The sequence below is a fragment of the Canis lupus genome, chromosome 29 (genome assembly GCF_003254725.2).
Source record: "Canis lupus dingo isolate Sandy chromosome 29, ASM325472v2, whole genome shotgun sequence".
Taxonomy (NCBI): Eukaryota; Metazoa; Chordata; class Mammalia; order Carnivora; family Canidae; genus Canis; species Canis lupus.
The window spans coordinates 29,183,312-29,255,400 of record NC_064271.1 but is presented as its reverse complement, the minus strand read 5'-3'; the positions used below and the strand labels follow the sequence as shown (position 1 = coordinate 29,255,400).

At 36.1% G+C, this 72,089-nt stretch overlaps 1 long non-coding RNA gene across 1 annotated transcript; it reads left to right on the top strand.

The window, feature by feature from the left end:
- Positions 1-20,717: 20,717 nt before the first annotated feature.
- On the top strand, positions 20,718-38,714 carry LOC112650689 (uncharacterized). Its single transcript, XR_003130376.3, has 3 exons — positions 20,718-20,877; positions 37,007-37,096; positions 37,583-38,714. It is a non-coding gene; the product is annotated as an uncharacterized LOC112650689 (long non-coding RNA).
- Positions 38,715-72,089: the final 33,375 nt, after the last annotated feature.

The window sequence follows — 72,089 nt, the reverse complement described above, 5'->3', positions numbered from 1 at the left end:
TATCACTTTTTAAAAGAGTAAACCCTTATTTAGCATATCTTTTGATAAGTCTCCCCTGAAATACCTGTGCGGAACAAAAGAACTATCTGGTTATTAATAGCATAGGTAGGTGGAATGATCATTATCACTAAAAAATGTTGATTAATAGATTGATGAAAATGTGCAGTAAGGTTTTAGTGATCTATTGAAAATGGCCCTTTAATTTTGGAGGCTATATTAAAAGCAAGTTTACCATATTTATTCACAGCACTGTCAGGAAAAATAAATTTGATGACAGAACTAAAATTTTCTACAAAAAAGTAAATAACAGGAAACATTTAAGGTCCTAGTTTTAGATAAAGTCACCTGCATACATATAGATTGGGAGACAATGGCTAATTAGTCAACCAAAAAACAATCTTACTATATTTAACTAAAATTTTAGTCTAACTAAATCTTAGTATTACCCCATAAAATGATATACTGAAAAGAAACCCATATCTAATATTGTTTAAAATGTAGATTATCCAACTTCTGAAAAGTAATAATTACTGTATTCGGCACTGACCAGATAACCATAGGGATATCAAGCTTACTTTTGGGAACTATTTTTTAAAAGGAATATGGCGGGGGATGTAGAAAGCTCAGTGGTGATGAACCACTGATTCTTCTAGTAGAACTTTGGATAAGAGTTTTTAACTGTCTACTCTGTTCCAAACATTATGCTGGGACTGGGAATAGATTAAAAATGATCTTATCCTTGTCCACAATGAGTACATGACCCAAAAAGGGAGGAAAGCAAATACATAGTGTGCATCTGAAAAGTCAGTAATGTAAGAAATACTTGAAATAATTGGGATGCTCTACTTGGAGGAAAGACTTGGGAAAAATGAGAGATGTCTTCAAACAGTTGAAAATGTGGCTTCAAGGACACGTTCATATTCATGTATCATCCCAAAGGGTAAGAAGGAAAATTACAGGAAGGCAAAATTTGGCCTTAGGACTTTTCAATAATTAGAAATGTATAACAAGAGAGTAGACTTAATATAAAGTAGTAAAACTTTACCTTGGAAAATTTCTGATCAAAAGGTAGATTAGGGGATCCCTGGGTGGCGCAGCGGTTTGGCGCCTGCCTTTGGCTCAGGGCGCGATCCTGGAGACCCGGGATCGAATCCCACATCGGGCTCCCGGTGCATGGAGCCTGCTTCTCTCTCTGCCTGTGTCTCTGCCCCTCTCTCTCTCTCTCTCTCTCTCAATCTGTTTGTGACTATCGTAAATAAATTAAAAAAAAATTAAAAAAAAAAAAAAGGTAGATTAAACCTGAAAAAATACAGAAGGATTCCTGCCTCAAGGCATGGCTCCTGGTGGTGGTGCTGGTCTATTTAAAATGTTTTTAGATTTATTTATTTATTTATTTATTTATTTATTTATTTATTTATTTTAGAGAGAGCATTGTGCAAGTGAGGAAGAGGCAGGAAGAGGCAGAGAGAGGGAGAGAGAATCCTAAGCAGACTCCCCACTGAGCATGGAGTCCATGTAGGGCTCAATTCCAGGACCCCGAAATCATGACCTGAGCAGAAATCAAGAATCAGCTACTCAACCAACTGACCCACCCAGGCACCCCAATAGTCGTGTTGGTATGTTTAAATGTATTTAATAAGGAACAGAGAGGTAAGGTAGAGTGATTTCCTCAGTCTGTAAGATTCTTTGATTTCATGTACAAAAACAATCTATATCTTTATAAAAAAGATTTTCATTTGCGATTCCATGTCAAAAATGTGTAATGCTTCAAGAGTCACCATAATTTAGGCAGCACATTTATGTAAGGAAAAAAAATTTCCCATGTTTAAAAGATTGATTCTAGTGTGTTATACCTAATGTGATTCATAAAGTAGAGCAACTTCTAAAAAAGGTATAGTTAATAGTCCCACGTACAGTAGCCCTAAAAACTTAAATTAACTTGGATTTAGGATTATTTGATTTCACATTTATATGTAAAATTGAAAGAAATTATGCTATCTAGGAAATCTATTCTTTTTTATATAACTTTTCAGAATTTCTTTCAAAAGATTTTCTTTTGCACAAAGCATATTCTTTTCATCTTATTCAATGATTCTTAATACTGCCTAAGTTGTAAGAAGGTGACTGATACTTTCTTTTGAGATTAGTTCAAACATCCTTACAGGGGATTAATAACATAAATTCTAAGGAATTTAGTACCTACCCCCTGCCATGTGTCACTAGGTCAGCTAAAAGACCTAAAATCTTCAAAATACATGACTTATTTTTCTATTATCAAATACATTACTTTGAAGTATAGTTTTAAAAAGACACCAGCCCATTTACTTTTTGTACAACATAACCATGTTACAGAATAAATAATAGATAACTAAATATCATAAATCATTGAAAGAAAACTTAAAATTAGTATACTAATTTTTAAATAGTTAAGTAGTATGTATTCGTCCATTTGACCTTTAAAATAATATTTTAAATAATTCTTTCATTCTCTGTGTTATTCTTCAGGCAACTCTTCATATCAGTGTTCTCCACAGGGATTTTTCTGTGTAGGCTGTCTCACTTTCATAAAAGTCCTACATTTAGAATATTTATTGATTGCAGAGAGCCAGGAGAAATACACTGGATGGCAGAACTAATTTTTTTAAAGTACATTTAGCAGGAAGCTTTTAAGGTCAAATTTTATAGGCTGCCTCCTGAATTAGCAAGATTTAATTTTTGCAATCCAGATTCTTGCCAAATAGCAGAAACACACATATGAGCCATTCTTATATAAGGCTCAGCTGTGATAAACCACCTGTATGGAAAACTGCCCATACTCCTCTAGATCAATGTTTCTCAAATTACAATCTTCAGACCGTGGGCATTAGGAATCACCTGAGGTGCTTTTCAATAACACAGGTTTCTGAACCCCAACCTTGATCTGCTAAGTTAGAATCTCTCCAGGGAATCCTGAAGCAACCCAAAAATTGAGAATCCATGCTACATGTGCTTCTCCACATTACTAGATTAGTCAGTTGTTAAAAAAAGAAATATGTATATATATATGTGGTCTGATATTAGTTGGTATCTTAATATAGCAATACATGCTAATTTCCAGTGATCACATTCCTCTATTTCCTTTAGGAAGTGTTCAAACCAGTGCTTCACAAATGGTCTGTGGCAATGGACCAGTCTGTTGTTCTTTTTTTTTTTAATTTCCAATCTATCATGGACTGAAATATCTGTAGAATACAATAGCAATGATATTCTAGAAAAATGAAATAACATAAGAAGCAAGACACAAAATACGATTGCATTTTTAATAATTTTAATTTCAAAATATTTTAAAATTATTAGATTTCATAGATGTAACATTCCCTGGCAAATGTCTACAAAAGTATCTAAATGTTTACTCTATCTGTACTTATTACTTGGAGCAATAATGGTCTGTAGACAAGCACCTGTCTATTATTGCCCACCTTACCTAAATTTCCATAAACAATCCCTGCAAAACTCTACCAGTTTAAAATTTACACACTGCATTTCCTATAAATTGTAAGAAAAGGAATTATGCCTCTCAATTTCCTTTAACCTTCTTCTACTACCAACAACCACTCAAAAACCACTAAAAGTGAATTAGCAATTCTAGGGCCAAATCCTTTTAGCAATTGTGATATAATGCAACCAAAACTAAAGAAAGTAACTAAAATCTTTTTCTCAATTTTGGCCCTAATCATTTCCTTCTTACCACTATTTCTTCTAAGGATTTCAACTCAAAGACAATTACCTTCACTTACCAATATCAATCAGGTTCTTCTTCCTTCAGGACACAAAAACTACATTCCTCAATCCCATTCACATTTCACTCCCTCACCAAAAAAAAATCCATTTGTTCTAGTACATTCACGGTAATATATGGTGGAGTCTGCCTCAATTGTTCTGAGTCTCTGAAATAATCATGTAAAGCTGAACCCCCTGCTGACCTTTACTAACAACAAAGCATGAGTAAGAAATAAACCCTTGTTGTATAATTACCTTGAGATTCTGGAATTGTTACTGTAACATAATCTGGACTATTGTAGTTAAAACAGTCTTTTTAAAAAGGAGAGTGAAGAAAGAAAAATAGGTATCAAACAAATATTTAGAAATAAGCTAACTGTAGTAAATTGAAAAGATAAAGGAAATAAATGATGACATTCCCATATATCAGGAATACCTAATTTACTCTAGGCTGAGGCCAAAGAAAGTCTCCCTGAAGATGTGAAACATAAATTAAGAATTTAAGTATGACATGGAGTTGAGAGAAGAGGGAAAATGAGCATTACAGGCAAAATAAATTATGTATGGTGGTCTGAAAGCTGGAAAATGTGATGACTAAAATGTGGAAAGGGACCAAGCTTCCCTTCATGAGCTTGGTGAGCTTTGTGACCATGAGATACCTACCACCATTGACACCATTTCTTTACCTTTTGCTCCTCCAATCCAGTGTTAGACTTCTCTACAATTTTAGTTCTCTTAAGATACCTCATCAATATTCTAGAGAGCACACATTCTTCTGCGGCAGTTCTGCATTCACCCATTACTTGAAGAACATGTTTGTTGCATGCTTGGCACATAGAGGTACCTAGTAAATAGCTGATAATCAACTGAATGAATAAATAATGAAGGAATAATTGAAAGAAATAGTTGGCATGGATCTACAACATCTGTGTAGTCTATTCTCAAGCAAAAACAAAATCCAAAAATCACATTAGAACTATTCTAAATTTTATGGTTTTCTAAATTATGTTCATATTGCTTCTCTCCCAAGAATAGAGAATATTAAAGTGATTCTAATCAAATGTGGAGAAAACCATGATAAGGAGGCATTCTACTAGTCTCTTCTTAGTGAATCAGTCTCCTAGCTATCTACTGGATACCACCTTTATGCTTAGTCTTAGAGGGATAGTAAATAGTCTCTAGAGTCTGTGCTACAGATCTTGAAGAATATAAAAAATCATTAAAAAAAAACAAAAAACAAACAACTGTCCTCAACATGCTGAGCTGGATAGACCAGAGGTTACTGAAGATTACCACTGAATCAAACAAGCATATATTGATGAAAGTTAACATATTTGTATTAGAATATCCATTTATTTATTAAAATACATATAACAAAATTAATTGAAAACAACTTATTATCTGAAATTCACACATCTTACTTCCAAATATTTTTCTGCATTACTATTTTATATAATAAAAATCCCCTTTGTGAAAAGTACTCATAAATAAAACTGACTTAAATTTGGAACTACCTACGTCAAGAACAGAAAAGTCCAGAAAACATATAAACAAAGAAGATAGGCTCTTTCTCCTAGATGTGCTTTAAGATTTCTGCTCTCCACAAACTAGTCTCTATTACCTTTTAAATTCTCTTTTTCTGTTGAACAGTAAGCATTTAAAGGACAACTACTTTAACATTCCATCTATCTCTGATTTGAGAACTATCTTCATTTTAAGGAAGATAGCAGTATAATGGTTACAGAAGAGATCTCAACTGCTCCTTTTTATAACGCTGTCACACTTGCTTTTTCCAACAAACTACCTTTTGAAAATTTTGCTCTCTATATTATTTTATTTATGGATAATCAGTAACACAATCTGTTTTCAATCTTTAAAAAGGAAGTCATTCAATTTCAGATTTGTCCTGGATATTACTTCCTGATCCTCCTTGCTGATAATTAGCAGGACAGTTTCCTTAATTATATTTAATCTTGATCCATTTAACATTTCACCTTAATGAAAAGTCATCCTCACCGTATGATACTGCTCCTTTATGAATCATATCAGATTGGTCATTTATTGAATCTTCAAAATCAAGCCAATGCCTCTGCTTGTTGCAACATTTAACCTACCATAAACATGCTCCTCTGAGACAAAATCACTTGAAATAATTATAATTACTATATCTGCTTTCATCACAATCAATGAGTTTGACCTTCCATTTTATAGTTGCAGTAATGCTGAATCATATTCTGATAAAATATTTTTTATCTGTATACTTTGCTCTGCAAGACTAGACTCCAAAGGCATGAAGGCAAAGAGGGATGGACACATTCTCCAGCATGAATATGTCTGGAGCATAAGAAGGAAAGCACTGGGTCCAGTGCCACTTCCAGCTGAGTCACAGCTTGCCTGTATAGACTGGGGAGTCAAACACATCAATTACCCCTCAGGCTTTCGACTCTCCTATTCCTTCTCCATCTAGCTACGAATTACCCATGTCAGTGAATTATCTCATAAAACATTGCTGAAAACATTACCAGAATTCCACCTCTAAAAATCTGCCATATTTAATAACATGGCATTCATTTATTCTAATAATGGAATTTATATCCAGTTCTATATTCAAGGACAATAATTTAAAAGCAGCAGATACATATGGATTCTCAGAGTAACATTTGGCTTTTTAAAAATTCTACTCCTTCTAAAAGAAAAATCCTTAGTAATGTTAGGGGACAGCGTTAATGAAAAGATTCTAAGAAATCATCTTATGGAAAGACGACTTTCACTTGAAGTCCTCAAGGGTCTTTCTATCTTCCATATGGATTATAGTTTAAGCTGATAAATAGACAGGTTCTGTGTCAGCCTGAAAGCCTATAATTTACTTCTGTATAGAGAAGTTTAAATAGATTTTTCTTTAACTTAAACAACATTTTTCATCAGCATTTTCTTCTCATCATATTCATGCATCAATAATATGACAGTGGAAAGATAACTTCTGTATCTGACAATGCAATGGATATTATACCTTTTAAGAGGAGGTCATTGGTATCTTTCCAAAGTATAATGAATGGTCAGCAGTGACGTTAAAAGGCAATTTTTCCCTAAGAAAAATAGTTTGGGGTCACCTTCACCTAGAACTAAGCACAACTTTAAGGCTCAGAGATGGAAGAGTTCCCATAAGTACAAAGAGAACAGCTTAGCTCGTTATCTACTCCTGAGTCACATATGAAACTTGGGGTCAGAAAGAATTCCAATAATGCTTCTTGTTTTGTACCATGTCTCCAGAGAGAAAGGTTTCATCACAAGTAAACTTTAGCCCCCATCCTTCCTATTCCTGGCTCTACTGAGGGCAGAGGGAGAGAGAAATTTGAATTATCACTTCTGTAATTACTTAAAATTAGATTTAGTAACTGTCTTCAATTACATAGTGACTTTCATTTGCAAAGTGATTTAACACACATATCTCATACAAGGTGGATTCAAAACACTTACTAGCAGATACTCACACTTAAAGCTTGAACACACACTGTGCCTGTTGTCTCTTCTTAAAATTAACATATGTCAAACTTAAAAATGTATAAATGAAAAATTATCTCCACATCGTCATCTTATACCCTTACAAATACTAAACATAAAGCAGTAAGAAAGCTAGACAAAATGTTAATTCCTTCTATTGGCCCAGACATAATCCCTGGAATTTCTGTCAGGAATACCAAAAAGGTATGAAGGCCAAAGGGCTAGGCTTACATGAAATACAGTATAGAAAAAGCCACTCTCCTTAGAGACTAGAATTAAGAGTGATATGAAGTAATGCACCAAGTGCAGCCAGATATTGAGGACATCTTGTGCCCTAAAACTATGAACCAAGTAGAAAAACTAGGATTAAGTAGTTGAGCAACTAGTTGAGCAACTGTAGCCAAAGAGTATTGAATACCAAGCCCAGGTCTAAGAGAAACAAACATCCAATCATAAACCACATGACTTCCAACTTTAGGCCTAGACTGAGATTAAAGCATAGAAGAGACATACCAACAATTTTTCAGATGAAATATACCTAAAAGAAGCAGTTTACCAAATCAGGATTTCAAATCACTTACCAGAAATGAAATTCTGGGGTAAAATAAATAAAATTTTAGTAAGAATGTATATAGTTTCTCATATATTTGTTTATTTTTATCAAGTAGTAGGGAGGTTGAGAATGATCTAATTTGACAGCATTTAATGTGAAAAGTCTTAATGATATTAGTTGACCCGAATTTCAAGAGTCAGTAGGATACTGTAACTACTGAAAAATGCTGATGTGGTCATGGACTGCATGAAGACGAGCATTTCAAAAGAAGAAGAAGAACACGGTATTCACATCTTTGAAAGAGAAAGTCTGAACTCAGCACAGATAAGGTGACATTTGGAATGTTGCGTTTTTTTCCCTGTCTGACATTTAAAGAGGGATATTGGCAACATACAACAGTGCTCCCCAAAATGTGTTCAATGGATTATTAATATGTTACAGAAAATAAGGCTACTGTGATCAAATAAATTTGAAAAATACAAGATTAAATGTGCTGTTTTACAGAGTTCTTTAACCCAGTTTCCCTTGGAAAAATGCCTATGCTAGCATGCCCAGTGAAGCCTTAAGAAAGTATGGTTGTTAGCCTTTCACAGATGAATATGACCACGCGATCCCTTTTTAAAAATGTACTTCTCAGAACTGGTATCACAAACAGCATGTTTTGGGAAATACTGATATAAAGTATGTTCAAAAAGTCATGTATCAAGGGATAAGATTTGAAAACCATGCTCTTTGAGATTTATCTGGAAAAACAAGGCATTTTAGTTTGAAAAAAGATTGAGAAGTATAATAACTGAATTAAAATAGAAGACACTGATTTCTTTCAGTATTGTTTTAAGGATGTATAAATTACAATCACTGAGTAGAAAATACAGGGGCATGTTTTGGCGTTGTATAAGAAAGATAATTCTATCACTATATCCAGAAGCGTCATGGTCTTCCATAAGTAGCAATGAGGTTTCCTAAAAGAATTCAGATTTCCTCTAATAGCCACCTGTTAGGAAATCTGTGGATGAAATACTGTATGGATAAAAGCTTAAATTAAAATTATGTCCAAATAAATTCCAACTCTATGGCTTGAATTTATGCATAATCATTTGTTCTCACCAATCCATACCATATGGTGAATATTTCATCATATTAATAGTCATCTTTAAAAATATCACTCCTCACTTCATATCACCCCCTAATTAAATCTTCCAGGGCTCCCTGTAAGGCTCCATGCTCATTGAGGAGTCTGTTTAAGACTATCTCTAACTCTCCCTCTGCCCCTCCACATCCTACTCTCTCTCTCTTTCTCTTTCTCAAATAAATAAATAAATCTTTAAAAAATAATAATTTAGAAAACTTCCAGGGGCTCTTATAGTGGCTATCAAATAAACTTCTATTTCCTTAGACTGTGAATTAGTCATGTCACTAAGCATACACATTGCAAAACTCTAGTGTCGTGTGGAAAAGGCAAAAGTGTTGACTATGTGATGTGGCACAGATGCTGTCTTGGCGATCAGTGGCTCCCAAATGTTGTATCAAAATGGTTGAATACACATAGACCAATGGAACAGAATAGAGAACCCAGAAGTGGATCCTGAACTTTATGGGCAACTAATATTCGATAAAGGAGGAAAGACTATCCATTGGAAGAAAGACAGTCTCTTCAATAAATGGTGCTGGGAAAACTGGACATCCACATGCAGAAGAATGAAACTAGACCACTCTCTTTCACCATACACAAAGATAAACTCAAAATGGATGAAAGATCTAAATGTGAGACAAGATTCCATCAAAATCCTAGAGGACGGGATCCCTGAGTGGCACAGCGGTTTGGCGCCTGCCTTTGGCCCAGGGCGCGATCCTGGAGACCTGGGATCGAATCCCACGTCGGGCTCCCGGTGCATGGAGCCTGCTTCTCCCTCTGCCTGTGTCTCTGCCTCTCTCTCTCTCTCTCTTTGTGTGACTATCATAAATAAATAAAAAAATATTAAAAAAAAATCCTAGAGGAGAACACAGGCAACACCCTTTTTGAACTCGGCCATAGTAACTTCTTGCAAGATACATCCACGAAGGCAAAAGAAACAAAAGCAAAAATGAACTATTGGGACTTCATCAAGATAAGAAGCTTTTGCACAGCAAAGGATACAGGCAACAAAACTAAAAGACAACCTACAGAATGGGAGAAGATATTTGCAAATGACGCATCAGATAAAGGGCTAGTTTCCAAGATCTATAAAGAACTTATTAAACTCAACACCAAAGAAACAAACAATCCAATCATGAAATGGGCAAAAGACATGAAGAGAAATCTCACAGAGGAAGACATAGACATGGCCAACAAGCACATGAGAAAATGCTCTGTATCACTTGCCATCAGGGAAATACAAATCAAAACCACAATGAGATACCACCTCACACCAGTGAGAATGGGGAAAATTAACAAGGCAGGAAACCACAAATGTTGGAGAGGATGCGGAGAAAAGGGAACCCTCTTACACTGTTGGTGGGAATGTGAACTGGCGCAGCCACTCTGGAAAACTGTGTGGAGGTTCCTCAAAGAGGTAAAAATAGATCTGCCCTACGACCCAGCAATTGCACTGTTGGGGATTTACCCCAAAGATACAGATGCAATGAAACGCAGGGACACCTGCACCCCGGTGTTTAGAGCAGCAATGTCCACAACAGCCAAACTGTGGAAGGAGCCTCGGTGTCCATCAAAAGATGAATGGATAAAGAAGATGTGGTTTATGTATACAATGGAATATTACTCAGCTATTAGAAATGACAAATACCCACCATTTGCTTCAACGTGGATGGAACTGGAGGGTATTATGCTGAGTGAAGTAAGCCAATCGGAGAAGGACAAACATTATATGTTCTCATTCATTTGGGGAATATAAATAATAGTGAAAGGGAATATAAGGGAAGGGAGAAGAAATGTGTGGGAAATATCAGAAAGGGAGACAGAACGTAAAGACTGCTAACTCTGTGAAACGAACTAGGGGTGGTAGAAGGGGAGGAGGGTGGAGGGTGGGAGTGAATGGGTGACGGGCACTGGGGGTTATTCTGTATGTTGGTAAATTGAACACCAATAAAAAATAAATTTAAAAAATGGTTGAATAATAATAATCTAGGTTTTTTTAAATTTTTATTTATTTATGATAGTCACACAGAGAGAGGGAGAGAGAGGCAGACACAGGCAGAGGGAGAAGCAGGCTCCATGCACCGGGAGCCCGATGTGGGATTCGATCCCAGGTCTCCAGGATCGCGCCCTGGGCCAAAGGCAGGCGCCAAACCACTGCACCACCCAGGGATCCCTAGGGGGTTTTTTAAAAAGTGAAAGATTTCCAAGGTCTATGCCCAGAAATTCTGAATCAGGTCTGGGGCATAGCCCAGGAGTGTATACTTTTTAGAAGGCCTCCAGCTGATTCTGGTATACTAACTGCTTTTGAATCCACTCTTCTAGATTCAGCCACCATTTGTTTGAAGGGTATTAGAAGCAAATCAAAACCCCTTGTCACTGTTACATTTACGTCTCTTAAGTGAAAAGTAGTAACAGGTGAAATATAGGACTCCTAAATTCTATATCCTCACATTTATTATTCTCACATCTAGTCAAGGCTTGGCCCCAAAACCTCATATGATGAACTGAGCTGGCTCTCTTAGAAATTGCAAGGATGACTTTGCCCAGACTAGACCAATTTAAGTGGCCTAAATGATGCCTCCTTTATCCTGGGCTATACTTTTCTTCTGAAATGGATTTGCCTTGGCAAGAAACCCCTCCCACGTTGGCAGACAATCCTACACCTATGTGTCCATACCCATTACATGGCATTCCAAATATGCATAATTCTAAAGATGAGCCCAGGACAACAGAATATGACTCTATCACTCCTCTTTTGTAATTGCTCTCATGTAGGATATTTCCTCCTTAAAAGCAGCGATAGAGAACTATAAACATTCCCCTGAAGTCAGTGTTGTGTTCCCCCTAGAGTTTAGGAAGCAACACCAACTTTTAAAATCTTCTATAATTTTGGTTCAAACTACCTTTCTATCTTTATTCCTCTGCTATTCTAACCAAAGTGACCTACTTTCTTTCTCCTAAACATTTAATATTTATTCTATTCACTCGTGTTCTCTTGTCATATGTCCAAGCCTCTAGACATGCTACTTTTTCTAACCTTGGACCCTGGAAAGCCAACACTTTTTAGACCAGATGTCAGCAAACTTTTTCTATAAAGGACCAGAGAGAAAGCATTTTTGGCTTTGCTAGCCATAATGTAACTGTCATAACTGTAGCATGAAAGTAAGCATAGACATTGCATTAAATGAATGGGTATAGCTGCATTTTAAATAAAACTTTATTTACAAAAGCAGACATGAATAGATTTAGTCTGTAGGTCATAGTTTGTATAGTTTTATTTCAGATTCAGATTAGAAGTTATCCTCTCTGATACCTTTCATGAAACTTTCTTCCCTTTCACCCCAATCAAGTAGAGAGAGAATTTCTTTTATGCTCACCTAGAATTTGTGCATATTTTTATTATAGTAATTTCCCCATTATACTATATAAATTATTTACATGTTCAGTTGCCTCTCTAAACATGAGTCCATCAAGCATAAAGACCATGTTTTAAAAAAAAAAAAAAAAAAGACCATGTTTTATTATTCAGTATCAAACAAAATAGCTAGTACCCCACAGGTATTCAATAAATGTTGACTAGTTGAATGAATAAATGAATGAATGAATGAATGAATGAATGAATGAATAGACAATGATATAAATGTTAATTTGTGGGGAACCTGAATGGCTCAGTCAGTTAAGCTACCTTCATGGTCTCAGGGTCTTGAGATCAAGCCCCACATAGGGCTCCCTGCTCGGCGGAAAGCCTGTTTCTCCCTCTCCCTCTACCTGCCCTCTCTCTCTCTGTGTGTCAAATAAATGAATAAAAATCTTTAAAAGAAAATAAAAAATAAATGTTAATTTGTGATGAATCTTGAGAAATGGATAAGATTTAGCAGATGACCCTTGAAATCCATGTTAAGTACTTTTGAATCTAGGGGGAAACAGTTTGTTTTTCTCCCTGAACAACCTCCTTCATTCGTACTATAAATATTGATTGAAGAGTACCTGCTAAGGGCAAAGCCCTTGAGAATTAACATTCTGTAAAGCAGAGTTTTCCAGCTGAAGACTATAAAGTACACTAAGTCACTGTGCCCACTAAATGTGCCTATTATCATCTGTGCATGAAAGTCCTTTTAAAAGTTAATGGGATCGAATGCATATAACAGAATAAAAGAGAAGAATACCCAGACCAAATTACACAAGAATTTATGACACTCTATCCCTGTATGTTGAATCAAGGGATTTGGGTTATTGAAGATAGCATTCTAATGAAGTCTTTTCATCTGTTCTACACATCACTGTTCTTTCATTAGCAACACATTGGAGAGGGGAACATGGCTTAGCACCAACATACTAATCCTTTGTTTGAGAAAGTCCCTAGGTCTTTATGTCCCCTTTAAGTACCCTTAATCTTCTTTAATTAACTATGAATTTCTTAATTTGTATTTTTTAATTCTGTCCAATTGGCTTTCCTCATAGCCATCTGCTCTAATGTATATTTCATAAGTACTTTCATACATTTTAGATGCCATACTACTCTGGCCAATAGTTTATGCAATTATTGCTAAAAGGAATGAACAACAATTTCTGTTGGCTGAAAACTTAATATTTAAATGATGTGAATCTAAAGATTTTCTTCAAACATCTATATATCTATTGCTAAGCTTTGAACAAACACCAGATCACATTAAATTCATAGCTCCAGATTTTTGGCAAGTAGGCTTCATGTGTATGTTAGTATTTTGAGCCCCCACCATGTTCTATTGAGGCCTGATTAATTGCAATAACTGAAATTTCACTAGCTCGAAGACTATCCGCCAAGGCTGAACCCATTGAAAAGTTTCCAGAGCCACCTTCAAGTATTTGAGGAATTCCCAGGCAAAAATCTATTCTCACTTGGTGTTCATCCTTCTCTGCCATCTCTTGCTAGAAAATACAATCGATACATGAAGCCCTCAAAGTCTATTGCTGTAGTAATAGAGGGGAGGAAGTAAGCCGCTCTCTTTGTGATACTTGGTGGGGGAAAATTGAGGGACCTATGCCTCAATAGTTTATGTATTTTCATGAAACAAGTCTATTTTTCATTACAGTGTTTTTTATTCTTAACACAGACAGATATATGTCCATGGATCAGGAATAGGTTCAAAGAGAAATTTGCAAACTGCCTTCAGAATAAGTTATTTCCTCTGATGCCAAAGTTTGCTTCTGGGAGAAGTAATTTCCCTGATGCATGTCCTCAGGGCCAGTTCTTTCCAAGGGTTTACCTCACGTCCTTAATTAATATAATCAGATGTCTCCCACATTGGTCCCTGCCTCTACTCCTGTTTGCCATACTGAAAAGCTAGCTTGTGCTCAAGATAGAATCCTTGCTACAAAGTAGAATGTTTTTATCCTGAATGCCTTCTTTAATTTAGTAAAGACTATTCACACAAGTTATCAAAAAATAGTTAATCCACTTCTTTCTGAATGAAAAATGGGTCACAAAATATAGGTCACATATATTTATATTACTAATATCTTGCCAGAAAGTGCTGCTTTATAAGGAAAACTACAATGATTATGTTGTCCTTATATTTTAGAGCTGGGAAAGATCTTGATAATGCCCTCAGTGGCAGTGTCCTACAAATGAGAATATTTAGGTCCAGAAAAATTAAAGGGAATTTTGAAAGTCACACAGATACAAAGTTGAATATTTATTATTGTAGTCACTTGGAAAGACTGGAAAAGTAAAACTCTGAAGAAAAGGCTAAGAAAGATTCATCATTAACTACAATGTACACGGTAAAACAGGCCCTGGGAGACACTAGCACCAAGACAGGAATGGCAGCATGAATTAGGCCAGACAACTACAACCTAATGTATATCACGGTTTATATTATTTTCCCATGGAAGGTTGTAATGAGAGAATATCGATCACCAAAAATTATGCTCAGTCGTCCATGACCTTATTCTATGCCCTGTACCAAATTTTAAAAGCTCTAAGACAATAAAGTTATTGTCATTCAGTATAATTTCCATATGCCCACTCCCCTTCCTCCAAAATGTAATCTTAAGGAGGTGTTGGGGTTTTTCCTATATTTATTGTTCAGTGCCAAAAGATAGGTCAAAGGACATCTTTGAAATTCTTGTAGGCCAAGAAAAAAGAATATATTTCAGTGTCTTCCAAAAACAAAAGGACTTTGGGAATAGGAGCAATGAATTTGGTCTCTGACAGCTCCTCTGTTTGTGATGGTTATTGGTTACAGGGTTTTACTGCTACCTGGAAGTGTAAATTGCACCCCTGAGATTGTTCTGCACGTAACCTTTAACTCACACTTGATAGCAAACAAATGAAAGAGAGGCAATACCATCAGATGTGATGATTTATTTTTAAAGCACAAGTTTTTTGTTTAATATAAATGTAAAAACATAACTTTCCCTTCAAGCCAGCCAGGTAGTTTAGGCAATTTATCAAACCAAAAGCACTGAAGCTCTGCAGTAAGAAAGGAATAAAATGCATTTGTGCCCAAGTAATTGTCTTTCTCTTCCTGAAATCTAGTAAGATAGATCTGGGGTATAAGGGATTCCAAATAATGATTACAGTCAGACAAAGAAACTCCTTCATGCAATTAGTCTAATTTCATTTCATCTTCAACACACCTTTTCAGAGGTCTTACCACATAACTAATGTTAAGTCTCCGTTTGCTTTTTGAAAATTCACTGTTTTGTGAATTACTGTTTCTTCAAGAACACTCTTGTCAGCTCCTCATTCACATAATGAATGCAGTCCTTTCGAAAAATCATTTTTTTCCTTTTGTCTCCTTTGATGAAAGCTATTTAATAATCTTTGCACAAATCTTGCCCAAATTCAAAGTTGATCCACACAGCCACTCTGTAAAGTATAAGTTGTCTTGTAACCACTCTATCCATTCATTCTCAAGTATTTATTGAGCACTTATTACATTCCATGAAGTATTCTAGAAGCTAGAAACATAAAGATTAACATAAATTATAAGATCCTTGACCTTATGGAACCTAGTGCAGTAGAGAGAAAAGAGTGAGGAGAGGAGAATAAATAAACAAGATCATTTCAAATGGCAAAGTGATCTAAAGTAGGGAGGGAAGTTACTTTACAGTGAGTAGAGAAATAAAACTTCCCTAAGAAAATGATATTTGAACTGAAATCTGAATGGTAAGAAGGACTCGGTCATTAAAAGACCTAAGGGAAAATATTTTGTGCAGAAGAAATAACCAATGCCAAGACCCTGAGTCAAGAAAAAGCTCAGCATGTTTAGTAAATAGAAAGGGAGACCAGTGCGTTGAGCAGAGTGAATGATGGGGAAAGCACAGAGGTTAAGTTCTAAGTGGCAGATGGGGGGCCAGATTATACAGTGCCTTGCAGGTCACTGTAAAGGATTAGATTATTTCAAGGTGCAGTGGGCAAATAGTTTAAGATTTGAAACAAAGAAGTGATGTGAATGTATTCAGGAGGGAGGGAAACAAGAAAAAAATGCAGTAATTTCAATTCTATATTTTGGTATGTGCTTGCCTGTTTGAGCAGAGATTTGAAGTCTCAGAATTCAGTGGAATGATGATATAGCATATCCATTTTACAGCCTGAAAGCTTTCCGTTTTCTGTGAACAAAGTTTGTTCTCTAATCATGTTTTGAAGGTGCATAGTATGGAGAGATTAAAGCTCCCTGGTAAAGTACAGACTCCCAAATGTATTTAGTGGGGACTACACTGAATAGAAAAGATAACCTGAGAGAACAATTTGAACTCCAGGAATAGGGGCAAATCAGTAAAAACGTTATAAAACCTGAAACATCATTCAAATCATCAGGGAAATTAACTTGGCAATTAGACCTTCCATTCTCTGATAAATATGGAAGCCCACAGGCTGATTTTCATTACCAATATAACAACCAAATCTCAGAATAGTATATATTTTAAGCTCTCTTGCCTTTACATTCTTCAAACACATACAAGAGAAAGAAAGTCAAATGAGAGGGCTGTTTCATTTAATTAATATTTCATACACATCACACTTCAGAATCAGAAGCAAATGTAATGTTAAGACATTTCAAAGCACAGAAACATTAAGGAGATAGACCATACATTAAATCCCTTCATCTGTTAAATTCTGCACCACTTTTGTATATATTGTCAGAACAATGGGAGAAAATACACAGCAAATTATTTCCAGAATTAGATCAGAAAAATTAAGGACCATTTTATTTTTTTTTAAAGATTTTATTTATTTATTCATGACAGAGAGAGAGAGAGAGAGAGACAGAGACACAGGCAGAGGGAGAAGCAGGCTCCATGCAGAGAACCTGACGCTCCATCCTGGGTCTCCAGGATCACACCCTGGGCCGAAGGCGGTGCTAAACCACTGAGCCACCAGGGCTGCCCTAAGGACCATTTTCTGTGCAAAAAAAATTCTTAGGCTACTCAAAACCTCCAATAAACTTTGAGCTACATTTTATGAAAGTAAAGGCAAATCTCTACTCAAAGATACAGCTAATCTAATGCACATTTTGAGTGTCAACTATGTCAAAGTAATTAGAATAGAAGAACTGGCTCAAAGTAAGCAAGACAATAAGTTAATCGAATGAGTACTATGTGAGAGATTACTCCAAATATGATACACATATCTTTAAGAAGACCTGGAAATTCAACCTGATTCTCCCTGAGAAGCCTCCATCTCCTGTGCATACTCAGAATATCCTGCCATTTTCCTTCCCTTTTGGTCTTTTCAACTCTGAGACATCTTAGCAGTTTAGATGAGACTCTTGGCACATCACTGTCACTGGTGTGTTTGGGCTTGGCAGAGACTGGGCCTAATGAATCTGTCTTTCCAGTACTAAGTTCTGTTCTGTCTTTTGATCTGAAAGATCAGAGACCCAGAGAAAGATGCAAATACCAGCCACTGGCAATGCCCAAGAATTCCTCAATAGTTTTACCATTACTTTAAGTGAAGACTAGGTAAATCTGAATTTAAACTGAAATCAATAAGAATATATATAACTCACAAAGTATAGATGCAGATGAAACAAAACAAAAATAATTTAATATTTGCTTCTCTTTCAAAACTTAACTACTTAAATTCATTTAATCTCCTACACTGTTCTTCTGATTGGTCCTATTATTTTTCATGGGAAATGGAAACTGGCAATAAATGGAAATATTTTTGAAGAAAAAACCTACAAAGAGTAGGTAACCTGGGGCCCCTCAGTCCCTCAGTCCGTTAGGTGTCTGCCTTGGGCTCAAGTCATGGTCTCAGGGTCCTAGGATCGAGCCCTGCATCGGGTTCCCTGCTCGTGGGGAGTCAGCTTCTCCCTCTCTCTTTTCCCCTCCCCCCTGCTTCTGCTCTCTCTCTTTCTCTCTCTCTCTCAAATAAATGAATAAGATCTTTTTTAAAAAAAAGTAGGTAATTTACTAATTAGGAAAAAGCAGGATAGCACAGATTAGCATATAGACTCTGGAAGAGGCTGCCTGGGCTTGATGCTCTTCCACTTGGTCATCATTAACTTCCATTGTCTCCATTTCCTCATTTATAAAATAGGGATAATAATAACACCTGCATCATAGTGTCTGGCAGATAATTAAATGAGGGGATATATATATATAAAGTGATAAAAATTGCTTCTGGCATATATTGAAACCATATATACCTGTTAGCCAGTATTCTTAAAGTTTACAAATGACCAGCAGATGTTGAAGATGATTAAGGGCAGCCCCAGTGGTGCAGCGGTTTAGCACCGCCTGCAGCCCAGAGCCTGATCCTGGAGACCCAGGATTGAGTCCCATGTCAGGCTCTCTGCATGGTGCCTGCTTCTCCCTCTGCCTGTGTCTCTGCCTCTCTCTCTCTCTCTCTCTCTCTGTCTCTATGAATAAATAAATAAAAATTTTAAAAAAATAAAAGCAACTGAAATTTTAAAACAAGAAGATTCTCCTCTCTAGAGCTCTATGGCCTAAGATTTTTATTATGAAGGTTATGTAGACCAACATACCTTACCCAAGATTTACTGACTTTAGTGAAATGTGATAGCCCTTAGCAGACTGAGTTGTCCTCAAGAATAGCCACAGACCTCAAATGTATTGAAATGAAATGGATCTGGCAAGACAGAGCAAGCATAAGTCAATTAAAAATGAATCAGCGAGTCTTTCTAAACAGTAAGAATAACTGCCTCTCCTTCCTATGTTTACTTGTTTGATGTTCACAGAAGTACACATTTGTACTTACTTCAAGCAGATGCTTCTGTTCTTTTACCTAATGATATGGGGGACTGCTAGAGTAGGATTGTGGGAGGATGGATGTGGACTCCAACAAACATGGCATTCTACTGTAGACAAAGGAAAAGGAAATCTGGCAAATAGAATTTTCATAGGCCTACTCATCCCTGCAACTGTTTGCAAAAATGTTTAGACTCATGCTGTCCTGTAAAAATACATTTAATTTAAGATTTTCTAATAGCCAAATAAACAGATGAAGTAATTTTAATCATATATTTTCTTTAACTAGGTATTTCAAAAATATTATTCCAAGATGTAATCAGTACAAAAATTAGTAAGAAATATTTTATACTGTTTTTGTACTAATTTTCAAAACCTAGTGTATATTTTATACATATCATACCTCAATTCAAACCAGCCACATTTGAGCATATTAACTAGTACATTAGCTCAGATATAAAAAGTTGACATGAAATATAGTCGTAGACTGGATTTTACTGGATTTTACTCTTTAATGAACATAGTATGTCTGAATGTAGCAAAAAATATAGAAATATACCATCACGTGAGATAACAAACCCTAACTTTCTTTTTCAGTCAATTTTTAATCTGTTTCAATTCCCAGGTATAACCTAGGTGATATTTATGGCTGCAACTATCTTATTTGGAATTACCAGTATGAATTTTGAAGTAGTGGTCTCTAAGGGGAACTCACAAATACACGGCCAAAATCCACATTGATCTGCCTTTCAAAGTCATTCTGAAATTCTTGGTAAATGTTAATTATAAGTTCCTAAGAACATAGATATCTGCTAAATGAATGAGCAAATGGATGGTGATGAAGAATACATAAGTGGATAAAGTTCATATTTCATAATTTTATAATTTGTATTTTTGCTGGTAAAGATTGATTATATGTTATGTTGAACAATTTTATAGCTATATAAAGATGATAGGTAGAATGATAGATATTAATATAGGTATCTACAACTGTTCTTTCAAGTAAAAATTACAGAAACCTAAAATTACTTCTATAGCATTCAGTTAAGGGTAGAGACTGCTTAATTGAGACAGAGGCATTTGGTAAAGAAATCTACGATGGACAATGGAAGATGAAAATTAGAAGAATCTTAAACTCTTTACTTAAATTTTCTCAAGATTATCTAAATCTGCCTGCTTTCCAACTATTAAAATATTGAGGAAAAATATTACTTTTTTCTTCAGTTATATTCTACTTAAGAAAAAAATCTTAAAACAACCATTAAAACCTCATTATCACCTGACCATACTATTATAACTTGTTATTGTTTCCTATTTTTTCCCCATGTTAGCTTATCCAAGACATCAGATCAAGGTCTTCTTATAAGATGCAGTTTTCATTACACTATTCCCATACCAAGGACTTCCTGTCTGTTATCAGATCAACTCCAAACTCCCTGGCATCCTAAATCTCTGTCAGATGCCTACACCTCATAATGTCTCCTGACTCACTACCTCATCAGCCACCCCTCTTTATATTTCTGCACATTCTGTTCTAACAAATTATTTATGCTCAGAGTCTATGAGAAATGGTGGAGAAAGACATGCCAAAGTGCTCTATGAAATTTCACTCTGTACTTTCTGAGGCCAGCCAGAGTGCCCATGAATCAGCTGCAACAGACAGATAGCCAAACCTGGCCAGGGAACAGCTATAAATGTGAAAGAAGAAATCACAGGATCAAAAACACAGGTATGGGCGATCTGATTTTATAAGATCAAAAACACAGAATGGAAAATACGTTCTGCTGACATGTTAGAAACTCTTGCCAAAAACTGAATAAGTAACTAAATCCTGAATCACTGAAGAGTTGCCCAGTGCTGAGGATTTTTACTACTATTTGAAGGCCTATTTTGTCAAGGTCAGTGAAATATGCCAAATTAAATGACCTGTCCAGCACATGAATCAACCCTGGGAATTTTAAGAAAAGGGTGTTTTTGGCATACACGGAAACTGCAGATTAACCAAAATCATGGCTAGATGCTAATTCCTATCACTTTAACAGGAAGTCAGACCTCAGTACTATTAAGATGAAGTTAAAAATATAATACAGATAATTTGTATCAAAGGCTGCTGTGCTACCTTTATTCAGAGGGATGTAATGTCAGTTAAATGTAGGAGAAACTCTGTGAAAGTTGACCTGGCTAAACTATAAACTCCATAAAAGAGGGATTATATCTAATTCATCCTCTGCTCAATTCTCAGCACCTATAATAGCAGACATCTTAGAATCTTTCAATTCTTTTAGTCATTCATGACTGCTCAATGAATACTCTGGGTATCAAAAGTGTGTTGTTAACACATCTCAGTCCGAAACCATCTATAGTATATTCTATGGCTCAACAAATTATTCTACTTTCTAGGAATCAAACAATACTCTGGAAAGAAAAGGTCTGAGTCCTTCATTCACAAAGCTATGATTCTGAATGAGAAAGGAAGTTTTTTAGTTTTGTTTTTTTTGTTTTTGTTTTTGTTTTTGTTTTTACAGAGAATGCCAATATAATGTATGCCCAAACAAATTAAAAACGCTATCCCACAGTTTTCAGAATTTTAGTCTGGCTCTATATAACTATATGGATTTGGCTAATGTGTAGTATGCTAATTTGTTAGAGTTGGGTTTTTCTTTCTTTTAGAAATATCAAAAAAAAGTCACATTGTTTCACAGTGTCAAATACATGGAAAGAGTTATATAAGTTTCATTTAGTATCATTGCTCTTTCTAATATAAAATTGCATAGAAAAGGGTCGTTTTAGGAGAAAAAATTAACAATTTGTAATGATGCCTTTCAATAAATTAAATTTGAAAATAAGAGGTTTCCTACAAGATAATAATATTAGAACCTCATAAGCATCAGTGTATATCTGATATAATCATGGTCCAAGAAAAACTTTGGCAAACACTGGTGTAACTGCTTTACTCCACTGTTTTTCTTATTCTTAATATGTCTAACTGCCGCTCAACTCCACCAGGATCATTTGTTAAAAAATACTTATAAAAGTCAAATCGACACACTACTCCAAACAATGCAATAAATAGTGCCCCTTTCCCCTACATACATATACACATACATAAGCCTACACAAATGTACAGATCATGTCCTATTACAGAAAATGGAAATCACCTAACAGCAGTAGAGTCCTACTATCATTAGGCATATATTATAGTATGTATTGTTTCACTGACTCATAAAGAAGAGATATAAGTACTCCACTTTACAGATGGGAAAAGTAAGTTTCAGATACATAAGATGATTTTCCAAGGGTCACACTTCCAGGAAGGTGGAATCAGGGTAAGAAGTTCTTTGCTTCTTTAAGCTATTTCTTTCAACCTGTGACTCCACTTTTTCTAGACCTTTATCCTTGAACATTTGGAGAATAAGGAAAGCCTCACATTTTTCCTCAAATTAGTTCTAGTACAGAAACACACACACATATACACAAACACACACAATTCCATATAAAAGTTTTGAAATGAAGATACCTAATCACTTCTGGTGGACATTTGCCCATATATGAGGCATTCCCACTGCAAAGGTACAATGCTAGGAGCTAGATAGTTGAGGTGGTTTTGAATATATTTTAGAGTCCGACCCTGATTCCTCCATTTAACAGCTGTGTGACCTTGAGCAAGTCGTCATTTTTCTAAGCCTCAGATTCCTTCCCTATAAAATGGGTCTAAGAATACTACCCACTTCATAAGGCTGTTCCACAGAGCCCTTAGCTCAGTCCCCAGCCCTCAGAGCAGTGAAAACAGGCTGTTCACGGGTTCAAACAAAATGAACAGAAAACCCATTTCCTGGTCCCTAGAACTGCTGTCAATTTTTGGAAGCATGTTTCCCACCACGAACCGTGGAGTGTTTTTGCAAAGTGAACTTTGCAAGTTTTTACAATGAGAAGCAATTAACTCACATGCTGGGCTGTCATATACTAGCTGTTGAGAGGACTGTGTGGTTGAAGAAGCTAAGTTGCCAAAGTTCAAAAAGCAAGTTCCTCAGCTGAGCTACATAAAAGGAAAAAAGGTCACCTTTGACTGACTTTTGCTCTTGGCTATCAAAGGTGAACAGTTTTTCACAGCATATTCCCCATGTGCTTTCATAGCCCCCCGATGGATGCTTTTGATAGAAGGTTGGAAAGAAATGTTAAAGAAGTGAAATGTCTAAACTAAGCTTCCTCTCTGCAAGAAGCTACCTTCTATTAGAACTACTTCCAGCTCCACTGTGGTGCACCTTGAAAAGGACCCCTTACAAAGCCAAAGATACAAATAAAGAACCAAAATCTCTGCTACAACTCTCCCTTAAAGTGCTTTTAGATTAACTTTGAGGATTTTTACAAACATTTAGGGACTCATCTGGAAGATTTATTCAGGAAGGTATGCCCAGAGTTAACATGAATGTTGATAAATACACTTCCACCTGGCAGGGTACAAACAAGCAACAATTCAGAGTTATTAGCATTTACTTCCTATAAGATTTCAAAATCACAGAATTTGGAATTTAAATAACATAAAAGTAGAACTAACTGCAGAATCTCCACAAACTAAAGCATCATCTGCATAAGGCCATTATAACTATCTGAAACAAAACAAAACACTCCACGAAAAAGGTATTTTGGTATGTATGAGGCAAAATAATTTGTTTCTCTGATTTTAATGAACCAACAAGGTGCTTTCTTATCATATGGAGAAGCTTAAGAGGTAATGTTCATTATTATAGAAACATCCACATGGGCAAGAAATTAGCAATTATGGAAAGTGGGTGAGGAGTAAGTCTAGGAACTATAAAGAGACCCAACTTCGACACAGATGGTAGCATTTAAACTTAATTTTATCTTATTCAAAGAGAAATGCATATAAGTAATAGAAGTAGAAAATGTGCCTTTAAAAAAAAAAAGAAAAAGAAAACGTGCCTTTGCACTTCTCAGTTAACTAGAAAATTCAGTGTCATCAGTAGTTTCTCAAGCATGTATTAAGATCTAATATTTTGTGTGATGCGGCTCTTCATTTAGAAAGACAGCTTTCCAAACCACCATTGATATCGAATATAGTCAGAATGACTTTCGAGTTGGGAGGGAAATAAATTTCCTTTCAACAGGAAAGTAGTGTGATGTAGTATTGTGGTAAAGTGGATTACTGTACTCAATTCTTCGCTCCTTCCTTTATAAAATCATTAATCTATTCCTTGAGCATGTAGTCTCAGTTCTTCCCACTGAGGGGATGCTTTCTCATTCCCACTGATACTGGGGTTGGCCATGTGACTTTCTTTGAAATGTTTGTGGATATGACATGAGCAGAGGCATTAAAAAAGTGTATGTGGTCTGCCTGGGCACCTCTGATAGCCATGATAAAAGTACCTCCTTAGCACACCCAATATGAGATATGTAAGCACACCCACTCTCAACCCAAATCTGGAGTCAAACCAGGCTGACCCAGCCGGAAGCAGATCTGTTCCTGCAGACCCACAGATCCACAAGTAAGAAAAATAGATAGATATTTTAAATTGAAATCCTCTGAATTCTGGGGTGATTTGTGTAGCATTACTGAAGCAACAGCTGTCTTCACAAGTATTTAGAATGTAAACTTCAAAGGCAGAGGTCTAGATTTGGACAGCCACTCTGCAGCTTAGCTATGTAACCTTGGGCCAACTTCTCAAAAGACCTGATTCTCAGTTTCCTCATTTGTAAAATAAGTGTAATGATGTCAATCAAATAGCATTGCTACAAATATTAAGCAGTATGATGTATGTAAAACAAACTTTATATATGCCTAAGATATTAGCTACTCTGTAAATAGTTGCTGTCAACTCATTGTCATCATCATCTTCTTCATCATCTTTATATATCAAGCCCTTCCTTCCCTATCTAGGCTTCATTGGATCAATGGTAGCATGTACCATGAAATACCTTGTGTAAAGCATTTATAATAGTGTTTTGCACAGAGTAGACCCAATAAATATTTCTTTCCTAATCAATCTTTCCCAACAGGTATATGAAGAAATGTTTCAGTAGTATCCTATGCCAAATAACCACAGTGACCAAAAACACAGTATTTTTTTTTTTTTTTTTGCAAAAAGTGATGCATTTGGAACCACTCTCTGAGTCCACTCCAGATTGAAGTCAAACAAAACAAAATAAAACCAAAAACACCTTTATACTTCTCTGTAATTTCTGGTTCTCAAACCCATCTAATATTTTGAATCCAGTAGTCAGTGTAGTATACACACACACACACACACACACACACACACACACACACACCCTAAGTACTGCTATAGGTCCCAGTGGGAATTTCATAAAAATCTTCATATATACTGTCTTAGCTGTTTGGACCACTATCACAAAACACTGTAAAATGAAATGAATGGCTTAAACAAACAAACAAACAAACAAACAAAAACATTTATTTCTCACAGTTCTGGAGGCTGAAGTTTGAGTTCAGGGTGCCAGCATGCTCAGGTTCCTGGTGAAGGCTGTCTTCCAATTTTATAGATGGCCATTTTCTCATTGTGCCCTTGCCTGGTGGAAAGAGAGATCCTATTTCTTACATTTCTTCTTATAAAAACACTAATCCTATTCATGAGGGCTCCACTCTCAACACCTAATTACAGCCCAAAGGCCCAACTTCCTAAAATCATCACACTGTGGGGGGTGGGGAGGGAGGATTTCAACACATGAATTTGAGGGGGGCACAACATGTAGTCCAAAACATTCACCTTGTGACTTGGCACCACCATCTTTGTTAGACTCTGCTGCCACTTCCAATGGGTACCAACATACTCAGGTCCTCTACACTGACACTCCTGGCACTTCCATATCATGACCTTTGCTTATGCTACTAATGCAGTGAATATCAAGGTACCAAAGCTGCTCAGTGTTCCTTACAAATGGGAGAAATTGATCCCTTTTCTCATAGAAATTGATCCCTCTTCTCATCCTTCACAATCTTGAAATAAAGTAATGCAATAATCTCTTCCACCCTAATATCTTAGAGATTTTAGTAAAAGTAATTCCTTCACTTCTTACTCACAACCCTCTCTCCCATAATATCCAAAATTAAGTTGACCACAGAAGAAAGTCAGGAAGGAAGAAATTGGACTTGGAAGAAATCTGAGAGATGGATACCATTCTGTGGCTAGTACTGTCCCTCTGGCTTGACAGCTAAAGCTCTGGTATTAGGCCAACTTTGTTTGCTTTGCCTCTTCCCTTAATAAGAATTATTTTCCATAAGGTCCTTCAGTTCCTCTTTTGTAAATTATCTTTCAGCATATGTAGTCTCCTTGACCTACTCACACAATTCAGGCTTATGATGATATTGCCTAGAGCCTCCTGCTATAAATATGGTGCCATTTATTTGGTGTAAAAAAAATGAATAAATGATAAAGGAAAAAAACTGGAGTCTGAACAAGTTATATTCAGAAACTCGGCATTATTTTATTTTTTAACCACTTGGTAATCTAACAAATACCTCAAACTTAACATATCACAAATCAAACTCTTGATTCTTCAGCCCACCCCAAACCTACTATTCTATAGCATTCACAGTCTGATGAAAAACAATTCCATCCTACTACTCGCTCAGGCCAAGAGCCTTCAAGCCACCTCTGACTCTTGTTTCCCAAATTTCAGATGCAAGCCATCAGCAAATCCTTTTGGTTCTACATGCAAAGTACATGGAGAGTCTAGCCACCTCTCATGTCTTCCATTACTACTATGTTGATTCAGGCCCCCATCACCTCTCAGCTGGACAGGCGTAAAAGCTTCCTAAGTGATCTCTGCTTCCATACTAAACCACTTATTGTCTATTCTTGGTAGAAGCCTGAGTGATCCTTTAAAAATATAAGACAGAAAATATCTTTGCTCTGCTCTTAGCCTTTACTTCTTTCCATCTCACTCACAGTAAAAGCTAAAGTTCTCCCAATACAATACTTCTAAGACCCTTCACCTGACATCCTTCTCTTGCTCACTGTTCCAGCCCTTTGATCTTCATGCTATTTCTTGATTTTCCCAGGTCTGCTCCCATCTTAGGGATTTTATTCTAGCTGACCCCCCTGCCTGGAATGCTTTTCTTCTAAATATACTCTTGGTTAACTTCCTAACCTTCCACCAATATTTGGTCAGATCTCATTTTCTCAGCAGACCGATCTCAACAATACTAACTGCTCTCCCTCAATCCCACCTTTAACACCTGCTTCCCCATTCCCCTTACCCTGATCTATTCCTTCATTTTTTTCAGAGCATTATCAGCACCTATTATAGTAAATAATTTAGCCATTTATTGTCTCATTTCCTTTTGTCTATCTCCTCTCCCTCATGTAAGTTTCATGAGGGCAGGGTGCTTTAACTCCTTTTTCCATTAAACACTGCTAGCCATATAAATGAACACATATCGAGAGGAGGAAAATCAAATTATATCATAAAGTAATTAATATCAATTTGTACTTGCCACAATGGTGCTTTGCAGAGGGCCAAGGAGAGTTTTCAAATATTATAAAACAAGTTTTCGTTCTTCAATCCTAGAGCCATTTTTTAAAATATTCTGTATATACACCAAACAACCTTTTGCACTCACGCACATTCTAATTATTTTATCTATTTCAAATGTCTCACAGATACAAGATTCACATTTGTTGATTCTCTATCTAGTTTCCTGGGACCTAAGAGGTATAAACTAATATGCAAATGGCAATTAGTCCAAAGGGTTACATCATGACATAATTTTCAGTAGCAGGAAAATGTCAAACATGGCTAATGTAAAAATGATGCAGATGGCAGATGCTATAGAGAGAAAATGGGAGATGTTTTTGAACAAATAAATAAAAGTAAAGTTATATATCAGCTTCACAAACACATCTTATTTACATCCCCTTTAAAACAGCATATGCTTCTTCAAGCTTACACATGTATCTCAAACATAACATGCCAAAAACAAAATGCTTTTCTCTCCATTCCCCAAACTTTCTTCTTCCTTAAGAAGAAAAACAGCACTGACATCTAATTAGTTAGTCCCTCCTGTTTACACCTATTTAATGCCAATTCTACTCAATAAATGTCTCTCAGAACCACACCCTTCTTTTTGTAACTATTATATGCTTCTGTCATCACAGCCAGCCACATTTCTTGCCTGGATGACAGGGATGCACTCTTAAGTGGATACCCCAGGTCTTGCCTTTCTCAAATCCATCCTCCACAAAGCATATATGATCTTATTACCACTCCATTGCTGAAAACTCCTTTAATGATTTCCCCTTGTTTTTATTTGATTTGATTTTATTTGATTTGATTTAGAGTGTAGGAGTGGAGGAAGGGGCAGAAGGAGAGGGCGACAGAAATTCTCAAGGAGACTCCCAACTGAGGGAGCCCAACACGGGGGCTCTATCTCACAACACTGAGATCAGGACCTGAGCTGAAACCAGGAGTCAGACATTTAACTGACTAAGCCACCCAGGGGCCCCTCCCTTTGTGTTTATAATCAAGTTTTTAAAAAGTCTTAACATGGCTTACCAAAAAACCTTTGACATCTTAATATTCCCTGTCTCTTAAGATTCAAGTAAAGGAAAACTTTCATGTTTGAGTTCAAAGTACACAGTAGGATATTTTAAGAAAGGTAATTTAAGGGATCCCTGGGTGGCACAGTGGTTTGGCACCTGCCTTTGGCCCAGGGCGTGATCCTGGAGACCCGGGATCGAATCCCACGTCGGGCTCCCGGTGCATGGAGCCTGCTTCTCCCTCTGCCTATGTCTCTGCCTCTCTCTCTCTCTCTCTCTCTTTCTCCATGACTATCATAAATAAATAAAAAAATAAATAAATAAAAGAAAGGTAATTTAAGTTAGGTTTCCCCAGAAGCAAACCATCAGACTAAGATTTGAGTACAAGGAACGGTACTAAAAAAGACTCAAGATGCATCAGACAGAGAAAGCCCTCAGCCAAGAACCACAGGTCCTTTCCATAGGATACCTGGTTACGGGTGAGAACCACACATGCCTACGGGATATGGTGGGGTACCAGCAGCATCTGCTAAAAGGGTTACAAACAAAATGAGTCTTTTTCCCAGTAAAATAACCAGGTCAATAAAGGATCTTGAAACTATATAACATAATGGTTGAAGGAATGAAAAATGTTCCACCTAGAAAAATATATATAAAGTTAGAAACTTAACTCTCCCCTTAACAACACTTACTATTGAGTGGAGGGAAACTGAAAAGCAAATCACTGGAACATAAAAGTTTTTTTGTTTATTCAGTTTCTATATTGTAACTCTTTCTCCTCTGGTCATGAAAAGATAAAATCCAAAATATTTATGACCTAAGGAATCATAGGAAGGTCATATTTCCTAACTAATCAGTTAGTCTAAAGTGAAATTAAATTTGGATATGATCTGTTCTCTGGATTAAATTGACAAAATTTTCTGCTGTATTTGCCATTCAGTATAAAGATATATTCTCTTGTGATTAAATTATCCTAGTGTGTAGCTAAAATCTAAGCTTGTAATTTTTAAGAACTGTGAAACATGTTTTCATTAGTTACAAAATATAATGAAACAGGATTCATGTAGGAGATAAATAATATGTCTCAAATTATACTTTTTAATCCCTTCAAACATAAATGAGTTACTAATACATGTTTCTGAAATTCCTATCCTCAAAGTTCTACCTTTTTTTCCCCAAAAAAATACTTTAAAAAAAAATGTAAACAGCTACGACAGCTTTGGGCTCAGAGATGGCTGTCACATTTCACTATATTCTCTCTCCAGAAGTTTCCAACAAGTATGATTAAAAATAACAGCACTCCTGACAGCTTCTAAACCCTAACCCAATGAAGAGCTTTTATACTTTGACACGGGAATAACTACCCACAAATCCTGAAATTCTGACCTGTGGTAGAGGGATTACACTTTTCGTATGGCCACAGGGACAGACTAAAGACAAAAGTGGGAGAAGGATCTCAGCTCAAATGGAGAAAGTGGAGGAAGAAGAGGAAAAGGGGGACCAGGAGAAGGAGGTGCAGGAGTGGAGGAAAGAGAGAAAAAAATGCTAAGGAGAGTTATCTAAGTGTAGATTTGGCTTGGGAATTAGAAATAACTAACGTGCACCCAGTTGATTGGACCACATCACTTTAAGGTCTGTTTCTACTTCTGAGATTCCAGGGTTTATCTGGCAGTCATGTACAAGATGAATTCGAGAAGAGTAGAGAGACAGAAAAATCAGTTAAGAAATATCTCAATAATAGAGGTAAGAGGAAAAGTAGAACTATAGAATGATTCTGGAAGTGGAGAGGAGCAAATATACTCTAAAACTTAGAGAGTCTGCTCAGGTGAGAAGGACAAGAGAGTAAGGATTCAAAGATGCCACCAAGGTTTGGAGCCTACTGGTAGGGAGGTTAAGCAATCACGAACAGAAACAAGACCCAGAGAAGGAACAGCAGGTCTGAGAGGAAATAATAGATCTGCTGGGCATTTATTACTTGACATCATTAGATAAAACCAACAGGTAACTGGAAATATGAAACTGGAGCTTGGAGAAGAGGTCAGGACTGGGCATACAGAATTGGAAACTGCCTGCACATCACTGACAGTCACAGTCATGACCTTAGAAAAGACTGTCTGCTTGGAGAGACTATAGGGGGGAAAGAAAACAAACAATGAAAGGTGTTTTTGTGATATCTAAGTTTAAGAAATGGGGAGGGGGGAGAGAAAGAGAGAAGGAGGAGAAGACAGGAAGGGAGGAGGAAAGGAGGAAAGAGGAAGGGAGAGAGGGAGGGAGGGAACAAATCTCATCACCAACTTTGCAGAAATGAGTCAGTAAAATATTTTACTATAGAGTTCTATAATATAAGAGTTCTATAATAGTCCTAATTGTAACAAAAAAATGAATAACTTTGAAATTTTTACTTGTATCATTTTTTTTCAATTTTTATTTATTTATTTATGATAGTCACAGAGAGAGAGAGAGAGAGGCAGAGACATAGGCAGAGGGAGAAGCAGGCTCCATGCACCGGGAGCCCGATGTGGGATTCGATCCCGGGTCTCCAGGATCGCGCCCTGGGCCAAAGGCAGGCGCCAAACCGCTGCGCCACCCAGGGATCCCTCTTTACTTGTATCATAACTTAATATTCTAATTGGAAAAACTCTCACTAGCAGAATTATTTTCTGCTTTCCATATTAAGTGCTTGGGGTAACCTCCTAGTTATATAAGGGAATAATAATAAATATTGATACACCGCTTATTTACAAGGAAGTGTCTATTGTTCATTTCAAGTTAAAATGAGATGACAGTTCCAAAAACTGTTGTGGCCATCTCTGTTTATTTGATTGAACTCTTGGGATTTGTCATTGTTGCACTGCTTTACTTTACCTAATGATATTGGATTAGAATTACCTAGCTTTATGGATTTGAAAAGTGTTTTCACATGCTTCATCTCTTTCAACTCCGATGGACATCCTGTGAACTAGACAAAGGTCTAATTACTGAGGGTTTAAATGGCTTGCCCCATGTGAGCTGCTGATGAAGCTAGTGCATGGCTCCTTCACTCCAGCACATTGACCCTCCGCCTCTGTAGGAAATTGTGATCTCTTGTTTGCGATTTGGTCGTGCAGCTGCAGGACTCCCTTCTGAACATTTATATTCATAGAAACATAGAGCATCAACTGATTTGTCCCTTCAAGCAGCAGATAAGAAATAAGACAAAGGAGAGCTAGGGACTTGTCCTAGACACAATCTTTTAGTTCATTAGAGCAGCAAGAAGCAGGCTATGAACAATAGTTATCTGTTACCTATCTATAAAGATGAGACTAATTTGTAATAAAAGTAACTCTGGTTTTTTATTTCTTTTTACACTAGATGAAAAAAATCTAGTGACCAAGGTGAATAAAATTATAAGGAAGTTTTGGAAATCTCTATTTTACAGACTTCTAAAATTTTTTTTTTAGATTTTATTTATTTATTCATGAGACATTGAGAGAAAGGCAGAGACTCAAGTAGAGGGAGAAGCAGTTCCCTCCGGAAAGCCTAACACAGGATTCAATCCTAGGACCCCGGGATCACGACCTGAGCTGAAGGCAGAAGCTCAACCACTGAGCCACCCAGGTGTCCCTAATTTTATTCAGTTTTTTTTTTTTTTTTAAATGCAGGCTCTCTGTGAGGAGCCTGATGTGGGACTCAATCCCAGGACGTAGGGATCATGCCCTGAGCCGAAGGCAGATGCTCACCACTGAGCCACCCCGGCGTTCACAGACTTCTAAAAATTTTAAACATACTCAATATGAGTCAGTCTTCTGCTCCCTCTTATCTCTTTTTCCATCTCTGGTAAAAAACCTGAAATAACAGCATCCTAAACTAACTTCCAGTTCTCTAGTCTTACCATCCCATCATCTTATTACACATTTTCTTTAACCTATAAAAGCTTCATTCCTGCCGTAAGTTATTCCTCAAAACATCTACATTTCAAAAGTTTGGCTGTTTTCCTTTTCTATCAAAAGCACTCAATATAAAATTTTCTGGAATAATGCAGCCTGCAGGGATCTGAAGACACCCTCAAGCCATGCACTTCTCAATCATTATGTTTCCTTCAACAAGTCTTAAGTTGTCTTAGATCTTAAGTGGTTGTCTTAAATAATTTTAATAACAATGTGCAAACGTTATTTATCCTTTAAAAAATAATTGGTTCATACTCAAGATTATTTCTAGAACACCACACCACAACTATAATTTTCTTGTATTTTGATATGCTTCCTTTAATGGGAGATAAAAGAATGTTATATATCTAGAGGTATAAATTTCAGAAATTATGTTTATACCTTAGGCCTGAGTTTCTGTGACTGTTATCTGAGCCATATAGCATGGTGACAATCTATGCATCAAATCCTCTCACATGAAATTCAAGATACGTTTGCTTGGCAGAGGGTATAATAATATTTGGCATCCTAGATCAAACAATTACCATATGCCAAAGGCTTTACCACAACCTTGCAAACTGGGTCCTATGGAATCCAATGTATAAGCAAGAAATCCGAGGCTCAGTAAAATTCAGTGACTTATAGCTACTAAGCAGTAGAATTGGGAATCAACCAAGTGCATTTCACAGTAAAGCTTAGGCTCACTTCACAAGAATAATGATATCATGGCATCAAGATATATTTCATACATCCTAAGGGGTGTCCATAAATGTCCTTAGGCTCTTCCTAAGCAAAAACTAACTCTGAGTCAGGTCAGCGAATCCAGGAATCTAAGTTGAAATGTTGAAGGAAAGAAAGGAGTAAAGGAAGGAAGGAGAGAGAGAGAGAGAGAGAGAGAAGGAGAGGAAGAGAACAAGGGCAGGGATGGAAGGGACTCAGAAGACAAACAATTTCTACCCCCCAAATCCCCCCCCTAGAGATGCACTCTACCCTGGGTGCATCTCGAGTTCAAAATAACTCCATGGTGGCAGCAATCATGTTCTAACAAATGAAGCAGGTGTGTTCTTTCCTAGTAAGTGCATAGGCGGGAGCCAATCTAATAGGTCAATTTCTCTCTTCCACTTTATTGAATATAACATGCTGTGCACATCACAGTTCTTTAGGACAAATGCATTTCAAAAGAAAAATTAGTCTGGAACATTGAAACTTGCAACTGTGTATATTTTACCAAATGTCAATCTCTATTTGCTGGGTGATTTGAGTTAGTCTGGTTCATTATGCAATTCTAAGCCTGAGAAAGTAATTTCAAATAGAAAAAAAAAAAAATGACTTATCCCAAATCTTGGACTACCTGCAGTTTCCAAAAGTACGATTTAAGCCATTTTCCACCACTCAGTTATAATTTCGCTTTCTACTCCCCTGCTTCCAGCTAGGTTACAACCTCCTGACCATAAGAAAAATTGCCTCAAGTCTTACCTTAATTCTTCCATTTTGAGATAATTTCAGATAACAGTACATACTTATTTGAGAGTCTACATACCATTCTTCGTTCTCTTCTTAAAAGTGAGACTTGTTTTTTGGGGTTTTTTTAGGTTTCTACTCAGTTTTGTCACTCTTCATTAATGGATTACTTATCATGTAAAAGCATATTTCTAGATACAAAAATTGCTCCCAATGGCTATTTTTTATCATGATTGTCAAATTCTTCCCTGACACCTGTTTTAATATAATGTGGCAAATTAAATTTAAACCTTCGTTATTCTCTTTACCACAGTATAAGAAATTGCTGCTACAGGAAGTGACTTTTGAATGTGTTTTATGTCCAGTATTTGTGCCAATAACAATAATAACATTCATTTTGTGCTTATATGTACCAGTATTTCAAATTAAGTATTCCATCAAAAAAAAAAAAAAGCAAAGAAGACAATTTCTTTCTATAGTTCAGATTATTTCCTTAGCTAAAATGTCAAGCTGAGGATCCCTAGGTCACTGAATGTTAGTGATTTACAAGCTCAATATACAATTATATCCATAAAGATTATATTCCCCCTCAGCAATGCATGAAAATTCTTTATTCCATAGCTTTGTCAGAATTGCATAGTCTTACTATAATTCTTTCTTGAAAATTTTCCTAATTTGACAAGCAAAAAATGAGACCTTCCCTGTTGTTTTCATTTGCATGCTAATAAGTTTGTTAGCCTATTTTATTTCCTAATTATCTATTAATGTCACTCTCTGTTATCTATGAGGAACTTCCTAGTGCTGTTGTCCCCAATTTGAATGAACTCTTTAAATACTAAACCGATTAACCTTTGTCACATTTATTAAAAATGGCTGCCCCAGTTTAGCTTGCTTCTTAATTTTAGTCTTTTTTATTTTGGACCTGCAGCCCTTTTATGTTCAAATAATTAAAAGTATTGATCTTCGTCTTTATAAATTCTTCTATTACAAAGCCATCTTAATAAAATGTAAATTGTTCATGTCACTCCCCTATTTTTTTTACTTACAGTGCCACACTCCTCAGTATAACAAGTAAGACCTTTCATGATTTAGTTCTATCTCTTACAAATCATCTTTCCTCACTTCCAGCCTTCAACCCATGATCTAACCTTGCCAAATTCCTTTTGTAAAAGCAACCTGCTTTCTTCCCACATCTAGTTCTTTGCTCGAATGCTTTCTTTTCCTTCCAAAACCCATCATCCCCAGCTCCATCCCATTCTCCTGATCAACTTCTCCTTGTAATTTCAAGACTCAAATTTGTGTTCCCTTCCACAATGCTCTTTTAAAGCCACTCATCCTATAGATACCGGATGATTTACCCAAGTGTTCCATAGCATTCCAAACTCATCTCCTTCATAACACTTACAGCACTATGTTGTACTATCTCCTCAACTGGATGCCAGTATGCTGCACAAGCCAATATTTACATATTAGCATTTCCATATTATCTCGCACATAGTACATGTCAGTCATTATTTGTTAAACAAATGAATTAGTGACAAAGTTGATGGTGAAGGGTATTGGCACATGTGGATACATTTTATTTGTAAATATATACAACTTTTTTCATAGCACATGATGTGAAGAGAAATAATTGGGAGAAACTGAATGATTTTCAAATCCTTTTAGTACTTGAAAACATTCCTATGAGTACCAAAGAAAGAGCAATGCTATGTCAAGAAGCAGAAACATGTTTCTGAAACCACAGGCTGCTTAAGTTATACCACAGCATCTAGTTGAAGTATCAATAAAGACAATTTATTGTGGCCTTTTGAAGAGGTGTATTTTTTATCTTTCTCATACTACATTTCCTATTTTACTCAACCTCAAGAATACATATTGAAACTTAAATGACATATCAAGGCGAAACCAAGAGACAACACCATAATAAAGAATTCCAGTCTTGATTTACTCTCTAGGCTGATTCTCAAATCACTAACCTGAAAAATACAGTGGGTGGGTGTGGTGGCAGGGGGAGGAGGATCTGGATCTTTTGTGTATCAAGTTTCAGGTTTAAATAAAGAGCTTTGTCAAAAATGAATAGTATTGCCATATAAAGTAACAGTGGCCTCAATAAAACAAAAATTGATCTTATTTCAGTAAAAAAAGGCTATAAAATCAAATAATGTGTATCAATTGTATATTGTAACTATAAAGACATAATTAGGATTTCTTTAGTGTTTTTTAGTGTGATGTCTCTGGAAACAGTAGAGCAGAGATTAATGTGATAAATCTTAAAAAAAATTCCAGTTCAACAGAGCAAACTATCCAGTGCATATCACTAAGTATCTGTTTGTCTCCAACAACTTTTGTCCAAGTTAAACCTCAGATATTCGCTTATTTTTTCATTTAACATAAATGTTGGATCTTCGGGCTGAATAATATTCTTTATTAAAGATTTCAATAAAGTAACTCATATGGCTTAATAAGACACATGCTCTCATTAAGGAGTTTATAATTTAATAAAAGTATAAAAATAAAGTGATAGACACCTTAACTTTAAAACCACAATGGGGAGAATGATAAGCAAATTCATTGCATTTGTATCTTTGGGGTAAATCCCCAACAGTGCAATTGCTGGGTCGTAGGGCAGGTATATTTTTAACTGTTTGAGGAACCTCCACACAGTTTTCCAGAGTGGCTGCACCAGTTCACATTCCCACCAACAGTGTAAGAGGGTTCCCTTTTCTCCGCATCCTCTCCAACATTTGTGGTTTCCTGCCTTGTTAATTTTCCCCATTCTCACTGGTGTGAGGTGGTATCTCATTGTAGTTTTGATTTGTATTTCCCTGATGGCAAGTGATGCAGAACATTTTCTCAATAATTTTACTTTGTTTAAACTAATATTACAAAAATGATCATTTGACTTGCATATTTAAAAAGTAGAATGTCTACAGCCATTTAAAAGAGAAATTAATTTCATTAATTTTATGTTTAGGATGTTTCATCTATCAAATTGGAACAAAATGATAAAAATACCCATGGTGAATGAAAGTGTGAGGAAACAGACCCTTAACTCTTCTGATAAGTGAGTAAATTAGTCTAATTTTTTAAAAAGGCCATCTGACAATACGAACTTTCAATATATACATCCTATATCTTCAGTCTTTTTCTTGATTTTATTTTACTTCTTTGACATAAGAGAAACTTGGCTATTCTCTAACAATAGTTTCTTTTTAAGTCCTAGAAGAACAGTTTTTTTTTTTTTCTCTCAGAATCCCACATCTCAGGAGCTAGAAGTGAGTTAGGCATCCCTCTTATTTCCCTTTGTCACTTCCAATGATTAGTCATAGTTACAAAATACACGCATACACACACACAAACACACAAACACACATCCCTATACTATTTGAAGATCAGACTTCACCACATTCCATCCTTTCAAAATGCTGTCACTTTTTTTGAAACTGTCAAACTGTTAAGTAAGTTCTATCTACCAGGTGGGAATGATATTGAACTGAACAACCTCATTAAAGTCCATTTCCTTCCACTTATTCCCTTTCTACTTCTGTAGGCTGCAAAGTAAATGTTGTGGTGCAGGATTCAATCTCTGGAGGAAGACAGTACCCTAGAGGATGATGGAGCAATGAAATAGAAAGAGGTTGGCCCTGGAGGATCTTCTGGAGCAGAGCTGCCTCCCTATCTATATCACATGCCTGGATTGTTACATGACAGAAACATATGCTATGTTATTTGAGTCCTGAACTTTAGGTGTCTCTCTCTCTCTCTCTCTCGGTGTCTCTCTCCTTCTCTTATCTCTCACTTTAATCTCCATCTCTAGATCTCTTAAAATTGCCTTAGCCTTAACCTTTACTAATCCATGACTGAAAGAGTTAGAGATCACATGGATAGAGATGGAACAAGAACTCCATTCCTAATCCTGACTCCAGAGCCAATACCCTTTCCACTTACATTAGGTAAATAAGCTCTTGGGGGTAAGAAGCAACTATTGCTGCAAAGAAATGTGTTATAGTGATCTTCTGGGTCTTCTTGACCTCCTTACACCCTGTAGGGCAGAGCACACTGAAAATACTATGTTCCTCCTTTCTGTTCATTTTATCAGTCTTAAAAAAAAAAATAGCATAGCCAGAATGGTAAGTCTCTTCCCACTTCCCACAGAAAAAGCCTTCTGTTTAACAGACAGAACGTGGCCAACGCCACAGGAGACCTGGCTATGTTCCAGACATGGAGTAAAGCTGACTTGAAGCACTGGAAGACTTATGGGACATCCTCATGATACAACTTCTGACCTCAGTCACGGACATTGCTCCTTCTTCACAGTTCCACTACTGTATTCATCCCTGTACAAATCTTAATTTAGCCACAACAAGCTCATCATACATTTTTATGACTCTTTTCTCTTCCCTCATTCTTTCTCCACCCATAGATTTTTTTAATAATACTTTATGTGCCTTTTGCTGATTTATTTCTTGCCCTCTGGTAAAAGAAACACAATTTGCTTTTAAAGACATATACATGAATACCCACATACACACAAACATATTAAATAAAAGCTCACAAAAAAACCCCTCCCATACACCCAACTATAGGTGATAAAATAAAAATATGGCAAAGTTAACATCTAACATAATTGTCTTAATATTTAAACAGAACATAGGAAATAATATTCAATATAAAAACATTTGGAATGAGGGATCCCTGGGTGGCGCAGCGGTTTGGCGCCTGCCTTTGGCCCAGGGCGCGATCCTGGAGACCCAGGATCGAGTCCCACGTCGGGCTCCCGGTGCATGGAGCCTGCTTCTCCCTCTGCCTGTGTCTCTGCCTCTCTCTCTCTCTCTCTCTATCATAAAAAAAAATAAAAAAATAAATAAATAAATTAAAAAAAAAAACATTTGGAATGATTTTACTGAATATCATGGCTTTGCTTTCCTGTTTTTTAGTTCAATCAAAGGTGGAACATACATAAACAGGAATACATGCTGATCTGATTCAGTACAGTCTATTTTTTTGCTGTTTTTCATGAAGTCATGATTGAAAATCCTAATTTACACAAACAAGTTATTGTGAATAACAGCAATGCACTCTACGTATCAAAAAATTCTTCAAAGTTCATCAAAATTTATGGTAAAATTAAAGTCTGATGACCATTCTTCAGTGTATCTGGAGAACAATGCTCCAATATTTCATTTTTAGTTCAGGAATCAAGTTTAACTCAATTATTTGTTCAGAACTATAAAAATCAAATATATGTTTTACCACAATGTTTCTCTTAATCTTTCAAATATTTCTTTGGTAATAATTAAATGCCTGAGATAGAGAAGTGAAATGTAGTAACTCTCATTTTTCTTTTTTTCAAATTGTCATTAAAAGTTACAACAATACTGAGGCACCTGGATGGCTCAGTCAGTTGAGCACTCAACTTAGTTTCAAGCAGCAGACTCTTGGTTTTGAGTCAGGTTGTGATCTCCTGGCTCATCGGATCAAGCCCTGCATCAGACTCCCTTTGTCCCTTCCCCCACTTGCTCACTTGTTCTATCTCTCTCTCTGAAATAAATAAATAAAATTTAAGAAAAAAAGTTACGATGCTGAGAACAAAGTAGCCTTGGTGATTACTTGTAAATCTCACTATAACCATGACTTCTCTTGTTATCGTAGATATATCTGACTTGTGAACTATACCTTTTAGTTTCAAATTTAGTTTACTAAGAATACCAAAAATATTTATTTAAAGATACCAACTCTCTTACCAGGCAACACAGCAGCTCATTCACCTCATTGTTGACCTGCCTTATAGGTAGAAGACAGAAGCCAGGACTGCAGCATCTCCAGCTGCCACTGGATTTCTTCCTTCTGCTTTTCTCTAAGTTGGACCGAGTATGTGTATAGCTCTATGCCAGCTGCTCTTGAAGGACACCCATATCATTTCACCAGGGATGCAGGTGATAAGAGAAAGGCTAGTTTCCAGTATGTCCTTGCTCTGACTTACTTCATATCCTATTCTCCTTCCCAAAAGCTAGCCTGGCTGACCTCTGACAACACCAGGACCAACACCAGACTCAAGAGTCCTTACACACACAAACACACAAAGTTCTTGCATAGATATTTCCATTAGGTCACATCATTTTAGAAGACCTAATCCCTGCAACAAATCCTTTATTCTGTATCACTCATACCGATTCTGCTTTTCTAACCAAACCCTTTCACTAGTTAACATTTTCTCAATGTTGACTATTTACAGTTCCATACCCAATAGCTAAACATGAACAACTCTATTTTTTTCACATCAACCTTCTCCTTCTAATAATAAAAACCATTTACTTAAAGGTAGTCATGTTACTTCAATTAAAATGTCATGCCGTCCCAAACTCTAATAATGTTTTATTCCATAATGTTCTTTTAAAACACACACACACTGAAACTCAGCTGAAAATCTCAACACTTTGCCAACTGTGAGTCAGTATCTCCTGCATTTTGTTTCACACTTAAATGTAAATTGTACCAATGTAAAACTAATTCAATATTGATGTCTCAATTGTTTGACGACCAGGATAACATCACCATCATGAGTATTGATAGTAGAGCCAAACAGCTTGGCACTGAACCTAGGCTCCTCTTCATACTTTCTGTGGATCTTGGACATGCTACTTAACTCTCTACTCCTCATCCCTTCATCTATAAAATGACACTGAGAAGAGTCCTCAAATCATAAAGTTGCTGTGGTGATTAAAGGCAGGAGTGCATGGGTGGCTCAGTCAGTTGAGCTGCTGACTCTTGGTTTCAGCTCAGATCATGATCTCAGGGACCTGAGATCGAGCCCCATGTTGGGCTACACACTCATTTGGGAGTTTGCTTGGGATTCTCTCCCTTTCCCTGTCCCTCTTGCCCTGTCCCTCCCTGTGCTCTCTCTAATAAATAAATCTTTAATAAATAAATGTATGCAAAGTTATTAGAAAAGTCTGTGTAATAGAGTAAGGGTCTTATAGGCATTAATTAGCTATTATTATTATTATTATCATTAGCCACAAATTCAAATAAGGCACCAGTGAGCAAAAGATGAAAGCTCTTTCTAGCCAACGTATTGCATTCATAACATCTTTCCACTTGTTTTCTGTCTCATACACAAATTGCAGGTAGCCACAGCATTAGATGTAATGTGCCCTATTGTGCTGAGAATACCCATGACACACTTTAATATTTTCTACTCTTTTCTATTTGATTTTATTAACATGCTAGCCACATAACTCTTCCTCTACGGAATCTTATGGGCTGCTTGACTTAGGCCTGGAAGGCTGAAACAATTATGATGGGAATGCAAGGGAAAGTTAAAATGAATAGCTCAAATTAATGAGTTTCTGCCCCTGGAGCTATGATAATCCCCCAAACCACATGCTACTACATAATGGGGGAGGAGTGGGGTGGATGTTGAAGCGATTTCCCCACTATCCATTGTCATACATATATTACCACATACTTATGAGTAAACACTTTGGGAAATTCTCTTTTTCTGGTTTGGACTTCAACATTGTTCAACTCCCGTAATAAGGGGTTATGATATGTTTAATAAAAGCTCCTAAGAGTGTGCCAGCTCCCCCTGGCCCCACCAAATGCTGCTCATAATCCATGAAATTGACTTCCTGATCTACTAATAAGTTAAAATTTACAGTTTAAAAAATCCTATATTATCTACAAGAGCTGAGACATCATACCATGTGGGCTCTTGGTTCAACTTCACCCAAAATAAGGAAAACCAAAAACCAAAAACAATGAAAAGGCCAGGATCATCTTCCAGCATCCTCGTTTTCTCCCTTCTTGACCTTCACCCCCTGTAATGCTTCCATCAGTGCCTAGTGTCTTTATTTTTTAAATTCCCTTCTCTCTAACATCATAAGTAGCATTTAAGAAGACAAACACTGGTGGGGTGTTTGGGTGGCTCAGTAGATTAAGTGTCTGACTCTTGACTTTGGCTTAGGTCATGATCTCAGGGTCATGGAATCACTGGGTTCTGCACTGAGCGTGGAGCCTGCTTGGGATTCTCTCTCACCCTCTCCCCATCACTTTTCAACCCCTCATCCCCCTGCCCCCATGCATATTTTCCCTCTAAAAAAAATAAATAAATAAATAAACACTGGAGTCAGAGACCTGAATTGGAGCCTTAGTTTATTGGAGCTTATTTGTTCTCTAACTGAACAACTACTTACCTCTTGGAGCCTCAGTTTCTCCCCCTACAAAAATTGGAATACAATGAATACATAATAAATGAGTATTTGTTTTCACCCCCAGAACACTAGGTTTTAGATGTCTAAACTAAAAGAAAGAACTTTTAACTACAAAATGTCAAAGATTATAGTTAAACTGTAAAGAAGGAATTTTTATGGTCAAAGAATGCTTTTCAACAAGTCCTAAAGTAACATTACAGACATTTATATATTTGATTCTGTACTTGCTGAAAAGAATGATGAAAAAGGAATAAAGCAAAAAAGCAAACTGTTCCTAAAGAATACTAGCTAAATCTCTTTTGTCTTTGAGGTAGTCTGAAAATATTCAGTTACAACTAGGAGGTAAATTATCTATCTTTCTTCTTTTAAGACTAATATTTTAGAAAAACAATTCTTGAGAAATGATTCCACACTGAGTTCTTTGGAAAACAAGTAAGTTAAGGGGTGAATTAGCTGAATGAAAACTGTTTTTAGAATCATTAAGAATCTGTATGACCCCCCCCCAACCCTTCCCCAATGAATCTTCCAATTTGCCACATGCTATTTTATACTTTTGTTAAAATCTATTTATGCATTCACATTACTTATTCACAGCCAGGAGATCAGAGCCCTAAAACAGAAATCACATTAAATGCTGCAGACAGAATGTAGAAAGGCTGTAAAATTACCCATCCATAGTTATGGAGCTGTTATTAACCCTATGGCAAGAGGCCAATTTACAGAAGTTATTTAAAGTTGTCATTCAGAGAATGTTAGCACTCCACTGTGGTCCCATATTTTCCACATCAATTACATTTGATTTATAAGTTTTCACTTTTGTAATGCCTAACATTTGGCCATCAGCAGTATGGCCTTTTGCAGCTAGTTATAACTAAATAGAAATTATACTTTATATTTTGATAATAAATGTATTGGGTAGATTTATGTTCTTGTGTTTGACTTTACATTATTCCTGAATATTCAGTATCCCCAACATCAATTTCAATGGGCTCAGTGGCTACTCATGAGTTTGATTAAGTGCTAAATAGAGGCACTTTCTGCTTGGGACAAGGAAGAGATAAAGGAGGAAAAGCTGAATAACTTCTAGAGCTTAAAAAAAAAAAGGAAAAAAAAAGGAGTTGGAATCCAATCCTTCAGATTTTTCCTTTCTTTTGCTGTTTTTATATGAGGGTATCTAATGGGTGAATTGAATTTCAGTAAGCTAATAGCCATGGATTTATTCTTGATTCTTGCCAGTTACTGTAGTAATATATCATTCTTTAAATTGATGCTTCAGACCATTGATCATTACACTGAACTGAAATGGTTAAAGAAAACCTAATAAATTATGACTGGGATAAAATCAGAGCATGACAAGAAAATGTAACCTTGCATATCTACCTAATTATGGATGAACTTTTTGTACAATTGATAGTTTTGAGATGAACTTAGTTTATGCTAGAAAAAAAAATCCCATCCCATTGTGATTATTGTTCCTTCTAATATGCTTATTTAAAAATTACTCAATATTTCTTAATGGATTAAAACTGAGCTGAAGTGGATAGCAAAAGGAAACCAAATGCAAAGAGGTAAAGAGCCAATTACTACAGAATAATTTGTATCATCTAGCAACTCTTAAAAATGCTTTAATAATTTACTATGTCTTCACAATAACCCTTATAAGAGTACAATTTTATAAAGCTCGAGTCCAAGGAAAATTAAATAACATATTATTTATTTTACATACATTGGTCATAAAACTTTATTTTAAAAAAGCAAATAAATGATCCACATTTATTTATAACTAAATAAAAGTTACAAATAGAAATCTGAATAGTGATTATCACTGGGGGAGAAGAGGGATATGGGGTAAAGGAAGAACTCAAAGAAAAATGAAAGCTAAACCTGGTTTCTAGGGCAGGGGTTGGCAAACTATGGCCCATTCGCCAAATCCAGCTACAACCTGTTGGGTAAATAAAATTTATTGGTACACAGCCATATCCATTAGTTTGCATATTGTAAGTGGATGCTTTTGTGCTACAACAGCAGCATTGACAAGTGAAAGAGACCATATGGCCTATAAATCCAAAAATAATTGTGGGTCTTTACAGAAAAATTCCACTGACTCCTGATCCAGCTAGTAAAAATAAGGAAGGCCTATATTAATTATTATTTATGTGTGGAATGATAGGATTTATTAACTCATTCAGTTGCTTCAGTTTTATCTATCTTCATCTCTAATGAGAAATTGTTAATTCCACACAAAATTACATACAAGTAGTGAAAGGAAGGGCAATTGATATTAAAAAGATCAAGTTGTGTTTGTTCTATAGGTTCTCCAACCTGAAGAAAGAATCCAACATAGTCCTTTTAGCATGAAACCAGGAAAGGGATCTTAACTTTGACTACAATAGAATGATAAAATAGTATTTTGTAGCCGCCCACTGAGGCTGACTATACATAAACTGAAAGAGAATTTGGTGGAAATAGAGTTATTCTATTCCATCCCCTAGATTCTAAATAACTTCTTAGATACCAGTGAAAGCACAGTGGTCTCTTTTGGTGCTTAACTGTCCCTTCCAGAAAGTGCAGATCATAACAGCAGGTTATATATAGACCACTGGTTCTCAACCTCTGATTTTGACACCTTCCTTGGCCTGCTAGACATTTGGCAATATCTAGGAAATTTTTGGTTGTCACTCCAAAGGCATCTAGTAAGTAGAAATCAGGGATGCTGCAAACATCCCATAGTGCACAGGGCAGCCTAGAACTCAAGTGCTGAGGCTGAGAGACTCTGATACAGACTCTTGGATTGAATATATTGACAATTAGAGTTAAGATTCTGATGGGGAGGCCAAATCCCAGATAAGTAAATGCCCTTTACAAAATACCGTCAGGATTTGGCACACATGATGCAAACACAGACACATATTCAAACACATCCTACACACTCTATTATTCAATAATCACAACCCTTGAGGCAACATTCTATAATTCAAACTTCTTGGGGATATATCTTTCCAAGTCAAAAATACTTAATAAAAAAAAATACTTAATTACTCATACATTTTGCCTCAGGTCTTTAGTATATCATGTATGCAAGGAGGCAGTGCGCAGATATAACTTTAAAATTACACTAGTTTTCACTTTATCATTCATTATATATAGATAATTGCCATTTTGCAACAATGTGAATGGCAAAAAGTCACTTTCATGAAGTTTCTTGTTATGCAGCTTTGAGTAGGGCTTCAGCATCTATGCATGCCCTGATCTATGTCCAAATGATATTATTGAGCACTCTAAGAAGAGTTTCTGGAAAATTATCTGAGCTTAAACAGTTTGGTTGTCACCACCAAGAGACAAGAAGTGGTTTTAGTAAATGTTTCAGATGTATCCCAAAGAGGCTGTGAACATTTTCATTGAAATAAAGTATCTGTTTTATAATTAGCATTCCATATGTAACTATTCCCTTTTTTAATTTTAGTAAATTAATGGGTATTTCTAATCTTCACAAGAAGATATATGACAGCTTTGTTGTTCATTAAGTGTCTCATTAGCAGGCTCTAGAAAAGTAGAATTCTAAACAACCAAAATTAGTAAATGTTAATAGACATTTCTGCAACTTTTAAAATGCAAGCTATAATGTTCATAATCACAGCCAGCATGTCCATCATTATTTATTTATAGATGTTGTTAGTAAAGATCTAGCAGAAACACTTATTAAGGAAATTGAAATAGTTGTCTTCACAAATGAATTAATCAATGTCTTATTCTGTGTGGCCCACTTTAAACTGTAAAAGTATTAGGATTTACAATGTGCCTTAATATTGTACAGTTCGTCAAGAGAAATATGAGACATTCCCAAAATTAATTCTAAGCACACCTACTATTGCTCTATTTAGAATTAACCTAAACAAAATTATGAAGCAGATAATATGTATCTCAGTGTGCTTCCTACCCAATACATTTAGAGGTTAAAAAGCCTCTTTTTATTTTGTTTATTTTTAGCTGACTTCATCCCTTTTGGTCCAGGTTGTTCACGTTTCCAGCAGCACAATCACCTTCAAAATATTGGGGGTTGACTCTGTTACATGAAAACTGTATCCACAAAACTAGCCAAATAATTCCTGCCCCACCTTGATCTGCCCATGAGGCTATTGTATGATCATGCCCTTAAAAGTCCTATTCTTTAGAGGCAATAATTTGCATGGCATGCTCTTAAGATTCTTAAAGATATATTTTTCTGTTTGAAATTCAACCTTAATCTTACATTTTATGTGAAATAGTAATACATTAATTTTAAGTACAGTGTGAAGTTAAGAATGTATATTGTAATTCTTAGAACAAGCATTTGAACAGTAATGCAGAAAAGTATGGTTAAAATGCCAATAACTAAATTAAAATTGAAATTTAAAAAACTATTCCAGGGACGTGTGGGTGGCTCACTGGTTGAGAGTCTGCCTTCAGCTCAGGGTATGATCCCAGTCTGGTGATCAAGTCCCACATGAGGCTCTCTGAGAGGAGCCTGCTTCCCCTCTGTCTCTCTCTCTGTCTCTCTCTGTGTGTCTGTCATGAATGAATGAATGAATGAATGAATGAATAAATAAATAAATAAATGAAAATTTTTAAAATAAATAAATAAAAATTTAAAAAATAAAGATAATCCATTAATCAAAAGATGGCAGGAAAGGAGGACTAGAGGAACCAGAAGCAGAGGTGGCAAAGAAAAACACATAATAAATTGATAGAATAAATCCAACAGTATCAAAAATTACATGAAATGTTAATAGACTACAAATGCCAACAACAGAATTAAATGGTCAAATTGGATTTAAGAAACAAAACAAATAAGCATAGTGAAAAGAAGAGAGAGAGAAGCAAACCATGAAACAGACTCTTAAGTACAGAGAACAAACTGATGGTTATCAGAGGGGAGGTGATGGGGATTAAGGAGGGCATTTATAATGAGCACTGGGTGTCATATGGAAGTGATGAATCACTAATTTGTACACTTGAAACTAATGTTACACTTTATGTTAACTTAATGGAATTAAAATAAAAACTTAAAAAATAAATAAAAGCAAATCCCAACTACATGCTGGCTCTTGCAGAGATGTACTTTAGAAATAAAAAAACAGATAGGTTGAAAGTAAATAGATGGAAAATACAATGTCAGCTTAACAGTGAGTCTAAAAGGCCCTGTTAAGTTACATTAATATTAGATAAGATAGAACTCAAAGTATAATCTATGACTCAATAATGAAAATAAAACATAAAATATATAGGATACGAATGAAACCATGCATACAGGGAAATCTACAGCTTTAACTGCAAATATCGGAAAATAAAACCAGTTTTAATCCAATGGCTAAAACTTCCACCTGAAAAAACTACCAAAATAAAAGAAAACTAGAGTAAATAGAAGTAATAAAATAGTAAAAATAAGAGCAAAAATTAAAAAAGGGTGGCGGGGGAGTGCCTGGGTGGCTCAATAGAGTAAGTGGCCGACTCCAGTGTGGCTCAGATCCTGATCTCAGGGTCCTGAGATCAAGCCCTGCATTGAGCTCCACATTAAGGAAGGAGTCTGCTTAAGGATTCTTTCTCCCTCTATCCCTACCCCACTTTGCACATCCATGATTTCTCTCTCAAAAAAAAAAAATATTTTTAAAATAAAAAATAAATCAATAACCAAAATTGATGATTTAGAAAATGTAAAAAGCTAAAAACTGTTTCTTTGAAAAGATCAACAAAATTGATAAATCCCTGACTATAGTGATCCAGAAAGAGTGCAAATTACCAATATCAGCATTGAACAAAGGGTTGTCATGACATATCTTACAGACATTAAAAAGACAATAGGGAAATAATTTGTATAAACAAATGCCAACAATTCTGATTGCTTAATAATAATATTTACTGTAAGGAGCTGTTAAAAAATAGTATATATAAAAAGAAAGTATATAAAGTGTTTGCATTACATTGGTGCCAAAAATAAACAAGGCCTTATAAATACTGTATCTCATACAGCCTCATACTTCCATGGGTAGGAATAATTTGTTCTGCTTAGTGGATGAGGAAACTGGAGTTTAGAAATAATAACTAACTTTTCAAAATCTGCAGAGGCAATAAATAAAAGGTTGTTACTTGAACCCACTGTCTACTTGGGTCCAATGTATACCCTTTTTAAATGATATATGACATGTTGCTTTAGTGACACAGATATATTTTACCTTGTAAAACACTATTTGTAAATATTATCATCCGTTTTCTTATCGTCTCCCACATTCCAAATACCAAAATTGATATTTTCCTTTAAAGTAAAAAAAAAAAAGCTACAAATAGGATAATCACAAAAAATTCTGAAAATCCTAAAAATTCTGAAAGAAATTACAAGTAAATTTTAGTAATATGAATACAAAATAAAACAACCATAATCACAAAAGTCCCCAAGATCTCTAGGTTAAGTATATTTTACACAACTTAATATTTTCCATAGGAACTAATTCAGTGCCAACCAAATTATTTTTAAATTTTTGTTAAAAGACACATCTATAACTTCAAAATCTATGTAAACTAAATAGACATAACAGAAAAACTATAAAATAAAATTATTACCACACAAATCATATGAAAATGTAATTAATTAAATTAAAATTTCTAAAGCATCAAACCAAAAAAATCATCTGACCTCAGGTTTCTTTTCTTCAACAAGATGCTAAGTGACAATGGAGCAATGTTTTCAAATTTCAACAGGAAATTATAACATACTGTCATTTCAATGCATGGCAAGTTATAAATCAAATGTGAGTCAGGGACACCTGGGTGCCTCAGTGGTGGAGCATCTGCCTTTGGCTCAGGGTGTGATCCCAGAGTCCCAGGATCAAGTCCTACATCGAGCTTCCTGCATAGAGCCTGCTTCTCCCTCTGCCTATGTCTCTTCCCCTGTCTCTCTGTCTCTCATGAATAAATAAAATCTTTAAAAAAAAATGTGAGTCCAAATTAAAGATACTTCCAGATACTCAAGGAATTAAATCACTAATTCACCATTCTTTCTAGTGAGTTTGAATATGCATACTTAAACAAGAATGGAGAATATAAAGAAGCCTTGGGATACGAAAAAAACAGTAAGCTCTTGCAGAGTTCAAATAGAATAAAGTTCCACGATGACAGCTGTGCAACAAGTAGAGAAAATAGCTGGTCCAGTTCAGAAAAGAGGTCCATGAGCTCCAAGAATTCCTCATAAAGAACTTCATGAGAAACAACACAAAAATGTGTTGTTTAAATGTATTTTATTAAAAACTCAGAGTTCACATATGTAGCAAATTACAATGTGGCATGATTTTCAGTAATTAATGAGGAGTTAGAAAAGATAATCCATTTCTCCTTAATTCTATTGTTTTCTTCTAACAATGAAGCCTTAACAGTAGATCTTCAGGAAGAGAATGCTAGCACAACACATGGCTCTGAAGCAAACAACGCTGAAGTAATAAAGTGTATTTAGATTAAATCTACAAAATCCTGAAATATTTATTTAAATATATACAATGCATGAAATACTTATGTAAATATGGATATAAAGCATAAAATATTTATATCAAATAAATGTATGCATTAAGAATGAGACCCAATTATGTTTGTAAAAAAACAAACATAAATATTATCAATATTAATAATGTAAAATTTATAGATGGCATAATGTGAAAAGAAATGGCAAGCATGCTAATAATCATGTCTTACATTAATGCAAAATCAAGAGTTACTTCCTGAATTTGATACAATTATGTTTACATATATTGTATATTAATAATACTATTATCAATTAATGAGGGCAGAAAGGTATTGAATAATATGCTTATCTTTCATAATAGAAGCAATAAAGTTGATATTTCCAAAATTGATAGTTCAAGAAACAGATTATCATTTAGATGTATGGAATTAGCCAACAAAAGATCTTACAACAGCAGTTGAAAATGATCACCTCTGACAGTGTAAAAGATGAAGTTTTCCATTATAAGTCCTTCTATATTTGAATTCTTAGCATGCCTTTTGAATTTGGATAAAAACAAAATAATTTTAAATAAAAAATAAAACAGAAAGAATAGTTCATAGATAATAGCACATAACCTTGAATAACAAATGAATACTCTGAATATATTGCCATTGACATGAGCAAAAAAGTACAAAAGCCAAGAATAAATTTCTTAAAGAGGTAGACAATGGCTGTAATTCATGTAAATTATTCTATATGTAATATCATTAGCAATAAAGTAAGAATTGATACAAGAATAATTTAACTTCCAAAAATTCTGCGGGCAATGCTCCTGTGTAAGCTAAAAGAAATGTAAAGAATCAAATACTGCTGAGCATTTATGGTAGTAAGTCACTACTGAAAAGATCCAGGCCACCAATAAATCAAGTACTTCAATAAAATTCCTAAAAGCATGAGAATGTTTAACTATATTCCAATAATGAGAAATATAAGCAATGAAAATTATTGGCCAGAATAGTCTCCAACAGAATTCTGGAACTATTCATAATGCTTCCATTAAAGTTTGGTTATCACCAATTAAGATAATAAAGAATATTTCTCCTTCAAAGATAAAGTCTTAGGATTCACAGGCCTTTGTCTCCACTTGCAATATCACCCTATGCTACCCAAAATCCCGGGCTATTTTCATATAGTTTTAGAAATCTTGGACTTTACTTTGTAGGGAAGATGTAATGTAAAAACTCACAATTATTCAATAAGCTTCAGTCTTGAAAACACCAACTGTCTTGCAGTCTTCTCAGCTTCAATCCTCTAGGTAGATTATGAACACATCCCTTGATATGTTCATCACATGCTGACTTCCATTTGCATCCTAACAGTACTTTCTTTCTGACCACAACCTTGAAAAATAAGCATGTTTTCTGTCTGTAGTCTGTATATCTATAACTTCATTTCAGGAAGAATCTACTCTTCTCACAGCCACCTAGGGGCTGCTCAATATCTTATGGTAGTGTAGTCCAATGAATATTTTTGCTCCAAAATGTATTTACTAACAATTATGATTCAAGTAGAATCTGTTAAATTAGTGACTGCATGATTACAGCACCAAGTAATTTGTACTGCTTATGCTGTAACTGGGAAATAAAACAATCAATCTCTATGGGTAGGTTTTCTCAAAGACTTAAGGAGCCAGGCATTCTTAAAATTACTAGAAGGAAGCAGAAAGAAGGGATCATTACACTCAGCTGGAGTGTTATGTTAAAAGAGGAGGAGTAACGCATAGTGATCAAAATAGATAGTTTTACTTCTCCTAAACCACCATTAGTATAGCACAATTTCAACTCCAACAAGAAACAGAAAGCAGAAATCCCAGAAACCCTGAAAAGCACAGGCAATAATAATGTCAACAATGAATGACATGTACTGAGTACTTACTGTGTCAGATACTTCACCTACATCATCTCATTTAAGCCTCAAAGAATCCTGTACACTATATGCTATTATGATCCTTATTTTGTAGATGAGGAAACTGAGACTTAGAAAGGATGCCTAACTTGCCCATATCCAGCAAGTGGTAGGATAGTGATTTAAACTTCGACAGTTTGATTCCAAAGCCAATATGCTTAAGCAGTCTGTTACACAGCTCACAACAAAGATTCACACATAAATAGTTAGAGTGGCAGATAGATTTTATTAGAGCTGATACCTAAAAGATAGGTATCAATGAAAAAGGGTAATTGCAGGTCCTAAAAAGGAAAATAAGGAAAAGGGAGATTAACAATCTGTTGGGTCAGTACTAAATGGAATTTAAAGGTACCTTAATCTCTTCTGGAAATGTCTCCCAAAACTCAAGACTGATACAGGAATTAGTCATAAATGACAATTAACAAAACATGGGAAAGTCAGAGCTAAAGTGAACATACCTTAAGATCTTATTTGAAAGTGATTTACATTTAATGAGTATATTTTATTTTTAATGAGTGTGTTTTAATAAAAGTTTAATTTAAATCTATTTCTATGCATGAATGTGTATTATGGAAGGAAAAAAGAAATATTTTAAATATCCAATGTATCCAATCTAAAGAAAAGACTGATACAGAGATTTGCAAGGGGAAAAAAAAACCCACAATGTTTTCTTTTTTAGAGAACAGATTTTAAAAATATAAGAAAAAGGATTATTCTGCCGGCTTTATTGTTTTCTTCCTATCTCTATGAAAATGTTCATCATACTCAGTCCCCATTAACGGCTCAACTATAAAGTTTATTCAGAATTTTAAAATTAACATAGTTGATATGGAGTCTTTATTTCAAAAGAGATTTTTCTATATGTTACTCTTTCAAGCCTCACTTTTTCTTTACCTAAAGTGCAACTGTAAGATCCGTTAAGCTGCATTTCTCCATCCACCTTAAGGTGTCAATGTCTTCTTGCAATTCTAGACATCATCGTGTACAACAGAATCTCCCAGGATTATGTTTTTTAAGACTTTATTTATTTGAGAGGAGGGGGGAAGAGCAGGAGCAGGGGAAAGGGCAGAGGGAGAGGGATGAGCAGACTGCCTGCTGAGCAGGGACCCACCCCTACCCCCTGAGGTGGAGCTCAATCCCAGGACTTTGAAATTGTGACCTAAACTGAAGTCAGATGCCTAACTGACAGTCACCCAGGTGCCCCATGGGATTATTTTTTAAATGATGATCTCTGAACTGTTATCCAGATTATTCTGAATCAGAATCTCTGGAAGTGAAGCAAGGTATATTTTAATAAACCCCCTAAATAGCTCTTTGGACACATTAAAACTTGATGGCATTGAATTATCAATTCCATGATTCCTCATCTGGAATCCTAGACTTATTCACTGAAGCTTTATGAAGAAGTGAAGAATGAATACAAAATATGTGTAAATATAGATATCAAATACGTTACCAAAATATTATATTCAGACTTTAAACTTAGACTCATTAACTATAAAATAATATATTTTGATTTTCCTTTTTTTAATTTTGATTTTCAAATAAAGAAGCCATACTAAATGAGATTTATGGGAAACTGAATTATTATTAATGATATCTGTATGAAAGTATCAAATGCAGACCCAGAGTCAGATCAATGAAGTCATCACTTACTCATGCCTCAAGAAATCTTGTGCCATCCTTCTCCTAAGTGCTGGGGACAGAAATATAAATTAGGGGATGCCTGGGTGGCTCAGTAGTTGAGCGTCTGCCTTTGGCTCAGGGCACGATCCTGGGATCCAGGATCAAGTCCTGCATCGGGCTCCTTGCGGGGAGCCTGCTTCTCCCTCTGCCTGGGTCTCTGCCTCTCTCTCTGTGTGCCTCTCATGAATAAATAAATAAAATCTTTTATATATTTATTTTTTAAAAGATTTTATTTTATTTACTCATGAGAGATACAGAACGATATATATATATCTATATATATCTATATAATATATATATAAATTAGATTTATTCCCTCCAATAGAACTAAAAACAAATCTTTTTTAAAGGATTTTATTTTATTTACTCATGAGAGATACAGAACGATATATATATAAATTAGATTTATTCCCTCCAATAGAACAAACTAAAAACATCTCTGTAATACAATGGTTTAAAACAGTAGAAAAAAATAAAAATAAAACAGTAGAGATATGCAGAAGTATTTTGGGAGAACTTATGAGTACAACTATCCTCAGTTGGCTGGAAAGTGAAGGGACAGTGTCAAGAAAGGCTTCCTGAAGATGACTCATGACATGAGACTTTAAATAGAAGAATTCCATAGATGGATCAAGGGTAAGCATTAAGAGCACTCAAGGCAAAGAGACAATAATGAACAAAGACACAGGGATAAGAAATAGCATGTTATGTCTGATAAACTGTGAGTCATTCAGTGAACTGAAGAGAAAACCAAGTGTCAGGAAATGGTTCAGATTTGAAACTTGAAAGACAGGCAAAAAATAGATCATCACATGCACAGTGAAACATGTGAATGCATTGGACTTTAAGTAATTTGTGTTCTGCTCCTCTCTTCCGGAATTATACATTTCATAGACTGCTTGATATTAACCCAAAGGTCATTGAGATTGTATTTTTTAGTCTTTTTTTTCCCTTTGTGGGATTCATTCTATAATTTCTCTATCTAGGTATTCAAGTTCACCAATCTCTTCTGCAATGTCTCACATGCTATTAAGCCCATTCAGTGAATTTTTTTTCAGATACTGTATTTTTCACCTCTAAAAGTTCCACTTTCTGAATTTTATAACTTCTATTCTCCTTCCCATATAATTATGTTTTCTTTTATTTTTTTTTATATGTTTTCTTTTAAATCCTTGAGTAGGGCAGCCCCAGTGGTGCAGCGGTTTAGCACCGCCTGCAGCCCAGGGCATGATCCTGGAGACCTGGGATCAAGTCCCACGTCGGGCTCCCTGCATGGAGCCTGCTTCTCCCTCTGCCTGTGTCTCTGCCCCTCTCTCTCTCTCTCTCTCTCTCTCTCTGTGTCTCTATGAATAAATAAATAAAATCTTTTAAGAAATTAAAAAATAAATCCTTGAGTATATTTATAATATTCATAAGGAATATATTAATATAATTTATCATTTATTTAATGTCATTTGCTAATTTATCATTTCTATCATTTTTATGTTTGTTTCTATTGACTGACTTTTCTTCTGGCTATGGGTGCAATTTTTTCATAAGTTTAGTAAATTTTGATTGGTGATGGATACTGTATATATTCTATATTGCTGGAGACTAGATTTTGGTCTGGCAACTTACTTGATCCTTTGAAGTTCGTATTTAAGCTTTAAAGACTGAGTGTAAGCTTTCCCAATAAGAATTCCACAAGAGAATTAAACTCTAGTGTCTAACACAACATTATCCATAATGAATTAACTTCTCTCTAATGCATTTAAATGGTATTATACTACTCTTGAGAGAACTAAGAAAATAGTTATTCAAATTCTTTCGATTGGACTCCTGGTTGAGAAAGACTGACAATTTAACTGCACTCGGCATGACCCCCTTTGAAGTCTCCCTGGAGGTTCCACTGTTCAAGGATAGCTCTTCATTTATAGCTGATCAAAAATGTCTCTCAGCCCTATGTGAATTTTGGAAACTTTCAACTTATAGCTTCCCTGGTTCTTTGCCTGGCCTCAGGGTGTTTCTTCATACACTGTACAGCTTAGCATTTAGGAACAAACTCAAGGGGATTTCTTTTTTCTTTTTTTTTTTTTTTTAATTTTTTTTTTAATTTTTATTTATTTATGATAGTCAGAGAGAGAGAGAGAGAGAGAGAGAGAGAGAGGCAGAGGGAGAAGCAGGCTCCATGCACCGGGAGCCCGACGTGGGATTCGATCCCGGGTCTCCAGGATCGCGCCCTGGGCCAAAGGCAGGCGCTAAACCGCTGCGCCACCCAGGGATCCCTCAAGGGGATTTCTATACAGATTTCTGACATTCTTTTTCCATGTAGCTTCTATCTCTCTGTTATTCTGCTCCACAAATTCTAGAGGCCTAAAGATCCCCAGACACCAAATACTGTCTACCCAACTCAATGAAACCATAGTGCTCTGTTTTAGACACCTCTTCCTATATTGTAGTCCAGAAGTGCTGGATGGCAGAACGGTGGGAAGGGAGTAGACTTATTTTGTTTCCCATACTTCAGTATTGTGCCAACTGATTGACCAATGTCCAAAAATTGTTGAAATGCATATTTTGTCCAGTTTTCTAATATTTTAGGGAATGAAGGTAAAACCAGTCCAGAGTGAAAGTTTTATCTTACACTTTAGATTATAGTTCTTGGAAAGCTGATAAAAGATTCTTTTTTATTTTATTTTTTTTTTTTTTGATAAAAGATTTTAATCAGAACACTGACATGATTAGATTTACAGATCATTCCAGCAATTATGTGGAAGAAAAACATGAGAACAATTAGACTGATGAAAGGGAGAAGCTCCAAAAACATCTGAGAGGTAAAACTATCAAGATGAGATGGTTTATTGAACATAGGAAGAGGAAGAAGTCAAAGATAACTCAAGAACTCAAAATTGAAGTGTGTGAGTACCACAAACTTACATGGGGAAAGGGACCTAGTTTATGGTTATTTTAGTTTTACTCATATTGCCTTTGATGCATACTTGGAACATCCAAATGAAGATAACCACTAGAGAGCTGAATATATAAATTTAAGACTCAGGGGAAAGTCCTTGGCTAGAAGAGATAAAACCAAGAGTAACCAGCATATAAATATTAGTTGAAACTATAGAGGAAATAACATTGGTCAAAGAGAACATATAGAATCGTAAGACAACTAGAAGAAAATAAAATAACACTAACATTTAAGAGACAAAGAAATAAAGTAGAGATGGAGAAGTCTTGAAAAACGAAGAGAACCAGGAGACTGCAGAATTGAAAAGTCAAGAAGCAAAGAATTCCAGAAGGAGAGATTAAAATACTATTTCAAATAGGTATTCCAGCAAAACAAAAGAATGGCCACTGACTTAGGCAATTAAGAAGAAATGAGCAGCAGGGTGCCTTGGTGGCTCAGCCAGTTGAGCATCTGCCTTGGGCTCAGGCCATGATCCCAGGGTCCTGGGATCAAGGCTCACATCGAATTCCATGCTTATGGGGGGTCTGCTTCCCCCTCTGCCTCTCCTTTGGCTCATGCTCATTCTCTTTCTCTCTCTCAAATAAATAAATAAAATCTATAAAAAGAAACAGATAGCCTTTTACTCACTCAGTAGGTGAGTGTAACTGAAAGTGTCAGAAAGTAGAGAAAGTGAGTGAGAATAAATACCAAGTACAGATTACTCTTCTAAAGAATGAAAGAAGAGTGTTAATTAAATTGAAGGTAAGAAAGATACAGATCAAGACAATATATATACTGTTAGTATATGAGACTTGAGTTCTTGAAAGCTGAAGATCTTAAAAATACAAGAAACAGGGAAAAACACAATGGATTAAGGTCCCAGATAGAGAGGCCAAGAAGTCAAGAAAACAGAAGGATTATTTAGCATTGGCCAAGAGTTTTGACCAACACTGGTATTGGAGGAAAGAACATAGAATCAGCAACCAAATCAACAAAGAATGCTTGTTCTGACCAAGGGTTTCTACCTGGTTTCCAGAGAAATGGCAGGACCTTGATCTGAGATTGAACTGCCACAGTTTAGGAAGAAAGAGCAAGGGTCTCAGAAACTGAGAGTAAGGGCCTCTATTCAGAGCCTTATGCAGTGAAAAGACCCTAACTAGGGAACTATCATTGAAAGCCTTATTCTCAGTGTGAGCTGTCACATAACATTCAGAGCACAGTTATATGAAAGGAGATAAAAATGAGGATGCTGATTATAATGATGATGATTAAAATAGATGTTCTGATATATCCCCCAGGTACTCCCTTCAGAACTGTATTCCCCTGGCTGCTAGGAGTGCTGCTGGCTGACAGCCCTCTCAGCAAGTTAATCTCAGCTGAAGAGGGCTGCCTTCCCCAAGGTCATGATTCTTTTCCAACCACAGCCTGCGCCCCATGACTAGTCAATGCCAGGGTGCAGAAATCTAGCCTTGGGATAAGGTGAAGAGCCATTCCAGTTTCACTTCCCTACAGGGTCAGCTGAGGCCTTGGTTGCTTACCAAACAGCAAACAGTCCAACTTGTCTCTGGACTTCAAAATCCTACATCCTTCCTTTTCTCCAAGATAGGATTTTCACATAAAAAACAGGACACCCAGGTAAATTTGAAATTTCAGACAATTATGTTCCAAATAGTAAATTTTATATAAAGAATCAGTCATTGTTTACCAGAAATTTATATTTAACTAGGCTTCCTATATTTTTACTTTCTAAATTTGGCAACCCTATCCACAGGTATTAATTTGAGAAGACTCCCTAAAAAACTTATTTCACACTAGTCTCTATCTCAGAGCTGGCCTCCTAGGGAATCCCACTTAAAATAGTAAATTCTGGAATTCAATAACCTACTTGATGGCTGGCAGTGAGGAACACATGTCTAGGAATACATGGAATACAAATAGTTCCCAGCAATATAGCAGTATAAATATTAAAACTTTGACTGATAATGGCCCGGGATGGCCTACAGTGGAAGGATTTACTAGTATACGGAATTCTTCAGTAGTTTGAGAAATATCAGAGAAACAGTACAATTATAATGACAACGGAATTGGATGGTTATGGCTGGAGACAACTGACACTTTTGAAAAAAGATCATACATAAGAGTGATTAAATAGCAATTAAAAGCTAAGGATGAAAGAGGATTTCAGTGAAAACAACGAGATACTTGGCATCAAGTAACCTCTTCTACCCTGGAGGGCAATGTATTTTTTGGTCTGCTAAGGGCTTATACTATAGACATATAAATTAAGGCATATTTAAGGTTTCCATTTCCTTCCCATTGAGCTCATACCAAAAGGTTAAAACATACTGCATCCATTGGCATGAATCTCGCATAAAATCACATCAGAACAACAAAGGTATAGCCATAAGCATATAAACTTGGGATTCAGTGGTCTTCTCACACACTGCACCACTCAAAACCTGCCAGCCTGATACAGCAAATAAAAGTCTACTGATGGCACAGCTAAGGCACCAGCTCAAAGACAATATCTTACAAGAATGGGACACTATTCTCTGGAAAGCAATATGCATGTACATGTACTATACACACACATCCACATCTATGTAAGTACAATGGCACTGTGTTCCCAAGAGGTAAATTCATAGATCTGAGAACTTAGGGATGAAAGAGGCAGTCTCACCTGGGTAATTTTTGATTCCTGCCTCACAATTTGGGGCTCCTTGGGTTGAGAAGTCCTGACACCCAAAGAAGAAATACTTCTCCTAGGGGAAACAGCAAAAGTGCCATTGAACTTTAAGCTGTAATTGTCAGTCTGGCACTTTGGGTTTTATATGACAAAGAATCAGCAGGCAAGAAGAGAAGTCACCAGGCTGGACAGAGGTAATGGAACCTGACCATTAGGAAGAGGTAAACCCACTATTATATAATGGAGGCAGAGAAAAATATGTTTGGCACACAGGTAAGTCACTTAGACATTGCTTGTTACTCCCTTGCCCAATTTTGATGTAAATAGACAAGTACAGAAGCCAGGGCCTGAGAAGGGTATAGTGACCAGGGACTTGAGTACACTTCCTAAAAAAGTACTATGGCAGGACAAGAAATGAATTAAAAGACAAAGAGTACAAGAGAAAAGTAATATAGAGATCTGAACAAGCTTTCTCTAAGTTTAGAGTGTATATATTTTTTTTGTATAATCCTCTCCTAATTTTCTGAGGATTATGATCTATTGTCATGGAAAACAATTATGACATTATAGAGAATGCAAATTAGTGTTTATTGAAAAATCCATGTGTCAGAAGGTTTTCTCATATGATTTTACATTAATTCTCACAAAAAAACCTGTAAATTAAGTATTGCTCTCTACAGACTAGGAAATTCAGTCTTAAGAAGTGAATAGTGAAAGTTATTTCTACCACAACATGTCCACATAGAAAACTAATAGAATTTATGGACTTCAGACACATTGAATAGCACCATGGAGATCAACAACAGTACTGAAGGGAAGGGGTCAAATGTAATACTCAAAAGCACTGCTCCACAGTATAACTTTCTGAAATGATGGAAATGTTCAATATCTATGTCTGTCCTTTCCAACACAGTAGCCACTAGCCACATATGCTACTGAGCAATTAAAATGTGGTTCATGCAACTGAGGAATTAAATGTCTGATTTTAATTAAATTTGAATTTAGGGATGTCTGGGTGGCTCAGTGGTTGAGAGTTTGCCTTTGGCTCACGGCATGATCCTGGGGTCTTGGGATCAAGTCCCACACGGGGCTCCTGCAAGGAGCCTCCTTCTCCCTCTGCCTATGTCTCTGCCTCTCTCTGTGTGTCTCTCATGAATAGATAAATAAAATCTTTAAAATAAATAAATAAATTTGAATTTAAATAGCCACTACTATTGGACAGTACAGCTCTAAAGGATCGCTGGACTTTCTCCTGCATTTCTAATAAAAGTGCCCAGGGGTTAAGATGGCTAATACAAGAAAAGCACTGCAATTTTGAATTACCAGAATAAGACTTCTAATTCCCCTGCCACATACTTCTTCTCCCTCAAGTTCCGACAAAACTGGACCTGGAGCACCTGGTGGCTCAGTCAGTTGAGCATCAGACTCTTGGTTTTGGCTCAGGTTACGATCTCATAGTCGTAGGATTGAACCCTTCATGTTCAATCTCTGTGCTTAGGGCAAAATTTGCTTCAGATTCTTTCTCTCAAATAAACTTTAAAATCTTTTTTAAAAATGGACCCATTGTATGTCAAGCTCTAATTCCTTTTTTTTAATTCCAGTTAATTAACATAGAGTGTAATATTAGTTTCAGGTGTACAGTACAGTGATTCAACAATTCCACACATCACCCAGGGCTCATCATAAGTGTACTCCCTAATCATCTAATCATCATCACCTACTTTACTCATTTTCCCCACTGACCTCCCCTCTGGTAACCATCAGTTTGTTCTCTATAGTTAAGAGTGTTTCTTGATTTTTCTCCCTCTTTTTTCCCTTTGCTCATTCGTTTTGTTTCTTAAATTCCACATATGAGTGAAATCATTTAGTATCTGCCTTTCTCTGACTGACCTATTTTACTTAGCATTATACTCTCTAGCTCCATCCATGTCATTGTAAATGGCAAGATTTCATTTTTTATGGTGGAATAATATCCCATTGTATAAATACATACCACTTCTTTATCCATTCATCTACCAATGGACACTTGGGCTGTTTCTATAATTTGGCTACTGTACATAATGCTGCTATAAACACAGGAGTGCACATATCCCTTCAAATTAGTGTTTTTGTATTTTAGGGATAAGTACCCACTAGTGCAATTACCGAATCATACCAAACTCTAATTCTTAAATACAGCAATGTGCCACAGACATTGACGAAAAACTTTTAGCAGCCACTGCAAAATCCAGACAGGCCCTATTATATGGAAGCACCCAGAACTGCTTTTCATTTTTCACAACTTCTCAGCTGGAAGAATTCTAACTTTCTCAAAAATAATGTACTGATATATTAAGTAAAACAGCTGGGTTTTTTGTTGTTGCTGCTGTTGTTGTTTTTCTGCCTGTTTTGTGAGGAGGAGCTGGTTTGGTTTTGGTTTTCATTATCAGCCTCATTTTTAAATGTCTCCAGTTTATTGTTTACTATCTGTGCAACCTCCTCCTCTAGAGATTTAGACCAAATAGATTTTTCCTGATTAGGTTGCTCATCATTATTTTCTGAGCTTCCAATTAAGTATCATTTGGCAATCTGGCAATTTTGTGAAACATTAAAGCAAGCTGTATTTCAATTTTGCCTTTTAACTTTTAACTTTCATTAAAGAGAATCTATTTTGAGGCCACTGATGAATTGAGACCTCCAAATATTTCATAAGTTCTGATGCCATGCCAAATCTATAAAAATCTACACTCTTCTTAAAAGGATTTGTTATATCGAATTCTATGACAGATCATTTACCAAATTGAGTATATATAACTAATTTTCTGGCTTCTCTCATTCAGTCTAATAAGTCACATTGAAATCCTTAAATTCTGGCCATTTCACAACTTCCCACAACTATTTCAGAATTAACTCTATTTTTCTTTGGAGGAAGTATGAGGTGAAAGAAATACCTCATAGAGAGTATTCACAAGGTACCTATCCCTAATTTCACATAAATACTCACTTTTCTCGCCTGCTTCTTTGCTGAAATGAAAAAGAAAAAGAAGATGCAGATTTTTAATCCCTAGTGTGGACTAGGCATAAAAATTTCTGGCATATAGAGGGGTCAAACCTTTACCCTCAAGGTATTATGGCCTTCAAGTAACTAGCTAGACTTTGGAAGCCACATAAAGAGAATCTGAGCAAATACTAAACTCTCCAAAGCCAAAGAGCCTGAGTTGAATTCTGATTCCATTATTGAATATTAGACAACTATTATATATTATATATACACCTCGGTTTCTTCATCTATAACATGCAGATGATAATAATATCTCATAATGTTCTGAAAATTAAATAAGTCAATACTAAAACACTAAGAACAGTACCTGGTACACTAGCATAAGTTAAAATAAGTATCATTAGAATTACAACATAAGAATGTTGAATAGAAAAAAAAAATAAGAATGTTGAATAGAATTTTGGTGGTTATTCATTTTATGTGTATATTTAACATTTGCATGATTTTAGAAGCACTTTTTACACATACCTCTGGGACTTTAGTATTTAGATTTTAGAAACAGCAATAAAATGTTAAGCATTCATTTACAACTTGATACAAGCAGAATTCACAGAAAAGGAGTTTTTCATTCAATTTGGAAATTGGTATTGTGATAGATGTGTCAGTGATAGAGATACGAATCTTATATTCCTAATGGAAATTATGCTTACAATTCTCATAATGATAACAGTTATGGGCATTGCTGTATCTATGGATATATATTATACATCCAATATATATATTATATATTTATATAATTCATTCTTAGCAGATTTGCTTATTTGAGCAACCAGTATTAATCACCTTTATTTCATCTCTTTTTGCTCTTTTATTCACCTCTATTTCTAAGTATGGGCAATAAAATTATCAACAAAAGTTTTCATGACATTTATTCTAGTAAAAGATAAAGACATTAAATGCAAAGAAATCATACACATGTGAAAATTCAGCTGGTGTACATGAATTTACTTGAGCATACTAATTGAAGAATTTGACCTAGTCAATGAAATCAAGGAGTTGTCCCTAAAAAAGAAAGAATTGGACTCACGTCTAAAGGGTGAAAAAAGGTTAAATGCAGAAAGGAAGATCATTCCTAGAAAGAAAACAACATGAAAAAAACCTCACAGAATAAAGTGAAGAAAATAAGGTAAATGAGATCCTCAACAAAGCTGGAATGGTAGGTAAGGAAAAGATCATACAGAGACTATAAAGCCACGTTAAGGAGTTTTACTCACATCCTACAGAATCCACCGAAGGATTCCTAACCAGGAAGGGGGAGGAAACAAACATAATCGGGCTTGCTTTTACCCAAGATCGATAAATCTACAATGAGAAGACAGATTGGGGAAGAGGGAGGCAAGAGTTAAATAGATTAGTTGAGAGGCTATTTCAGTATGGTATCTTAGTCTACCAGGTAAGCAGCAGAGATGGAAGGAAGCATAAATTCAAGAGATAATTAGGGTTCCTGATGATTCACTGGATGTGGGAGTTGAGAAAGAAGGAGGTATAAAAGATACCTTCTGCATTTCTAGTTGTATAACTGGATGAGATTTAGGGAGTGAAAAACAGAAAATTTTTGGACATGTTGCATTTAAAATGTCTTTGAAATTTTCAAGTGAGGATATCAGGTTCACAGTGGGGGAATTCCTTATTTCAAATAAAATAAAATAGCTGGTACCACACGACTCTTCATTTTTTTTTTTAAGACTTATTTATTTATTTATGACAGACAGAGAGAGAGGCAGAGACACAGGAGGAGGGAGAAGCAGGCTCCATGCTGGGAGCCCGACACAGGACTCGATCCCAGGACTCCAGGATCCCACCCTGGGCCAAAGGCAGGCACTAAACCACTGAGCCACCCAGGGATCCCCCACACTACTCTTCTTACAGTAGTAAATGACTGTAAAACTGGACAAAATATATGAAACAATGTTTTTGAACCTTAGTAAAAAGGCAGCATTTAACTGATCCCTGAGAAAGAGGAAACACATATGCTAAGCCCCATAATATCCATAAATTTCTGCCCAGGAAAATTTTTAGACTATAACCTAGGGGATAAAGTTAAGCAGAGCACAGCAATATCACTGAGCTGAGGAGATAGATATCAAAATTTGGAAATGCTGAAGTGGCTGAAGTTTATGGGACTGGATACTGTAGACAAGGAAGCTACACTGAAAAAGATCTCACAAATTTACATAGGAAGCATCTAAACACTTTTGCTAAATTTTTAAACTGTTCATGCATACAGGAAGACTCAAAAAAGTCCAGTAGAGAACTATGTCTAAGAATTTTTTTTTAAGATTTTATTTATTTATTCATGAGAGACACGAGAGAGAGAGAGAGAGAGAGACATAGGCAGAGAGAAAAGCAGGCTCCATGCAGGGAGCCCAATGTGGGACTCGATCTCAGGACTCAGGGACTCCAGGATCATGCCTTAGGCCAAAGGCAGGCACCCAACCACTAAGCCACCCAGGTGTCCCACGTCTAGGAATTTGTAAAATAAAATGAATATTCTGGTGGTTGCAAACTGCTTAGAAAATAGAAATTCTGACCAGCCAAAGTGGAGAGACCTTACTGAACTCAGACACTCTGCTGACACCTCACAGAAAGGTGATATCATTGCAGTAGGCACTCAAGCTAAGGTGTACTCTAGACTTTAAAATAGTTGATAAAACTATAAAAATAGGCTCTGAAAAATAGATGATCCACTAGCAAATTATCTGTCTGCCAGCTAAAAACCCAATATTTCTTAAAGGAAAAATTTTTAAATTCATACTTTCAAAAACATCTTAGAGTGTTTATTACAGGGCAGCCTGGGTGGCTCAGTGGTTTACCACCACCTTCAGCCCAGGGCGTGATCCTGGAGACCCGGAATCAAGTCCCACATTGGGCTCCCTGCATGGAGCCTGCTTCTCCCTCTGCCTGTGTCTCTGCCTCTCTCTCTCTCTCTCTCTCTCTCTCTGTGTGTGTGTGTGTCTCATGAATAAATAAATAAAATCTTAAAAAAAAAAGAATGTTTAGTACAAAATAAAAAATTAATAAATGTGAGGGCGCTTGAGTGGCTCAGTCGGGTGGGTGTCTGACTCTTGATTTAGGCTCAGGTCATGATCTCAGGGTCATGAGAGTGAGCTCCAAGTCGGCTCTACACCAAACATGAAGCCTGCTTAAAATTTGCTCTCCTCTCCCTCTGCCCCTCTAATTCTATCTCTAAAAAAAAAAAAAAAAAAAAAAAAACAGTAAAGTGAATTAACAAGCCCAGGGCAGCAGAGTGTACTTCCCAATTCTCTTGATAGAGTCTGGCATCTCTAAGATACCTCAGCAGCTTAACCTAAGTGCCAATGAAATAAAAAATAACAAAACAACAATACAATTAAAGCAAGGCAAAAACAAATACAAACATACATATATAATCATATAAATGGCAATATATAAAGGGGGAAAGAGAAAATAAGTAGAAAATTAAAACTACTAGATCAGACAAGCGCAACTCAATAATTATATCATCTGTGGTTTCACTATATTAAGAAAAATATTTCTGGAAAATATTTTAAATAGAAATTAAATAGTTTAATTGAAGTAAAGGAAAACCAAATTAGTGTCTTTGAAGATCCAGAGGATGACATATCTAAAAAAGAGAGAAAAAAATATGAAGACAGTACAATCATGAGGGAAAAGAAAAACGAATGATGATTTAGGATATCTAATAATCATGATACTTCAGAAGAAAAAAGTAACAAAGGAAAAATTATATAAATTACAAAGGGAAATTCACCTCATTTAAAGAAAGATTTGAGAGGCACCTGGGTTGCTCAGTTGGTTTTAACATCCAACTCTTGGTTTTGGCTTAGGTCATGATCTCAGGGTCGTGGGATCAAACCACCAGGTTCCACATGCAGCACAGAGTCTGCCTGGGATTCTCTCCCTCTCCCTCTATGCCACTGCCTACTACCCACCCCCACCCCCCAGCTTACTCTCTCCTTCTCCCTCTCTCTCTCTCTTTAAAATAAAATAAATATGTGATGCCTGGGTGGCTCAGTGGTTGAGCAACTGCCTTGGCTTGGGGCATGATCCCAGAGTCTCAGGAATGAGTCCCACATTGGGGATTCCTACAGATGTGATTAAGTTAAGGATCTTGACATGGTGAGATCATCCTGGATTACTTGGGTAGTCCCTAAATGTCAACGTAAGGGTCCTTATAAGAGAGAAACAGATAATATACTATGTACAGAAGTGAACAGGGACTGAGATTAGAGTGATATAGACACAGACAAGAAATGCTAACAGTCACCAGAAGCTGGAAAACAAGATGCATTCTGAATGCTCTCCATTGCTCATCTATTCTGAAGATCCTCTAAACATTTAGAGCAAATGTTTGTAGCATATTTAGAATCTAAAAGAGGCAAGGAATGGAATCTCTTCTAGAGCCTCCAGAAGGACTGTGGGACTGCTGACACCTTGATTTCAGCCCAGTGATACATATCTCAGGCTTCTGGCCTCCAGAACTGTCCAGAATAAATTTCTGTTGTTTAAGCCACATAGTTTGGGATAATTTGTTACAGCAACCACAGGAAACTAATAAACAAGGCTAAAGAGAAAATTTTATAAGTTGCCACATGGTAAGAACAAGTTATTTCAGAAGGCAAAAAACCAGACAAATACCAGACGCCTCCTCTACAACTCTGGAAGCTAGAAAACAATAGATTATCTACAAACAATTGATAAATTAGAACAGTGAGAATCCTAAAGTTAGTATATCAATTACCTGTCAGGGTGAAAGATATCCAAGGATTCAGACAATATATAACCAACATGCCACATCTGAAGAAAATGTTTGAAGAAACTAGGCAAATGGGTTAAAACAGAGAAAGATGAAAAGGAGGGAAAGGGTGGAAGACACGAGCTTTTCAATACATTATTATTAAATCTAAATGGATAAAGAGAATGTGTAATATAATTAAAAGATATTTTGAAAAGAAAACTTAATAGCTGCCTTAAAAGTCATAAACTTTTTCAGCACAACAGAGATATTGTAGGGAGAGAAAAAGTAAAATCACGTTAGATATATCACTGTATTGGAGAGAAAGCAGTGGTAAAATAAAGCATGGAGAAGATGATCATTAGTATCCTGCTTTCATATAATAATAAAGACATACATATTAGAAACATAAAATGAAAATTATGATATAAAAACACACAGAATTCCTAAATGAACAGGAAGAAAGGAAGGAATTAAATGTAACTTCAACAAGTCTGCAAAAATAAAGAGAAAAAGGAAACAGTATAATTAAAGAAATAGTCATCTTAAATAAGATGGAAAAAAAAAGGAGGACAGCAGATTTTACACTAAATGGAAATGGGCTGGATTCTCCTATTGTAAACAGCATGGTTAGCAATGTGTTGGGTTTTTTATAAGAAACAAATTAACTCAAAGTGATTAGGAAAAATGTTTTCAATTTTTAAATGGGCCATGAGATACCACAGAAATGCCAAATTCCAGAGTCTAGAAAAGTACACTGGTGCCTAATGGACTACTGCAAAGAGAGAAGCAACATGTCCTGTCAATCATTTCTTAAGGACAGAGAAAAGCTCCAGTTTTTACTCACAGCTTCCAGTAAAGGTCTGTAAGTCACACTTCCAATCCAAGAGTTGATATAAAGGGTAATAACATGGGCATTTCACAGTAATGAATGAAAAGATACAATTCCAGGGGAACAAAGAGACATAAGAATAGAGACAGCAAATAAAGATGTCAACAAATCATTGTAAAGGACATGAAACATAATCATGGTATAAGGCATAGGTAGCTCAGCATCAAAATACTATAAATATTGATTGTGAAAACCAAAGAGTGATAAAACTACATTGAGAGGCAGGAGGAATAGGAAGATTCATGTAAGTAGGGTAAATTCATAACTACAGTGACAAAAGCCAGTATATATCTAAAATCAGTAAATTAAAAGCTAGCAGAAGTAGCTTCTTTAGATATGTGAAGGAAGTTAAAGATTGATATAAAGAAGGACATACAGTTTCCCTCTAAGGGACCGAATCTAGGGCAGAGAGAAGTGGGGTAGAAGAGTGGTATATTTTGTCATAACCTTTTAAATTGCTTGATTTTTAAGCCTTATACATATATTGGATTAATTAAAATTTGAATTATTTTTCTAAAGCTCAATGAGGCACAAAATAAATTCAGTAAATTTATAAGATAGATCTCTTTCTTTAAATGTCAGTCTTTATTAAAAAGGTGCTCCAGTTTTCTCAAAAGATCAATATTATCATTTTTGTGACATCAGTCTCCTATGTGTACTATTGTTAAAGGTTGATGTATATTAATGACTGTCATGTGGCAGCCTAGAAAGAATATTTTCCTTGGGATAGAGAGAACTGCAGAAGATTATCACTATACATTTATCTTTTCTTCCATGTCTTACCAAATTTCTAAAAATTCTTTGCACTCTAAACCTTTGCTTGGTCACCCTTTGATGTGAATATTGAGGAAATGTAATAAACTGGAAAGAGTATGGAATTTGAAGCCGGATCTAACTTTAAATTCCAGATTTCCAACTTTCTAGCTTAAGCTATTTATTAATTTATCTAACCTATGGTTTCTCATTGATAAAATGGAAGTAGTAATTCCATTTTTACATAAAAGAAACGTAAAATATCTTTAAGTGTGTTTGGCATACAATAGGTATTCAATAAATGATCAGTGTTCTATTACATGGATTTCCATGGTATTTTTTTTTAAGTAGGCTCCACATCCAGCATGGAGTCCAATGTGAGGCTTAAACTCACAACCCTGAGATCAAGACCTGAGATGAGATCAAGGATCACTTGACCAACCGAGCCACCCACAAACCCCTCCAAGTGATCATAAATTCACAAGCATACCAAGCAAGGTAACATTTCCTTTTAAAGTTTAAATTATCATGGCATTACTCTCCACAAGCCTAATTACCAAAAACTGTTACCCCCAGAATGTCCCCAGTTATTTTGGGACATCCCAAGGAGTCCTCACAATTGCCCAGAAACAAGTCATCCCACACATCCACTCAATTTCCTTATGTCTCCATGGTTCCTGCCTGTGAACCACCTTGAGAAATCTCCCAGACCAACTCTACTACCACCGCGCATGACGACTGAGATGGGAGCGAAGGCTACTGCCTGAAGAGGCAACTAGGCCAGAGCACTGCCGGATAAAAGGGAAAAGCCTCTTTCCTAAAGTTATGTTATACTACATGATAAGATTTGTTAAGTTTTTGAGGAGACAATTTAAGTTTAGGAATTGGGATTTAATTTTTTTTTTTCCAAATGAGGCAGGTTTTGTTCTGTGTATGGAAATTACTGCAGATATTTTTTCTGTCCTTGGTAAAAAGAGGAAAAAAAGTCATCCTAATGCTCAAGATTCAGGTGGGAGGCATGTTTTGAATAAAAAATTTTGTGAATCAAAAATACCTTGGTATCAGTCAATATGACCCAGCCTGGAGGATACAGTTGATCCTTAGCGTTTGTGACTTCCATATTTGTGAATTTGCCTACTCACTAAAACTTAGTTATAACCCCAAAATCAATACCCATGGTGCTTTCATGGAAACTCACAAACACGGATATGCACAGAGTGGTGAAAAATTTATCACCCATGTACATTCCCAGCTGCAGTCAAACAAGACAACACTCTGCCTTCTTACTTTATTTCTCATAGTATAAACAGGAGTCCTTAGTACATTTAGTGCCCTCTCCACATTTCTGTGCTTTTTTAGTGGTAATCTGAATGTTGAAAATGCTCCAAGCCTAGAGCTGAAGTGCTGTTGTCTAGTGTTTCTGAGAACAAGAAGGCTATGCAATGTCTTATGGAGAAAATAGGAAGGATAAGCTTCCTTCTGGCAAGAGTTTTAGTGCTGTTGGGTGTTAATTCAAAGTTAATGAATCAACAATATATATTAAATAAGAGTTTTAAAAAAACAAACACAAATAAAACAAGGTTATATACTGACTGATTGATGAAAATATTGTGACTGGAGGCTCACAGGCACCTAATGTGGGGCAATGATTCAGTATTCAGTAATTCAATGTTCCCAAGAATACCTACCTAACTACTATGAATAATGAGCATCTACTGTATTCTGATTTGTTAAAATAGGTGAGGCCCCTCTTCTCTGTCTGGGTACTAGAAAGAAATAAGCCAATGAGGCTTATTGTGACAGGCTTGGGAGGCAAGAACCAGTGATATCTGATTCTGCCCTGAGAGAAGTTCTTGGGAATAAGTAGGAGGAAATAAGCAGCTCGAAAGGTCTGAGTTCCACTAACAAACTTGGTTGCTGTGGTTGGTATTATCCATCCATCAGAATGCACCCTTCTCCAACTCTCCCAGGCCTGGGAAGACGGAAATCCAGGGGAAGCCATCCACACTGGAGCTACCGTAACTAATCGATACCCAAGGGTAAAATAGCCTGTTACTGGGGATCAGCTCTGGAGCCAGCAGCAGGTCCTAGAAATACACTCAATCTTAGATTTTCCTATTTGGGGCATGCACCTACTAAATAGGTTTCTTTTGTTTGTTTAAGTGTCCAGTGTTAAAAGGGTATTGATTTACTTGAACTAGGCAACTAGTCTAGAGTGAAGTGGAGTAAGTGATGGTAAATCAATAAAGTCAGCCTTCAGAAGCTATTCTGCAACACTTCAAAGTAACTGTTTGCTCTTCACAAAGTCTCACTTGAGAGTTCTCTCAGCTTCTGACCATCACCTCTTGGCTGCATCTCCCAGATCTCTTTCAGAGCACTAGTTCTGTCCATCTTTAAACACGGCCATTCAAACCCAGTCTGTGGGCCTGAGTGAAAACCGATACCATTGGTTTCATTCTCAGCTCCTTCTCTTTCAAATGCAACACACGAATACACACACACAAGACCATATCAGTCAGTGCAAATAAATACTGGGAGGCATTTTTTGCATTATTTTTGGATTTCAGCTCAATGAGCCAAAAATATATGCAGCATGGAAAAATGACACAAGAAGAGACAAAGAAGTGCCCTCCCAACTAGTTAATAATAGTAAACACTACAAGTGTTTACTTTGTGCTTCGCATAAAGTATTTTATCCATATGAACCCATTTAATTCTCACAACTACATGAGGTAGTGGTTTTCATAATCCTTACTTAAGACATACAGAAATTGAAGGATAGAATAGTAAAGTGACTTGCCCAAGGCAGCACATTTTTGTAAATGACAGAAGAGGGATGTGAATTCAGGGAGTCTGACTGTAGAGTCTGTTCTTCACCACACTATAATACTGCCTCTCAAGTTATTTATAAAGTCATTAAAGTGAAAGACCATGCTTGCTTCCTCTCTAGCATTTCCTAGCACAATGTGATTACACCACTGTTTTACAAATAGAAGTGTCTAAATGAGAACTTCTCATAATTTCTATAACACCCCACCTTGCAAATTTTCAAGGATTAGTGATGTCGAGTGTGGTATCATTACCAAGGACAAGATTATTGTTAGTTAGTTGGTGGTGCTGCTTCTCCCTTTCCAGAAAAGCACAAGCTAATCTGAGAACCAACAGGTCTTTGCCCAGCTCTCCACCAGGATAATCCAGTTCTGATTCAAGGGCATGGAAATTTGGGTTGAAAAATATGGTTATGGGCTCTCTGCTCCTCCCCGTTCGACAGACAGCCGCATCTTCTGGTGCAGCGCCAGCCGCATCCCCGAGACACGACGGTGAAGGTCGGAGTGAACGGATTTGGCCGTATTGGGCGCCTGGTCACCAGGGCTGTTTTTAACTCTGGCAAAGTGGATATTGTCGCCATCAATGACCCCTTCATTGATCTCAACTACATGGTGTACATGTTCCAGTATGATTCTACCCACGGCAAATTCCACGGCACAGTCAAGGCTGAGAACGGGAAACTTGTCATCAACAGGAAGTCCATCTCCATCTTCCAGGAGTGAGATCCTGCCAACATCAAATGGGGTGATGCTGGTGCTGAGTATGTTGTGGAGTCCACTGGGGTCTTCACCACCATGGAGAAGGCTGGGGCTCACTTGAAGGGCGGGGCCAAGAGGGTCATCATCTCTGCTCCTTCTGCTGATG